This window comes from Sinohyriopsis cumingii, unplaced genomic scaffold (genome assembly GCF_028554795.1).
Source record: "Sinohyriopsis cumingii isolate HCF-2022 unplaced genomic scaffold, ASM2855479v2 utg001348l, whole genome shotgun sequence".
NCBI lineage: Eukaryota > Metazoa > Mollusca > Bivalvia > Unionida > Unionidae > Sinohyriopsis > Sinohyriopsis cumingii.
This window is the reverse complement of record NW_028315988.1, coordinates 16,326-88,414: the sequence shown is the minus strand read 5'-3', so window position 1 is coordinate 88,414 and position 72,089 is coordinate 16,326. Positions and strand designations below refer to the sequence as shown.

Here is a 72,089-nt window from a genome sequence, read left to right as displayed (position 1 = left end):
ACACGTGTGAACCATTGTATTGAGCAGTTACATCGGTTACCTGCTTCCTAATCCCTCCCTGAAATTCTCCTCGAACGGGAACCACGGGAACCTAGTGTCCAGTGCCAGTGCCAGTCACCAGTCGAACAACAACAACCACAACAACAACAACAACCCCATTTTGGGCGGAGACACTCCTCTAACTTCCAGTATCGCCTCGGAGAGCCACAAAACTCTGGAATTATGAGCAATAACAATCAATTTTACTTAACCTTACCCAGTGACAGTTGCATGGAGGTGTTTCCCAACAACACGTTGTGCTGTCACACGGTCAAATTACCTCAGGCCATCCAGTTAGATCACGAAGCCCATTGGGAAGTGGCTTTAGTGGAAATCATTCACCCAACACAAATCAAAAACATCACCGAAAAGCAAAACACTTTCGAGGTGGAAATCCTGAATGCCCAATTGGAGGAAGAAATCAACAAAATCGGGTTTTTAGGGGACACAAGACCAGCCAGCAATCCAGCCTTCATTATCTACACCTTGAAAATTCCTTCAGGTTATTATTTTAGTGGTGAACATTTGGTGGACACTATTGCGGACAGGTTCAACTTAGCCTTTGGCAAAGCACTGAACAGAGCCAAAAAAAGTGTGAAGATTGAGTACCATAAAGTGGCTCATCGTCTCGTGATCAAATTTCAAGATACGGACACATTGTCCCTCAGGTTCAATGGTAGTGTGTTTGAAATTTTGGGTGGACATGCAGAAATGGTCGCAAACAATATGAGCCCCAAGATCAAAAGTAATATGGATTTTTACAGAGCTTTTGGAAACCCGGTAGAACTGAACCAAGGACTTAATTTGATCTTTGTGTATTCCGATGTGGTGGAGTACAACGTGGTGGGACACACCTCTGTTCCGTTACTGCGTGTCATTCCTTTCAAAGTGGATAGTACCACAAACAATGACCAGGAAGGTGCAAACACCTATCACGTACACCGTGAATTTGTACATCCTCACTATATGCTCGTCAGTAAGTTGTATTTAGACACTGTCAACATTGCTATAAAAGGAGATCTGGGACAAAATATTCCATTCTCCAAAGGGAAAGTTACAGTGAAACTCCATTTTCGACAACGGTTCTCTAACGAATTGTAAGTCAAGACAGCGAGGAGGGACATTTTCACCCTATAAAATCCGGCCAGATGCGTGTGGAATTTCAGTTTGCAGAAAATCTACGCGCAGATAATACGGTGAACGTCATCCTGTATGCTGAATTGGACAATACGATATAAACCAACAGTTTGAGAGAAGTCATTCTAGACTATTAGAAGTCATGGAAGACTTTTATCAATGTTTGTATAGTAGGGATTCTTTGGACATGGAATGTGAAGATCCTGAGGAAGGAGAACCCCAAGACAAAGACGAAGAAGTCATCATGATGAAGTCTAGATGGCCAGAACAAGAATCACATTTAGTTTCCTGTTATGCTATAGTCTTGACAGAAAAAAAATAAGGAATTGATCAAGAAAGATTGCTATGGATGTCATAACGATCATCCCAGTGAAATTCAACACGATAAATGCCTGATGCTGAGTCAAGAAGAAAAAATTGGACGAATATCTGGACGAAGCTTGGAGTCTCATCTCGGAAGAAGACGTGTTACAACAGTGGTATAAAGGCTTGCGTGAACATTATTGTCCTCCATTAACAACTCAAGAGATCCATCGCATCGAAGCTCTGTTGGATCAGAGTTGGGAGACAAGGCGAAGAAACGGTTACTTGTCAGACATTTTCAAGCAAAAATGTCAGGATCGAATTGATCACTTATCATTACCTGTGAAGAAAAAAAAAAAAAAATGGATACCTGAGAACTTTATTACCTTTTGAACCACAGTTTGTACACTGCTTCTTGGAATCCTGTCGTCTGTGCTAAAGATGAACTCCCTCATTGCACACCTCAAAACCATCAAGCTTACGTGATCAACACGTACGACAGTCATCTCCCAGGAACCCACTGGGTAGCCGTCTACTTTCCTCAAGAAGGATGTGTGGAATATTTTGATTCCTATGGACTGCCCCCTTTGGAAGACGATATTATTGACTTTATGAGAAGAAATGCTCAGACCACACGATTCAATAATGTGAAATAACAAGGCACATATTCCTTGGTGTGTGGACAATATTGTGTGTATTTTCTGCATCATCGCAGCCAGGGTTATTCCTTAGAACATTTAGTGACTCATTTTGATCCTCGTTCTTCTTAGGAAACGTAGTGTCCATCAATGGCCTTATGATTTCCAACAGTGGAAATCACAATTTCATACACAACGTTGTCAGCCCTGTTTAAAGTAGAGTGTGAATTGAAAAAAATGTTTGGTATTTGAAAAAAATGTTTGATGTTATAGTGTTGGATTATTGTTAAAAAAAATGTTAGAGTTGTTTGTTAGTATGAATAAAAAAATGTTGTGTTTTGAAGAAAAAAATGCTTTTGTGGTTTGTTTGGCTATAGGAATGTTGATTCATGCTCTTTGACTTCTCTCTATCCCTCCCATAACACTATTTGAACGTTCCGGCTAGAAAACCGTGTAGTAATGTTTTCCTTCACGTCCGCGCTTTGACTTTAAGAACCGGGGGAAGTTTCCAGTCTGCCCATCCATTGTTAACTCATCCTCCTACGAAGATGTGCTCCAAACTAGCTAAGCTAAACGAAGCCTACGTGAATTTGCATAGGGTCAGACACAGTCTGATACCGAAGCCATAAGAGATAGAAAATGTGAGAATGCTAAAAGTCACTGAAGACCTGAAGGAAGAGCTCTTCAAGGAGGAATTCAAGAAGGAGAAAGAAGAATGGATGGAGAAGTACCGACTTCATAAACAGCAGAGAGAGCAGTAACAGCAGCAGCATGAACCTGACAGAGGCTTTGTCAACAGTTGTATCGACACCAAAGAGTTCTTCTTCTCTTTTCCGAAGAAGCAGACCTTATCCTGTGAGAAAGCCTGTCGTCAGAGGAGGTCGCCATCTTATAACCTAAGCGACCGCCATAGCTTCAAGTTCCAAAAAAAAAAAAATTCAGGGCTACCCCATACTCTCGAAAAGAAATAACATTCCATTGCCTATGATATGTTAGTCAGTTAGAAGAAAAAATACAGAAGAGTCTATCAGCACATGATTTCTTTATCTTGGTTAGAAAGTGTGACTCTAAGTCCTTCGTTTCCGTCGCTTACCAAAATTTTAAAAATAGTAATATTCTGTAAAAAAGTGAGTGAGTGTTTCTTTTAGGTTTGTGCGGTTTTTTTGTTGGTGATAATATTGATAATGTAAGTTCGGGTACAACGAAATTAAAAGAATTAGGCCCAGAACTCGGTGTGGAGGGAAGAAATATACGCAACAGCAGTAGCGGGAGCAAGAAATGCAGACCTAGCTAGTTAGCACTCCACCCACCTCGAGAACACAAATAACATCTAGTCAACATCCGACTATACCTAACAAACAACCTGCCCCGGAAAGAGTGGTGGCAAAAACAAAGGGCTAATTATGTTAGACAAACGGTAAGGCAAACTCAAACGTAATTATCGGAGGCACTACGTTCTTTTCTGGGGCCCCGAGTGGCCAAGTGGTCTAAAGCGCTCTCCGTTACGGATCACTGTCATCTCACCTTTGTCTGCGTGGGTTTGAGTCTCGGATTCGGCTAACGTGGGTGTGTGAGAAAGCTTGCCAGTAGCTTCTCGTGGGTCGGTGGTTCTTTCTGGGTTTTTCCCGGGTTCTTCCTCCACCATTAATACTGGCCGCCATGTATAGCCTATCGCGTGCTGAAAAATGGCGTTAAACCCTACAACAACAACAACGTTCTTTTCTCACTCCGATACTACAGGCAATCTCAGCTGAAAGAACAACCACAGCAACAATAACAGCGACAGACACCATAACAGCGGATTTGAAACTATCTACCTCAACTAAAGAATTAGTATCAGAACCGGAAGAGGAAATTGAGGCGGTTGAGGAGGAGGAGGGGGACGCTGACCCTCGTTGAGAAGTACACCGAAATGGGACTAGATCAAGCATTGTATGACGTCAACAAAGCAGGGTAGTTTATTAGAGCCATACAATACGTTGCCTACAAATCTCTAGACACCTTTAAACCAAGACCTTCTCAATGGGGATTAGGGTCAGAGTTCTTCCCCAATTCTACAGACAAACCTACACTGGATACCCCCTCAGTCAACTGGTAGAAGCCGCTGCTTACATTGCCGCCCATCATGGCTACGCATTTCCTGATATCATGACTCATGAGACTAGGAGTGCGGGAAAGAACGTGAAAGCAAAAGAGAGACGTGTTACCTTCTAACAGAAAAAAACAGCCTTTTTTAGGGCTCCAAAAGATTGCTTTTTATTAACTAGGGAACCATATTTGGCTTGGTATCCCTCCTTGACTAAACTATTCTCGAAACAAACTTGACCCATTGGAACACCGCAACAAACTTAACTTTTTAAACCTAACAGTGACCAAACTGGTATATGTCTCTTAGACATAATAATTTAAATAAGATCAGTATGGCTATTTTTATGTACACTAAGTACTAATATTAGATAGATATGTTAGGAAGTAGGAAATTTAACAGACTCGTTAGATTTGAACTAATTGCACAAGTGGTTAACACATTATTGGTACTTTTTACTGTCCATTAGCAAAAACGGGATTTGATTTGAAATAAGTACGGGCTAGCGTTTTGTTGAGTACTTAACACCCATGGCTGTCTTTTTGAGCACCTTTTTCCTCCTTCACCACGCTCGGACAGAAAAATGAGTGTGTGGTGAGACTATTCCCACTCATGTTTAAAGCCTTTCAGTCAGGTTGTTAAGGACTAGTTAGTCCTACACCTGAGTGGCTAAATTTAAAAGTAGTCTGTGAGTACATAAAAGCCTGGGGGATGAGGCTCTCTTTCCTTCCCCAGGAGTAATTAAAAATCACGCGGTGCGTTATTAAACCAGTGATATATGCTCCATTAGAGCGAAAATCACTTTAATTCAAGTAAGCAAGCAAGCAAGTTCGGGTACCGTCTCTAGCACTCTTGATGACACCAACTGTCTGGGTTATTTTCTTTCTTGCAAGCCCCTATGTTCCACTTCTGTTTGTGATAATAACTTGTGATACTTCACATTTTCTAAAGTGGAAATCTTTACAAGCCGTACAAAATACAAAACTTATATGACTTTGGCTTTTGACACTTGCACAGACTCTGCACTTTATAAGTGTCACGAGAAAATTGTATATCCAATTTTTACCATTTTCAAAAACACGCACACACTTGCAGCTGGACCAGAAATATGTACATCTTGTTTTGTGGATAAGTCACAGACAAGTCCAAGTCCATAGGTGGTTATGAACGTTAGGAATATCCCCTCATTTTTTCAGAAATATCAAAGCTTGTATGTGCATTTTCCCTTTTCCACTCTATATTAGTGCTTAGATTTGTTCCAAAAAAAAAAGAAAAAAAGAAACGAAATAATTTTAAAAAAAAAACAACTGAATTTTGAATTCAGGTTTCTCTCTGTTTATAATTTTTTTTCAAGTTGATGGTGCATGACAGAGTACATTCGCCTACCTTTCCAAAGTGAGAGCCATTTCTTCACATGTCATTGCCTTTGTTAAATTCGGTTTCATTGGTTAGTTATCGTTAATCTTTAATTTTTTCATGCATTTCTTTTTGATAGAAGATTTAAGGCTTTCTAGTGTTGTAACGGTATTTATGTTGTTTAGTCTGTTGATGAAATTATCTATAGCAAAGTGCTTAAGATTTTTTCAGGTTTTTTTTATTATTTCAAGCCCTACAAAAGGAGACCAAGTTTGTCTTCAAAGAGGATTGAAGCTCTAAATTACACGGGCGTGAAGGAAAACATCGTTGTGTTCATTCTAATCATGCTTGCCGTATCTCTTTGTGTTTTAGAGGTCATATTTATTCTTAAGCAAATACGCGCATCAATAGACAGACAGATTGGGTCATCATCCTTGAGTTTCACTGTACTTTCGGTTCTTTACTTCATACAAACCCCAAATTTATTAGTTTAAAAAAAAAAACAAAAAAAAAAAAAAACAACAAAAAAAACCAAAAAAAAAAAACGATAACATGCCCCTCAGTACTGTAACACGTCTGTTCTGACTCTACCGATGTGAGTGTGAGTGTTTATGTTAAAATGTTTAAGTGAGATATAAAAAAATGGTCAGCTTGAAAACGCGAACCAATACTGTGACGCTCAGTATTTTGATGTGGTAAGAAGAAATGGTACAACACACACAAAGAGGGCTTGTAAGTTCACATTTCAGTCTGTCTGCACTGTAATGGTAACAACGCAAGAACATAGGGATTATTATGCCACAGTCCTAGAACAAAACAATGCATCACCCGTTGTAAGCCATTTCATTGGCTATACTTATTTTCTTACCGCGTTCACTTCGAATTGACTTGAGTAGCTATTCACACAGTGACGAGAATGGCCATGCTTTACTGGGTCTATCCTATAGGCGATTTATATTAAAAAAATATTTTAAAAAATTAAACTAATGCACGAACAATTGTTCCATGGGCGATCCCATGGAAATTGTGTCCGTCTTATTACAAAATACATCAACATTTAATTTAACCGTGCAGATCGCTAGAACAAACCTCTGATCATATACATTTTGAAAAGTGTTGTGTGACACAGATCGCCATTGTCGCTTGGTGTCTGCTTTCTTCTTCGAAAAGAGATCGTTTCGTCTTGACTATGAAAATTTGATTTGACTAAGTTTTACGCACTACTTGAACTCATACATTTCACATTGTAGGTGAAAGCCTTCGTTCTCAGTTTTCTGGAAGTTCGTTTTTGCGTTTCTCAGATGTGATACTATTTTTTATGGACCGAACGAAATTTCTTTTGGCGTGAATCAGGACTCGTGGTTTTGTTGCATAAATGGAGAGCATTGATGAAAGCTCAGTTATGTCGTCTTCGAAATCGCTGACAGGGATCTGAGCTAACACTTCAGGTTTTGTGTGAGGCGATACGGTACATCATTGCCTTTTACTTCCTCAATGAAATCGTTTCATCTTATTGCAAAATTACATTTGACTAGGTTTCATACGCAGCAGGTCCCTGTATATAAGGAGAGTGTCTTAGCGTCAGAGTATTCATCCCACTCTCAAACGATCAAGAAGATGGAAGAGTCAGCACAGATCGACCTGCTGGTCAAATATTTGCTAAAAGTCATACGAAAGCATAATTCACAGGCGAAAGTGGCAACAAAACTTACTCTTTTGGTCGTTGATTTGATGAGAGTCATACGAAAGTGTGTAAGTGCTAATGATGTTTGCTATATCTGCAAAGGTAAATGGGTATTTGTCTCCAAAATACCTGCTTCGTCTAAGAAAGAGAGAAAAAAGTCAAGATACCTAATATCGTTGTCAGGAGAAAGGACACTGGAATTCAGAGTGCCCTACGAGAAAAGAGAAGAAACAAAAACAAGACGAAACAGAGAAGAGGGATTCAGAAGAAGAAGAAATTGAAGATGATGAAGAACTTGCGCCAGTAAAGACATGGAAATGGAAAAATTGACAATGTGAGCCGATGCGTTGGCCCTGATGTGAAATTTCATACTACCTTCTAAAAGAGAATAGACCAGAAAGAAAACGTAAGTGTCTCTTGGTCTTGACATTGTATAATAAGGATGGCGTGTTTTGGTTTTTACTCACACTTTATGAAATTGTGCTCTTTCACCTCTCTCTATCCCTCTGGATCATGTTTTAGTTAGAATTGAAATGGAAGGATGTTTTCCTTCACGCACGCTCTTTAGGCATGCAGGTCCGTAAACAATAGTCAGTCTATTCATCCATCATTTTGTGTCTTGATGTTTCCTAAAGCACACACTGATGCCATAAAATAACGGGTTAAATGGGTTTTGTAGTGTTGGGAGTGGGGGTGGGGTGGGGTGTAGGTGTTTGGCAGAGTTGGTCATTGCAGGTGAGGGCTTAGGTGCTTTCAAAAAACTTTTTCTTCTTCACTCTGTGTTGATGGAATATAATGGGTTATTTTCTTCACTCTCTGTTGATAGTATATATATATATAAAGGGTTATTTCTTCCCTCCGTGTGGATAGTGTATAATGGTTTTCTTCTTCCCTCTGTGGTGTGCGTGTGTGTGTGTGTGTGTGTGTGTGTGTGTTAGCGTAAGTTGTGTAGATCGTATATTTGGTTGTTTTTTTGTTTTTTTCTTCCTCCCGAGTGTGGATAGTATATTTGGGATTTGTTTTTTCCTCTTCCCTCTGTGTGTGTGTGTGAGTGTGTCTGCGCGCGTATGTTGTGTGTGTGTGTGTGTGTGTGTGTTGGTCTCTGTTTGTCCCTATAAAACTCACTTTATCCCTATCAGATACACTCTACCTACCTACCTACAGTAGCGCGTATTCAGGTCAGCCACTTGCAACACTGTTGCCATTTATCCCCTAGTGTTCAGTACAGTGACGTCAATGACGCTGGAAATTTTGAGACTATAAATATCGACTTGGGGATTTCCACATTTTGTAGCTATACATATATACTAGAATTCATAAACAGGAACGTCACTCAAGCTGAGGCTATAAAAAGATAGTGGGATTTTCCAAAGGAAAAACCCACAAGTTGGAGCTATAAATAGATAGTGGGATTTCATAGGAATTTCAGCTGATTATAGATACATAGGTATTTATCCACGATCGTCACAGAAGTTGATATTGTAAGTAGTTACTAATTTTATCCATTTTAGTCTAAACCATTGTAACTTAATTTTCGGGGATATGTTTATTTTCCTTTAAATTCTGGGACAATTTCGTCATTTTAACGTTACTTTTAGTCACATCCATTTTGTCGTTGAGCATTTCCTTGATTATAGCTATTTATAGCATCATTACAATTATGCAAATTTTTGAACACCCCAGCAAGATTTCAGGTCTTGGTAACGCTTTATATATAAATCCCACGCTTGTGCTAGTGTTTGTATGTTTCTGTCTCTGTTGTGTTTGACCCTCTACCATCATTGTCCCTAGATAGTCCCACCATGTTCAATTCCCCTTGACGCTATACAGATCCGCCATGTTCAATTTCCATATGTTAAATTCCCTTGAGGCTATATCCCCCAGGGGTTTCCGTAATGTTAAATTTCCCCTTGTCCCTAGACAGTCCCACGATCTATTCCCCATGTTAAATTTCCCATTGTCCCTAGACAAGCCCAAACTCTATTCCCCCATGTTAAATTCCCCTTGTACGTAGAGTGACCCACGATTTTTCGCCATGTTCAATTCCCCTTGTACATAGAGTGGCCCACGATTTTTCGCCATGTTAAATTTCCCTTGTACGTAGAGTGGCCCAGGGGTCCCTGTAATGCTAATTCCCATTGTACGTAGGGTGGCCCCATTTACTACTTACAATTAATACCCATATGAGACCTTTTGAAATCGTAAGAGTAATTGAGTATGGGTTTGCTCCGAGAATGAAGCCACTTGTAATCTTACGGCAGAACTTAGAGAGGTAGATTCTATGGAGAGACAAAGCTTCGAAGGTCAGTAAGCTATTTGCTTGACTTCTGCAGAATATTGCGTCTTCATAATTGTGATTATTTGTAGTATGTACACTTATTTACTAGGATCGTTTAGTATGCAGAATTATCTTTGTAGTGTTTCATTTATATGCATGTTTGAGAAATTGGCTCAAGTTTAGTTACATAATTATTAGCTACACGGCGGAATTATGAAGATTGTTAGCTTGTGATCAGAATTAATTTTGTTATTCGCTATTCAGTTACTTTGTAGTAAACCAGTGTTTTTATTAATGCGTTATGTTAGAATTTACACATTCTTTAATTATGAATTTGAAATCGTGATTTAAGTATGTAAGATTAGTTACTATGGACACATGCATATATCAGAGCATCGAGTTTTGAATATTTGCGTACTTTGTATTAGTTGAAAAGTAAAGAAATTCGTCTGATTATTGTGATATTGTTTAGTATAACGGGATGAGGAATATGTACTGTTGTGATGCAATTAATGATGTATGTATAAGAAGAAATTAATACGGTGGTGTAATATGACGTTTGTTTTACAATATAAGAAAGCATGGGTATCTTGATGTGAATGAATGCGTGACCGAAGAAATTTAATAGCCGTTATCTGATGATACGTTGTGTGTAGTGTGGGATGAGAGGTGTAAGGAAAAAGATTGTACCGTCCTTGTGTTTTCACGGGACTCTTTTAGGGGACAGAGCATTTTCGGTTCCATTGGGTCACAAGTCTTCAAGAGTTGGAGACGGAATTGCGACTGTAGAACTCGACAGAAATATAGTCGTGCGGGAGAAAGTAGAGGAGGAGATGGAGTCTAGAGAAAGTCGTGGATGAGGAGGAGAATTAATTTGGTGAAAGTTCGGGGAGGAAGAGAAGAAATGTGGAGAAAAAAGAGAGAGAAATGATATAACAGATGAGTAGAAATACAAGGACAGGTGGAAGTCAATCTCACACTGCTAATCAAGTGGTGCAATAGGCTTATTAAAGGATTGTAATTGGAAATTTGAGTCATTTGATTATTGAATTGGTTTTAAATTGTTATTCATTGAATGTCATATTGTTTTGGTATATTTAGCCATCTAACCCTCAGCATTGCTGACTGGGAGCTCGGAGCTTTACATCTATCTTTCACTAAATTTAACTTCCAACACAATAGAGCCTTTGTGTAACTTATATAATAGTTTAAGTAAAATACTGGGAGCACCCAAAACCAAACCATATTGTTCGTCACATATTTTAATATAAAGATAAAGATGTCTGACATGCTGAAAGTTTTAAACATGTGTATATATGTAGCTACATACCACTATAGTTACATATATTAATTCATGTTAAGTCTATGTGACTAATGGTGTGGTGATACTTGAATGTGTGGAAGTGGCATTTATAAAATAAAAGAAATATTTTCTAACATAACCTGTTACAAAAATTAATGACCACGTGATAGATAGGTCTTCATGACGAAATGTGTTATCCTCGTTAGATTATTATTATTATTATTATTACACCCTTTGCAGCTACAAAATAAATTATCCATGAGGAAGTTTTATTTTATGATGAGATGATAATAGAAATCTGGGCACGATTGTTTAAAAAGTAAAAAGGAATTGCCATTGCACATTTCACCAAATGTCTGACGATAGTTGCGAGACTGCTGTCGTTTTGTGACCCTTAGAAATGAATCTCTCTTAAATAAATTCTAGCGTTCGTTCTGCAGCTTCATGATCATTGCTGAAAATGACTTTATTTTGCATTTAATTGTACTTTTAATCTCACTTTAGTTTATATATATATATATATATATATATATATATATATACACTTTTCTTTTAGTTGCTTACATCTGTCCCCAACGCTTTTGTGTTTTTCTTGTTATTTTGTGTTTTTGTGTAGGTTTTAGTTTTCTTTTAACAATTAATGTAATAAAACCGAGAAAGTCAGTTATGTTACATTACGCTATAATGAAATACAGTTTCCTATTTGTTTGTTCTTACAAGGGAAGGAGTAGAGAAAATGGAAGGTATTCAAAGCAGTAGAAATTGAGCCAAATTCAAACTTAATTTTAGTAATGTGTTGGCTAAGGCAAATTTCTAGCTAATTGCTTTCTTTCAAAATTATGTCGTGTTATTGAGAATTTAACATAGTATTATGCCGTTTATTACTGCTACTACGACTACTACTAATTTTCCAATGTAAGGGAAGTAACTCCGGAATGACTATTCAGCACGTTAAGTAGAAATATGTGTATACAAGGTTAAAATGCTGCTCTACAACCAAGGTTAAAGAGGAGTAACTCGCTAAGGAATATCAAAGTCATTAAGGATTGTATAGGAGTGTGTGTGTATATATATATATATATATATATATATATATATATATATATATATATATATATATACGAATACATAGAAACAAAAAAGTAAAAATAAGATAGTGTATGCTTATTTATTTATATATAATTAGCGTATTCAGTTTAGTATAATGGACGTTTCAATGATGAGGTCCAAAACGGATTCTCAATGTAACTACATCATTATGGATGTTAATATTGAAGTAACTAGAGTTATATTAGTCATACTGTATGTCCAAACAATAATGCACCTCTCTGTATAATTAAGTTGATGCTATTTTATATCTAAGTTATATACATGATGTAAAACTCCGAATGTAGGTCTCAGTGCATTTCATTTGAAATTCATATACGTATTCGACGTACAATTATGTTACATATATATGTAAGGCGATATCTTAAGGTCCCTTAATCCAGGCATAGCTTATCTTGTCTGGGTAATAAATACATAAATCAATAAATAAACTCATTCTTTTTCAGTCTGTAACTGATTAATTTCCTGAATAATACAAATCCGAGAAATGGCTGAAAGTGACAAAGATTTGTAAATGAGGCAAAATTAAAAATGATGTGGTACATACATGCACAATATACAGGTTGCTTACACTGTAAATCTTGCTAGTGACTTTGCCATCAACGTCTATGACGATTTATTCAAGGAAGGTTCTAGTAATACAAGTCAAATACTTGATCTGTACAAGAAGATATAAAATAAACCATTGTAGGAATGAACTACAGTACCATCTGGAAAGAAACAGCTGTCAGATGCAAAACATTACACCGCTATGAAATTGCATGAGGGAAAGGTAGTTCCCATTTGTAACAAGCTAATGTCAGATCCATGATAGCATTCTATCAACTACTATTGATAAATACCGTATCATTTCAACATGATTCCATGAAAAGAGGGGATATAATAGTCATTGCTGTTGATGTTATGCACAGTCACTACCGTAATGAATACAAAGCCTATAATGCATAGTCTCGCCAGACGTGAGTTGTCACTAAACGCCATTTCCGACTGACAATATCCTACAGTTCCCCGAGAATGACGGGATATGAACGACATATACAACATATTCATGTGACGAACAGGTAAGAAAAGCAGAGACAGTAACTGAAGATTGCAACGAAATAATCCAAAGCGGAAAACTGCCATATACACGAAAATAGTTTTTTATTACGAGACTCTTAAGCGATTTAATGGGCTATCTAAGTGGTACAGAAGATGCCAACGCAAAAATAGATTTCTTTAAACCTAATACCGAAATACACAACACGCATATTAAATAGCTGCAATTGATAATAGTCACCAAGGACACAGACACAAAGAGAAGAGATGCATTGCGAAAACAGTTATAGACAGTTTGAACTAATCAGGCCCAATGAAAGGAACATCTAATACAGTTGGAGAGGAACTTGTGGAGAACAATTCAGAATTGAGGAGAAAAGTTCCATTAGGATAAAATCTGAAATAACTGTTCTATAGAAAAGGGTGTAACGATAGTTGCTATAGCTACAACAAGATGAATATTGTTTTGTTCAGAGCAAATTTGAAGCACCATCTATTCCTACCCCTCGTACTCAACATACAACAGCTGAGTCACTTGTTGCACACAAAAGAAAAATAGAACTTTCATAATCTTGTCCATAATTAGTTTGTCTAGACAAAGAGCAGCAACATCCATGTAATTAACAGCGTTGTTGTAAACTGGTTTTTCAAGACTGTTTTTCAGATTCTTTCTTTCCTTTCTTTAGATTTGTGTTGTTTGTTTTGGCAATAGCTATTGACATTTAGATCAAAGAGTCTATTATAATATGAAAAACGCTGTATCGCTGAATGTGAGAATGTTCGAGGCAACTCATCTTGCACGGATGATGCAATGACGTTTTCCTTTGAGAGAACGCCACATGCAATCGGGTCAAATGTAGTACTGCCAGTTCAGGACCAACGAATGTAGCTCTTGTCTAATTTTAGGTCATATTTTCCTCTCTCATTTTGGTGATGATAGAAGAGTTATATTGATGCATATTTTGTAGGGATTTAAAGGTAATTGTTTATTCTTGAGAATATCAGCTTATTGTGTGGTTGTCTGTGTGTAATTTGGCGACAGTGTACCTAGAGTAATAGGTCCTTGGTGATGATCCAGAAGTGAAATCTGTGTCTCATTGTATGTTGCTTTGGTTACAGTCCAACCTGTCAAAAAAAAAAAAAAAATGCCGGTGAACCTATGACAAGAACTTCACTGTGAAGTCATCTTTGAAGGTTTTTTTTAGATTAACGTATGATTTGTATTGATTGTCACACAGTGGAATGTCTAGTAATGGGAAATAATGTAGAGGATATATTGTAAATTTAAATATGTCCTGGGTCCATATGCATATTAGAAGTTCTTAAAAGGTTTTAAAGAAAGACGCACAAGAGTTCCCACGACCATTAATATAAAAATGGCTGCTTGCTTTTTTATTTCTTGGTCGATGTTGTAATTCTGGCGCTTCTAAATTGCTCGTGTTGTTTGCATGTTTGAGAATCTGATGCAATTAACATACATAAACATAATAATGTAATCGTCATAATCCTTCTTTATAGACACATTGCATTTTATTACATCGACAATGTCTTGTCCTACTTCGACATGCTTTTTACTAGGCTTTGAGATACATTTTGTTGGTGCAGCATTACTGATTGTCGGTTTTTACCTCCAGTGGAGAAGAGCCAGTGTTAAATATTCTGACTATTACCTGCACAACGAAAATGCAGATTGCATATAATCAGACCGATTTACTTAACCTTTACGTACTATTGTCTGTCAGACTACTCTTAATAGCGGTGCATGCTACTTGAGTATTGATTGTACGGTTTAAGTCCAGTTGAGAAACGAGTAGCTGGTGTTTGTAAATATTTATTGCGGCCATCAACGTTTTAAATGCGCCAGATACTGTTGAAACAGAATGCATATTAAATGTTTTGTTTTGATCTGTGTACATAGCCTGCCGATTGCGCATGATCTGAAGGTTTTACTTAAAATCGAACCTCCTTCGTCTGGTTCTTCATTACAATGTTGCCGGCAAAATTCTGTCTAACCTGTATCTTCATCTTTATCGGTCCTATAATTACGTCTGTCTGATCATACTGTTTTCCAATATTTACAAGTAGCAACAGTACATACAGTATTTCAGTTTTTGAGGCAGGTAACACAAGAACACTAAATTGTATTCTTAATGTCCATTAGGAACTTTAGTCCAGATATTTTTAGCATATTGTGTCACCCATTTTATCGGTCGTACAAATCACATAGGACTATGGACCGGATTAAGCCGCTTTGTCCTACTACTACGCATGTCTCCTGCTCCTGGCAAACTTTCAAGACCACGTGAGCAGCCATTTCAAATGAAAAGTGTAGTTGAACTCTTCAACTTGGATAAGAATTTACATTGATAGCGGTATTTGTACCATTACTTTAGTAAGTACACCATTACTATCTGCCAATTAACTCATACATGTTATCTAAGCAACCTCTTATACTATATAATCCTTGTATTTTGAACAGAATTGTTTGCATGTAATACAGTTAACAGGCCATAATAAATCAGAGAATTTGAGACTAAACCAACAAGGCAATGGATATTATGTTGTGTATGTTAGTTAATATAGAGATGACTGTCTTTTATTGACTGTTTTGTGGGCGTGTGACAAATTAGTGCTTTTTGTGTGAACAAACTGAATTTTGCAATAGGCCTGCTTGTTTTATAGGGGACACGTAGACAGAGTTGAAGTGACTTCATTACAAAAATAACAAACGTTTCACCTTTTTGATGTTTTTTTCACCCTAGGAAATGGCTTTGGTGGATTTTTAAGACACATGATGTTCTTAACAATCACTGAGCTTCAGCCGCATGTCTAATCTGATTAAACATCCAGGTGTCTGGCCTACATAACAGTCATACATCGGTACAAGTTTTTGGTCTTGTGACCTTTGGAAGTTTCGATCTGCACATATTTAGTAACCTGTATCATAACCATTGCGTTTCGTTCAAAGAAGCGTTAATATTGCAAGTGATAGGTTTTCAACACTTTACACGTTAAAAAATGTCAATTCTAAGAATTGATCGGTGAATCACAAAGTAAAAGGAATATGACCTCATCTCTGTCCATCATATCTACATATTATAAGCAGATCTTGATATTAAATAGTCTGCTTGAAGTCAGCATATAACACAGTCTCTTCACAATACTTAAAAAGCAGATTACACCCATTACAATTGTACGTTTGTCTCCTGTATAGATCTGTGTACCTGTTGTAAGTTCTGGCTTATTGCCATTTCAGCACATGATAATTGTCGGCCGTATATTTGTTGTGGTAAGAGTCAGGGAAAATCACGGGAAGAACCACAACCAACGGGAAGCTAATGGTAAACTTTCTCAAATACCAACCTCTTCAGACAGAGGAGATATGTCAGTGATCAGTAAGGGCGAAAGCTTTTGACCACTCGCCCACTCCTGGTCCCTCGTGTGTACCTAATCTATATCTTCTGATTCACTTTCTTAGGTATGCCACATTCTTCTTAAGGTAAATTTTACATTTTGCTATGAGGTACTAAGAAAAACAACGATGATTGCTATTTCTCTAATTAAGACAGCATTTGTAAGTGATATTCTTTATATCACATAAACTGTTGTTGAATTTGAAGATATATTAATTATGAAAGAGTCTGAGGGTGAGTATTCCTTATTTGGTTGACATCACATGTGGTTTTGGCAGAGCTTAAAGGTAGTCCAAAATGGGCCTTATCACATTCATCTTAATTATTTAGGTTGAAAATGGATGATCTGGCATTTCGTGCATCTGCGTGGCCAGAGAGAGACAGAGAGAGAGAGAGAGAGAGAGAGAGAGAGAGAATTATGTTTAAATACGACATTAGAAAAAAAAAGAGATAAAAAGAAATAAAACAATACGTAATGTATTATAGCGAAAAATACAATTGAGGCATATTGTACATATTCGATAATTATCCTTTATATACGTGCATTCTGGTGATTATCTATTGAGCACATTATAATAAATCCACTTGCTTATCGTGACAACTGAATGCTGATGCATACAGTGCATGTAATATATGTCAGTATATATACAGTATGAACCGTTGGCATAAATAGTTTAAAAAATAGAAAAAGTCCACCCCACACCGACACACACACACACACGCACACACACACACACACACACACACACACCGTTTTTCTCTGTCTCTGTCTCTCTTTCATATGGGCTAACGATGATAAGAACCCATTTCAGCTTTATCAGCCATAAGTTTGACGTTATAAGTATGACGTTATCATTTGTGCAAGCCTAGGAGGGGGATGGAGGTTAATGTGTATGGAACACCCTATTCAGAAATAAAAAACAAAAGTAGCTGTGAGGTGTGCTTATGTGAGAGTTATAGTTTATCCAAGGGTTAACAAAATGTTGCGTCTTTGGCAATATGTTGCATTATACTCATTCATGTCTAGGTCATATTTTGTTTTTAATATTCTTTTAAAATGTGATACACATCAATGGAAACATACATCTTGTGCCTGGTTAACTCTTACCTATGTCTTGTTTCAGATTATTTCTCATATATGGAGTACTTGTTTCTCCTCTTTGTCAAATTAACAGTCTAACATTGCTCTTAAAGTCGTTGTGCAGCCTCCTCACATCCTTGAACAATATTAATTCACTCCCAAGGCTTCTGTTATAGAAGCCTAAATTTAGGTTCGCACGTTTCCCTAAATTAAGTTAAGAACATTGATTTGCATGTATGTTAATATGTATATTTATGAACTAATTGACACTACATGGCTATTATATTAGAGGAAATAAAAACACTACACATTATGTATTTCATTCATTCATCTCTTTCACACCTTAAATGCCATTTTAGGAAATAAATTATCTCAGTTGCATTGCTTGCTTATGAAATTGATTAGAAAATGTAGTGTGAAATATTATGTTTAATCTAAATCTTGATGGAAATACAAATACAAATATTGTATAATCTGTCACAGCAAAACTTAAAACGTTTAAACATTGTTATACATATTGTGCTGTGTTTGGCCTAAGTGTATTGTAAATGAATTTGACTTAAGTGAGATCAGATGTTTTACACTTTTATGACCGCTCCGGTGGCCTAGTGGTTAGAGCGTCCGCCTCGGATGCGGGATGTCGTGGGTTCGATCCCCGGCCGAGTCATACCAAAGACTTACAAAAATGGTACTAACAGCTGCCTCGCTTGCGCTCAGCATTAAGAGATTAGTGTTAGGACTGGTCGGCCTGGTGAGCAGCAGGGGGGGCGAATCCGACATTTTGTCCAATCGTTATTTTGCTTAATTATTACTTTCTGCACTCAGCGGATCCGGTGTCGTCAGCGCCTGGTAAAAAAAAAACGACGTCGTCGTCGAGGGGATCGTCCGGACGTCATTTGGTTTAATTAATACCTTCTGCGCGCAGATCCCAGCGTCGTCAGCGTCCGGTAAGCACATCGACGACCGCGTCGATGTCATCGCCCCCCCTGCTGCTTACAATGAAAATTATTTACAACTAACCGAATATTTGGTCAAGTCCGATACGATATCGTGTCCGAGGGTCATGTAAATTTATCGTTACAAATCCATGTGGGGTCGACTGAGCATGACTAAAAAAGTTTCGAAAAACATTAAAGTCCATGTCACCGCCGCACCATGTCTGCCAAATATTTCGTAGCGTGTGTGTATCAATGCCGTTGAATACAGCAAGAATATTACAGTTGTCTCTGATTACTTTTGGAATCTGAGTGTATCGTTGAGTGACATATATCACGTCAGTGTTTTTATGCCTGCCTCTGGAAAATATCCTAGCTGGGTTTTTTTGATTGTCTAACATAACATCATCGTACACGACTAGATTGTTAACGTCGCCATCAATATCATCGATACCTGGTGCATCATTGATATCTGTAATAAACTCGATGACATTTTTTTTAGCGATCGCTGATGCATTCTCGTTGAAATCTTTCAACACCTCGTAGCATCGTTGATCATCTACGCTAGGGGCGATTAAATACAACTTGTCCCACTTCATCCATCTCATTATTAAATTAAGTAGCAATTGCGTCTTGCCGGATCCAGATGGTCCGATGATAATCATCCGGATCGAGTTTGGTAACGCTGCAACATGCTTAACTGGTTCTCTTGTTTTAGTCGCTGAAAAGTCAATTATATTCATGTCTCTATACATAAATTATGGATCTATATTGTGTAAAGTGTAGAGTGCGTACTGGCACAAATGATATGACAACCGTTACAACAAGAAATAACAGATCGGCGCTTACTGGCAAGTGTGTACAATGCGGTATAAAGAAATTTAGATTTATTTCTATTAGACCCGGAGATGTTTTAAAAAAAAGCGAGGAGGTGATATTGCAGCCAAGTTATCAAAACTCCCCGGAACCCCGTGGGCAAAGTATCCAGGAGAAAAACACCTCCCAGGATATAGCTACTGTGGCCCCGGAACACGATTAGATATCAGACTCGATGATCAAAATCAACCCAAACCCGGTGAGTATCCAATAAACGCTATCGATAAGGCGTGTCATGCTCATGATGTTGCTTACTACAAAAGTAGCGATCTGCAACAGCGTCATATCGCAGATGTAAAATTAATTCACGCGTTAAATGCTATTCCTGATAAATCCTTCAAAGAAAAATTGGCCTCATGGTTGGTAAAATCGGCTATGAAAGGTAAATTAATGATTGGAAGCGGAGCTTCTCGCGCTGGTAATTGAAAACGCTAGCGTTTATAATAACAACATGGAATCCATCTATTATTCTCCGAGAGGATACTGGAAGGGGAAGGCCGCAATTGGTAAGCTTGCAAGCGCTGCAAAAGTAACGAGGGCCACTGCGGCTAATTGGTTATCCAAACAGGCTATATGGCAAATCTATCTACCACCGCCTAAACAAATCAACTTCTCGCGCTTTGATGTCAGCGTACCTAATGAGGTTCATCAAGCTGATATACTATTTTTGCCGCATGACAACGGTTACAAATACGCGCTAACCGTAGTTGATGTTGCGAGTCGATACAAACAAGCGGAGCCGTTGAAAACAAAGTCAGCAACTGAAGTGGCCAATGCGTTTGAAAGAATTTATCGAAGAGGTCCTCTGCGCTGGCCAAATCTATTACAAGTTGATCCTGGTAGTGAATTTCGCGGCGCTGTTCTATCAACGCTGAAACATCATAGCGTCGCGATACGACGAGGTCATACTGCGCTACATCGTGATCAGGCAATTGTTGAGCGATTCAATCGGACTGTTGCTGAACGGTTATTTGGATATCAATACGCGAAGGAATTCATCCAAGAAAAACGATCTCGTGAATGGGTCAAAAGGTTGCCAGGCGTAATTGCCGCGTTAAATAACGAGATTACCCGAGCAATCAACATGAAGCCCAGCGACGCGATTAAAGAAAAGTATATACCCGGAAGATCAAAAACAGATAGCGTTTCCAAGCCGATTCTCGGCGATGTCACTGTTAGATATCTGTATGAACCAGGAGAGCTTGAAGGCGGTAAAAAAAGAGCTACTGATCCTATCTGGAGTGTTACCACACATAACATATCAACGATAACACGATCAACTGGTAGACCACCGATCTATAGACTGGATTCAACTGCTCCTCAGCGCGGATTTACACGCGAGCAACTACAAGTGATACCTGACGATACTCAATTACCCCCGCGTGGTCTTAACTAGCGCCGTTGCGTCTATTGCACTCAAGACATGTCAACCTCACATTGGTTTTGACATGACCGAGACTGTTATCGATCCTATCCACGGTAAATTGGCGAGTGTCTTTATCCGAATAGCGCCAACTCATTATACAATTGCAACTCGCGCAGTGATTATTCTGTTGTTGTCGTAACGCAATTATTAATTCGGCATCAATATCAAAATGCCGCTGTTTTTGTTTATCCTGTTGGCGGTAACCCGAGAGTTTTCTATCAATGACGCTTGCATCGATGGTGACTCCGTCACTGACTCCGTCAATAACAATTCTTCGAAGCTGATTTATCCTTCGTACTCTGGACACTGCAAGATAGACTAGATTCGACCATTCGATGCGATTATCAACCATCCAAACAATTGTATCCGTGATAGTCAGTCCCTGCGAGGAATGTATTGTCGTTGCGTATCCTAGCGTCCACGGGGATTTATCAGCACGTAGCGCGTCCTCGACGACGCTGATATCAACGAGCACGATATCATTCAGCACGAGAATTTGTTTTTCTGTCCGGCCCGGGATTTCAACTTCAATGTTCTGTCGCCGTGTATCCGCGGGTCTATAACATAACGGCACTGGACGCGTTGGAAACTTTTCCTTATGCAACGTAAACAACTTCCGCTGAAGTGTGTCTCTGACTATCTTTCTACTCGCTACAATCAAATCGTTTGGTCTCCATGTTTCGCAGAATTCATTTAACGGCGTTTCCGGAATCACCTCGCGAATTATTTCACACTGAATTCTATCCGGCTGTAATCTGATTAATTTTTTAACCCCGCGCAGTTGTTCATCAAGTGCTCGGTAATCAGTATCGGTTTCTTCATAATAGTCCACAAAACCCCTTAACCAATCATGTGGACCCTCGCCGACAAATGGTGGTGGTTGGCCATGGTCCCCACACATGATTACCGCTGTATTCGCGCGCAGCAACCACTCAAGAAACATTTGTAAAGTATCTAACGAAACAGTACATATCTCATCCCAGATGATAATGTCGGGAATAAATTTTTCCCCCATTCGATCAGGAGTCCACTCACCGCCGCTGTATCGAAAAAAGCTGTGATAAGTAACGGCGTCAACATTTCGTTGTTTTATCTCTCGCGCTAGTCTATGGGTCGGAGTAAGCACGATTATACTTGCCCGCGTTCGAAATAATTCAATTGCCCGAGTCGTCTTTCCTGACCGGCCACAGCCGCTTAAATAAACCGTCTTGTGTCTACAAATTGGATCAGAACACGGTGGTGCATTAGACCATTCTGACAATTTATCGCCGCGTAGGTAATTGTTCTCAACGGTGACATCTGCTGACGGGGAATAATCGCGTCGTATTTCATTTTTAATTCTCCATGTACCCCAACTCTCGTCCGGACTAGTAAACTCGGCTACGTTTTCCTTATACGCTACGTCAACATAAAACGAATCAACGGCTACTCTAACCGCGGTGTCGGGGAATCTATTTATCATCGAGAATAAATTGATAGCGGCGTAACCCAGCATAGACGCCCTCAAATGCGGGTATGCCGGGCTGTCTCCATCGCTGTAGGTAACAACTGTACCCAACTTTGTTCCATTGGACAAGAAAGCTGTTTCGCAGTTCACGTATCTATTTTTCGCCACTGCGTCCTTGATTACGAAATCATATTCTGCGTCATCTATAATCAGCCGTGAGCAATATCGTTTGTAGTCACAGTTTTTTCCACCTTGTGTGAACTTACCAATTATTCTTCTACCGAGATCTTTTGCCTCGCGGTTTCGTTGGTTGAATATCTTTTTGGACCATTCGATGATATATTCCTCGTTGGCATCAACGTGTGCTCTGGACTCGTCAATTATGCTATCTAGACGCTCTGGTTCTGGTAACCAGACTTCAGTCTGCGCCCGATATGATATAATCGCGTCACTGACAATCAACGAAACTAGCATTTTACAATCAATCATATACCGTAGCAGCGCTATTGGCAACCACTTCTTTTCAGCCATGTGTCTACCGATCCAAATATAGCAACAGCGATGAAGTCCTGCCGCGAACTCAAATGATACTATGCGAGCGAATCCGGTTAAATCAAAATCAGGCAGTGGTCCATTAAAAGCAACACGAGTCATTTCATGTCTGGGGTGTCCAAATCGTTTGAAATACTCAGCGGCGGATCCATACCCGAGAAAACTCGCTGGATAACAGGCAACCATATCAACGGAAATCATAGCGTCGCGGTTGTATTTAGTGTTCCATAGTCCACCATGATAGTATTCCAAACAACTGGATTGTACATCCGGTAGAAATTCCTTGCGCGTTGGACTCCACGCATTTTTCCTTGCTGCAACATGAGCTACAACCGATGGAATCGTAAAACAATTTGTTAGCAGTTGTTCATCATGCTCCTCAAATTCTATGGCGGTTTTTTTCATCCTGTTGTGAAATGCTTCAGTGCGATATAATTCACCGTTTGGTCTTACAAACTGATCAAAGGTATCAGCGCTGCGAAGTAACCACACTGATACAGGGTCGTTTTTACACAAATAAGCGATAGCATCAAATAGTTTCCTCTCCGCGAGAAAACCATCTTGTATAAATTCCCCCGGGATATACTTTACCGTTCTATCCCGTGGAAACACTGTGATCGCGGGCGTCCATGCGTGTTCGTTATGATCAATAATTTTGATTGGGGCCCCATTTGATTTGTACTTTGATTCGTATAATACTTCACCGGTTATCGTTGTAACGGTTATTGGAAATCTCAACGACGTTTCTAATCTCGCTATGTCGCTGATGGTTGCTCCTCGCTCGCGCACTGTCTCCTCCCATTGGTTTATTTTACTACGTCGTAAATCAGTCAATTTATTTCCTCGACACGCATTTGTAAAATGCTCTATTACTCGTTCTGCTACACAATTTATCCCCGTTGACTGTTTCATCGGCGCTAGTTTTCCGATATCAGGTTTCTTATTTAACGGGTATATTCCATAAACAACTGCTGTTTCAGGATACGCTCGTTCATAGTATGGTCTGTCAATTCCGGTTAACAACCCCGGCTTGGAGTCGCGGCTAACAATGACTGTTTTCTTTTCGCTGAGAACTGGTTCAAATTTATCACGTATGATCCAATCACCTGATTCCACCCGGACAATGAATTTTACTCTGAAGAAATACCTTTTACCGTCAAGTTGTGATATTATCGTTGCTGCGCGGTTGTCGTTCATGGTAGCATCAACAACACCATCAATTCGAAATGTTGACCAACTATGAGATGCACCATCACGCTTGAATTCATTGATACAATCGCGTATTTTACTCAACAGGGTTCTATCGTTTATTAACGCTTTTGGTGCGTCCTTGAGGACTCTATCGAGATTGAACTTAATATTTTTCCAGGGCTTAATTGCTGCTAATCTCTCGAACTCATCCATATAATTAAAACAAGTATTTAAATGAAAGAATATAGTATAATGAATCACTGTAAATGGTTGATGATTGGGTCGACAACCCCGTGCAATAAATCATGTAGAGGTGAATTCTGCGGGTACCATTTACAAAGCGTTCGTAATGGTTCTCTTGGTCCCCTCCCGTGCTTGGTTTGCCACGTCGGTGTAAGAGGAAAATCGCAGTTGTGTATCAATTGTGGCGGAAAGCGATACAGGGAACTAAAACGCTATTATGACAAGCGAATTAAAAACGCCGTCATTGACCCCACCGCCGACTTCGTCATCAAAACCCCCCAAGACTACGTTGAAAGATTTATAATTAAACCAAATAATAAATTAGACAAATAGTATTATTATACAAATGGACCAAGAATTTCAGCCGCATCCTGTGCTCGTCAATTACGAGGCATCTCGCGACGGCATTGTTAGAAACCGCAAACTGAAGAAGCCGGTTGGTACCGTAAGTAATCAGGGGTATCTGGTGTTTGGTGCCGGAAAGAAGAAGTACCATGTTCATAGGGCGGTATTTGAGGTATTCAACGGATTAATCGAAAATGGACTTGTGATTGATCATATTAATAATAATAAGACTGATAATTCTCTTATAAACTTGCAAGCTGTCTCGCAGAGTCAAAATACCAAAAAAGGCCAAACCGGTAAATACCCAAAGAAAGCAAAACCCGTAAAGTCATTTGATACAACAACTCACGAGGAAAAAATATTTCAGTCGATGAATGAAGCCAGTAGATACTTTGACATTTGTATCGCCTCAATACGAAAAGTAGCAGAACGAGTATATCAAACAGCAATCTCAAAAAAGACCGGGCATAGAATTCGATTTTCATATGTAGATACGAAGTCACCGGCGCCTATGGCGCTGACGAAGTCGCCATGACAATAAATTGTCCATTCCGGAAGAAAACGAATTATTAAACACCTTCGGAATTGATACGCGGGGTTTTCATTTTTTTTATTTAAAAACAAGATGTTTTATAGGAATAATGAATATCGAAGACATCAATAATATATTAGCCGAGATTTCAAAATTAAAAAATCAAGGAATTGAATTATCTGATGGTCTCGACAGTGAAAAAATATTATCCGATTATGAGATTATTAACGAACAATCGAAACGGGGGCGTTTTACCCTGGCCCGCGAGTACTTTTTCATAAAACGATTACAACATACGATCAATGAAAACTTGTACCACAATGACGCAAATGCATTCATTGGACTATTCACTGCCGTTGAAATAATACGAAAAAAACTCGGACGTGTTTATGAACGACGCCGGGAGATTTCTAGCAAGATCAAAAACATTAGAAGGATTATAGACGAAAACTCCGGCGGGAAATTAGAAATTGCGGAGCAATTGCAATAATGGTAGGCGAATCACTTACTACTCGGCTAGCCAGAGAGCGGCTAGCGGCGCTTAAAAAGTTCATACCGTTACGAGACAGGGTCCGAGAGCAACTTCAAACGCGGCAGCAAATGCAAACTGATTTTGCTGTTGGAAGCGAACAGCTCTTTGCTCCGGTAACTAAAGCGACCAAAGATGTTACGGCGGCAACTGTGCCCGTCCTCGGTGCGCTTGAAAAGATAGCGGCTCAGACCGAACAAACAAAAAGGTCTTTAGAAACACTAGCGGCTGCTACAACACGGAGGCCACCGCCACTCGCTATAACCGAACCACAAGAACCTTATGTTACAATGGCCGACGAAGAAGAACTAGGTGCTACCGCAAGAGAACCAGAAGAAGAAATACCGGAAGAAACACCGGAAGAAGAAATACCAGAAGAAGAAAAAGAGAGGAATATACCCCGTAATGTACTTAAGAAGAGCACAATAGATCAAATTAGAGACCTCAGGGACAGGAGGGAAGAATTAATTGATTTTACTGCCTCCAATTTTGCTAAGAGCATACGAGATAAGGAGCATATCAATAGCGGTTACAAGAAAAGTATAAAGTCGTTAAAGGATTGGACAAGAATAGTGTATTTAGCGAGTAAACACGAGAATGCATTACTACGTGGTGATGGCCCCGATTACGACGCATTCCACAATAAAGTAAAAAGTAGAATACCAAAAAAAGGAAAAGGATACTCTGTTGGTAAAGAATCCTACGGCGTTACCTGTCCTAACAGTGTTCTCAGTGATATATCACGGCTAGAGGTACTAATCGGAGGAAAACGAGCCGGAAATAATTCTCCGGAAATAATCAATGAGGCCGCTGATATTTGCAAGCGTTTATTTGCGGGCGGTATTATGGACGTTAATGCATATCGAACGCTCATAGACGAACTCGTGGATGATTAAAAAAATTATCGTTTTTGTTAATTCTGGCCGTTTTTGGTCGTTTTTTGACCGTTTTTGGTCGTTTTTTGACCGTTTTTGGTCGTTTTTTGCCATTTTTTGACCGTTTTTTGAGGGCAAAAACCCCAGGAAATCATTTAGAGAAAATCGATGTTTTTGCTGAAAAATCGAAAAAAAACGACTATAGGCAACAAAAAACGACCAAAAATGACTAGAAATCAGGAAAAAACCGGATTTTTATCGAGGGCAAAAACCCCAGGAAATTTTGATAAAATTTATTCCGGTTTTCCACACGGCGGTGGGAAAGGGGAAAGGGGTGATCACAATCACTGGTGATCAATCACTGGTGATCACAATCACTAATTGGAAAACTGGTGTTTTTATAATAAAGATGATTATACATTACAACCACGATAAACCAGTACTCGTCTACGTGGTAAACTCGCGATTGCCTGTTTACCGCGCGTACTATGGAGATGGTCTCGGTAGCACCATTGCGGGGTTATTTACAAGAATGGCTCCAAAAGTAGCGCCGTTAGCCAAACAATTAGGAATGAAGGCTATTGATATTATTCGTGATAAGGGTATTAGTGCTATTGGAGATGTTGCCGGAAAGGCGCTTTCTGCAGCAAAGGACAAACTAATGTCGTTGGTGAAATCCAAGAGATTTTCAAGAAAAAAACAGAAACCACCGGTGATGCCATCAACGACGGTGATGCCTGCAAATGTCAGTAAAGTAATAAATAACGCCGTGGAAGAAAAACTAGAGTCGTTGGCGGCTCAGTCATCCACCAACGCGCCCATGAACACAATAGCGGGGGAGTGGTCTTAAACAGAATTCAAAGAAAATCGCAATTGAAAACATCAACATGATAAATAATAAAATGTTTGCGCGAACCGCTGATCCCGCGTTTGATATGGATGCCCCAGTGCGCAGGGATGATTCTGTCCGTGATTATCAATATTATTCTTATTATGCAGCGCAACCCGACCTACGATCGCGAATTGAACTTCAAGTCCAAGATACCAGTAGATACTTTCTGCCATGTGAAGCGTTTATCGAAATTGAGGGAGAACTCGTGACAAATGCCGCCGATAATGCACCATACGCAGATAACGATCGTGTTCGAGTTGGCTTCGTTAACAACGGTATCATGGCGTTATTTGAGAGCGCCAGATATCTTATTGACGGGCGAGAAATTGAATCAATAGAACGCGAGGTTGATGTTGCAACGACGATAATTGGGTTAGCGAGATACTCGGACGATTATACGAGATCGACGGGCCCATCTATGATGTTTGCGAAGGACACCACCGATAACGCTGATCATCTTCAATACGTTAACGTGCTGGTGGAAAGAGATACCGCAGTTGACCCACAGGCTGAAGCAAATAACCCAGACCGCAGAGCAAGACCAGACGCTAATTTCACTGTTATAAAAAGTCTTAACGATAATTACAATATGGGATTCGCAGCACGAGTAACAATGTTGCAAAGACCACGCCGACAGTTTTCATGCGCGATTCCACTCCATCACATATTTGGATTCTGCAGAAATGTCAGGAGGGTTATCTATGGGGCTAAGCATACAATCGCGCTGACGCGAAGGGGCGATGATAACAATGCAATATGGCATGCTGCTGGCGTCGCTGCCGGTAAAGTCATTTTAACTAAAATGGCATTGTGGATGCCGGTGCTGACTCCATCAGTTACCACGGAAGCACGATTGTTAGCATTTATGGAACAGGGAGGAAAATCGTTGTTGAGTTGGCTAGCGGTAACAACTGATGCTAAAGAGGATAACGTCGCCGATACGTTTACATGGCACCTGGCATCAAAACAGGGTGTTTCAGCCCCGCGTCATATTTTTATAGCGCTACAGAATAGGGAACGATTGGGCAGTCAAGAACGCAGCCATATGATATTTGATAAATTAGGAGTCAGGGATGTTTCGCTGAGAATAAACGGACAACAGGAACCATCCGAGGATATACAGCTTAATTACGGCGACAACCATGTCGCACGTGTGTATCATCGATTGCTGTCATACATGGGTCGTGATCAAAACGTCGACACCGGTTTGCAAATATCACAACTTGATTTTAAAAAGCTGTATCCGATTTATTATTTTTCGTTGGAACATCTTGATTTAACGAGACAATCCGTCGTTGATATACACTTCCGAGCTCGTATAGACCCGGCTGGTGTTAATTATAGAGCGGTTGCTGTCATTCTCAGCGATAAATCAATGCTGCTAGAAGGCGTTGGTGGACGAATGAGAATCGTTGATGCACCAGTGGAAAACATGTAATTGAAAGCACAAACACGTTTACAATAAAATGTCGTATAGTGTCGTCAGTGTAGAGTTGACTGATGGTCAAGTCAAGAAATTACGATCAAAGTCGGCTAAACAGTGCGGGACCACAATAACGCTGAAGCCGTCACAGATGGCGGGTGGTAATCATAAGATATCGTTGACGGCGCGTCAAATAAAACATTTCAATGATGCGATGAAGAATAAAAAGGGTGTTCAGGTAGATTTCTCGGCCGCAGCGATTAAAAACATGGAAAAGACCGGCGGGATATTTCCGTTGTTAGCTGCGATTCCAGCGTTGTTTGCCGCGGCCGCACCAGCAGTGGCGAAGGCGGCGGCGTTAGGAGCCGTTGGTACCGCGGCGGGGATGGCATTGAAGAAGGCAACCGGGAAAGGCTATAAAAAAAAACGATCCGTGGCCGGAAAGGGTCTAAGACTACCGGGAACTCCGTATTCATGGTACTCGGGAAAGGGTCTAAGACTACCGGGAACCGTTTATTGACTCGGGAGTCAATGACTCCTGAGTCAATGACTCCCATGTCTAATTTTGATTTAATAGACGCCGCAAACGCGCTAGCGATAAAAAACTTCAGAGGTTTTTTTATGAGGGATCAATTACCGGCGGCACCAAGGAATATTGAAACAGGCATAATTAACCTCGATGGGTCCTCCGGAGCGGGAACTCATTGGGTTGCATACGCGATTGATCCGCGTGCAATCGTCTATTTTGATTCATACGGGTTAGCCCCACCAAACGAGTTCATGCGGTATATCCGGGCGTGTTCAGCCCGGGCGTTTTATTCCACGTTGCCAACACAGCGATTAAGTGACCCACCGATATGTGGCCGTGAGGCATTGAACGTACTCGCGGCGATTTCATCATCGCGAAAACCACCTCATGTAGTTGTAAACGAATACACTAGTGGGGTCGTAGAGGCCCGGCGGGTTAATTAGAAACGCCGTTTTTTTTTACAATAACGATGATTGATATTTGGGGACGACCGGTTTCGGCGCTAAAGGAATCCACGGAAACGCTCGCCACCGATGACATAAAAAAACTAATCGAGGATGAAATCGCCGATACGTTGAATTTAACCAGTGTTGACCCAGGTGAAATAGTCGTATTTCAAGACCGCCAGGGTAAATTGAAATCCAGTAATGTGTCCCTGGATGATGTTTTAACACGACAGCGTGATGCCGCCGAGGACACTATCGCGTTGTATACCGGCGACGGACGACTCAAACCGGGTGAACATATATCGGCGGTAACATTAGTCAAAGACGGTTTTATAAGGATGGATAGATCGGTGACCGAACTCGACGCGCAGGTGAAAAAATCTGCCACCGAGGTGAAAAAATCTATCACCGATATACAGCTCACTACCGCTAGTTTTTTCGGGACCCCGACGGTAACCGAACCGAATATTACAACAATAAGGAATACTATTTTGGATTTTGCAACGCTGTCGGGCCAATTTTACACGTTGCGAAAAAATGTTAACAGGATCGATGACAACTTTGATAAATTCTTTGGTAAAAAAAATACCAAGCTGGATGAGATTACAACAACTATAAATGATATCACTGCGTATGGACAGGAAATAAAAACAATCAAAACTGATGTTGCAACAAACAAAAGGAGTGTAGACGCGCATGAACGGGAAATAGAAATAATCGGCGCTAATGTTGCAACGATCATAAATAATGTAGACTCGCATGGACGGAAAATAGAAACAATCAAAACTGATATTGTAGCGAACAAAAGGAATATAGACGCGCATACACAGGACATAATGACAATCAGAGCTGATACTGAAGCGAACAAAAAGGGTGTAGACGTGTATAGAGGGGAAATAGGAACGATCAAAACTGATGTTGCAACGAGCAAAAGAAATATAGACGTGTATGGACAGGAAATAAAAACAATCAAAACTGATGTTGCATCGAACAAAAGGAATATAGACGCGCATACAGGGAAAATAGAAACAATCGAACTTGATGTTGCAGCGAACAAAAGAAATATAGACGCGCATACAGGGGAAATAGAAACGATCAAAACTGATATTGTAGCGAATAAAAAAGGTATAGACGTGCATGAACAGAGAATAGGAACGATCAAAACTGATATTGTGGCGAACAAGAATAATATAGACGCGAATTTGCGGAGAATAGAAACAGTCAAAACTGATGTTGCAGCGAACAAAAAAGATGTGGACGCGCATACACGGGAAATAGATACACTCATTACTAAGGTTGCAGCGAACAAAAAAGATGTGGACGCGCATACACGGGAAATAGATACACTCATTACTAAGGTTGCAGCGAACAAAAAAAATGTGGACGCGCATACACGGGAAATAGATACACTCATTACTAAGGTTGCAGCGAACAAAAAAAATGTGGACGCGCATATACAGGAAATAGATATACTCATTACTAGGGTTGCAGCGAACAAGAATAATATAGACGCGAATTTGCGGAGAATAGAAATAATCGGAACTGATGTTGAAGCGATTAAAGACGGACTACCGAGAGTAGCAGAGCAATTCGAAAAAATAAAAATCCCTCATGAGAACATCATCAACACAGTATACACAATTCGGCATGGATCATTCGATTGGACTCCTACACAGAATACAGTAAATACTACCGCAACTGTTAAGGGCATTTATCGATTGACACTGGTTTCAATGATGCAGTTTAATATATTATCGTCGAGTTCATCCGGGTTTAACAATACAATATCAACAATTATAGACAAGAACGCAACTGAACAGTTTACAATTTATGCCGTTGATGGAAATTTAGCCCGGGCAAACATCACATGGTATGTGGAATTTGTAGCGAATCTAAGTAATTAAAAACACTAGCTCTTTTAGAATAAAATGACCACCAGGGTAATTGAATCAGAGGTATCACCGACGTCACATCAATATCGATTCGATACCGCAAAAGAATTCTCCGCGAACTTAAAAACGCTTTCCGAACAATACCGTGCAAAAATAAAAAAATACCGTCGTAAAATAACCGCCATCGACGCGGTCGTGTACTCGGTGTCGGGTATAGTAGCTGGCACCGGTGTTATTTTATCCACGGTGACCACGATAGCCCCGATCGCTGTTCCAATCGCTGTCTCCGCGATGACAACAGTTGCTGGAGTCGCCAACGCAATCACTAGAAAGATATCATCGTGTTTTCAGAAAAAACTCAACGAGTATACAGTAAAACATCAAATAGTATCCGACGCATACTCGAAATTATCCGGGTTGATCTCATTATCGATTGATAATTTGTTCGTATCCGATGTTGAATTCTCCACGATGGTCCAGTTGTATAGCTCCGCGATGTCAAAAATCGAGGATTTTTAACTGGAAGCCGGAACCACCTGGTTGCTGAAATTAGACACTAAAGACAACGAATAATAATAATGTCGCTGAACCCCGAAGGGTTTCAGTTGCTTCAACGGATCGCGGAGAACACCACTCCGGTACAAACAAATATGATATCGATAACGTCAACGAAACCCGAATTCAGTGTGAACTTCCCGTCGCCGGTTCCAGTGAAGGAAATAGCGCTGGCAAAATTGCGAATATATCACAGTTGGCCTAATATTCGAGCGAACGCATTTAACGGACAACAACCTAATAACTCGCTGGTTTTTGCACGGACAAATAAACCCGATGGGACCCCAAACTGGGAGGAGGTTACAATACCAACTGGGTCATACCAAATAGAGCAAATCAATAAAGAATTTCAACGCAGGATAAAATCGATCACAGGAAAAGAATCAAAAATCGCTATTACGGTTCATGAACCGACGTTATCGTCGACGATTGAAATAAGCACACCGGGGTATATGGTTGATATTTATAACAGTTCAATAAGAACCATACTAGGATGGCCTAAGAATCCACCCGCGGACGCCCCCCCATCAACTATCCTCAGATACGATAACGGAGATGGTGGTAGGCATATTGCTCCATACAACGTAAATATTGCATCGGTGATAGCAATCAATCTAGTATGTGATGTTATCGAAGGGAGTTACCAGGTGGATACCAAGCAATCAAATCAGGCTCAACAGGAATATATCCTTTATTCATTTTCACCAACAGCCCCTCCGGGATTTTTAATCGTTGAGAGTCCGATTAATCCGGTCTATATGCGATGCCATGATCGGTTTTTAACGAGAATTAATTTTAGAATTACCGATCAGTCAAATAACCTAATTGATCTGCAAGAGGAGGAGTTAGTGATCACTCTGTTTGTAAGATCATAGCAGCAGGGGGGGCGATGACATCGACGCGGTCGTCGATGTGCTTACCGGACGCTGACGACGCTGGGATCTGCGCGCAGAAGGTATTAATTAAACCAAATGACGTCCGGACGATCCCCTCGACGACGACGTCGTTTTTTTTTTACCAGGCGCTAACGACACCGGATCCGCTGAGTGCAGAAAGTAATAATTAAGCAAAATAACGATTGGACAAAATGTCGGATTCGCCCCCCCCCTGCTGCTTGGTGTCAGGATAATGTGACTGGGTGGGACATCATGCTACATGTCTGCGGCATGATGCCCCAGTGCTAGACATCACTATAAACGGCCACATTGCAGACATTGTAGCGATATGACTGAAAAATTGTTAAAGCTACGTTAAAAATCAAATCAAATCAAATCACACTTTTATGTGTAGGACCAATATAAAGTAATATATGGTTTAATGTATTTATTCTATTGTACATGATCAATACATACTTCACCTGAGGTCTTGAAACATTGCTTACACTTTAAATGCTGAACACCAATTAGCGATCGATTTGTATATTAAGCGTCAAGTCTGATCCCAACAAATTAACTTTTAATCATGAACGGTATATAATAGGAGGCGACGAAAGCAATCAAGTATGAATGGTCTGGTGTACAACACACACAACCCTACATAATATACAAGTGTAACTAATTTGATCACTGACCATAACCAGTTCACAGTGTATACTTAATATGAGCAAGACATATATCATCTGATGTGTGTTTGTGTGTGTCTTTGGATTTTTAACGTAGCTTTATCAATTATTCAGTTATAGCGCTAAGATGTCTGCAGTGTGGAATTATGGTGATGTCTAGCACTGAGGTATCGTACCGCAGATATATAGCATGATGTCCCACTCAGTCACATTATCCTGACATCAGGCCGACCAGTCCTAAACTAACATCTTAATGCTGAGTGCATAGCGAGGCAGATGTAAGTAACTTTTGATACGTCTTTGGTATGACTCGGCCGGGGTTAGATGACTTGAGAGGTCCAAGTATATGATACATTATTAGAATCATCCCACAGGATAATAGTTAGTATGAAATATTGCTCATGTACATATAACTGTAGAATGCAAACAATGGACTGTCCAGATTAAGACATTCTAAGGTAATATAATAAACATAGTTTTGATTTTAAAAAAACCCAAAACAAAATACAAACTGCGCTTTAAAAAAGCAAACGTGGATAATGCACTAAATTGTTTCCGTCTTACAATGTATCTCTCAACAAGGAGCAGGGGGACATAGGACTAGTAACCTCCGTCTCTAAGTCTGTTACGAATCAAGTTTAATATATTACAAAAAGCAACCCATTACAGTTTTCAATGATCCTTAGTAACATAAACTAAAGGTGGATTGTAGGATTGTTCACAGTAGGGTAAGCTAGTATGCTGTTCACTGTCTTATTAATATTGCTACTGTGGCCGTTGGTAGTCAGCTTTATTCGAAATTCAAATACATACTATCGTTTACCATACAAACATAGGATTCAAATTACGCTGCCTTTGAATATTTCTGCATTTCCGTATTCCACTACATAGTTATTACTTTAGCGCAAGGAAGTGTCAAAAATATTCCTAAGGAACTTTACATCTGACATTTACTGTCTTTGTTCTCGCTGGTAAATATAATGTTCAGGAAATCGCATTAAAGCGTTCTCATCCAATCCTAAAGCTCCAAGAACGTCTTCTATAGGAGTGACAACAGCTTCATATGTTTTAGCCAGGTAGCCAATTGCTATGCCAATACAGCGAAGTCTCCAGCTCTGATCAGTGTAAAATACACCAGAACCCGAGTCGCCGGCAATGAGGAATACACTCTCCGGTCTGGACTGGATTATATATTGCCCTTTCATGACATAGCTCCTGGTTCCCTCATTGATCGGAGGAAAGATATGTCCGTGTTCATGTAATAATTCCGCTTCTCTGATCCTAATTGCAACACGACCGTTATAAAATAAGTGTGATGACGTCACACCTGACACAGCACCAACTTTGATAATCTTTCCTTCATGGTTTGACAAGAATTCTACATTTTCTTTCGTCATTATTTCTCCGTTATCAAAGGTTAGAAGCTGACGTCGGTTTGGATCTGAAAATAAAATCGAGTAAAATGTTTATTTTATTATGAAAGTCAAAATGTTCAGGCCCGGAAAGGAGACTTCATCATAACGATTTGTGCCATGCTGAATTTGAAGTGTAGAACTTTATATCCGCCTAAAAGAAATACTGAACTTCTTTTTAATTGTGTTAAATTGCAAACACATTATATATATATATATATATAAGCAAGCGTTAAAACTGATATATAAAACTAATCATCAAGGTTTATATTACTTACCCAGCTTGACCTGATATACTCTACACACAATTATGTACTAAATCAATGAGACATAGGTGACTGGACATTGCTCCATTTTTAAAGAAGCGTTTAAAATTTTATTGTATGTATCAGGTCTTTTCGAAGCAACTATGCAAAACAAATTGAGTGTTTAGAGTGGATTGTTGGCACAAAGCACAAAAAATAATGTTTTTAGTAAAGAGTTCAAAAGCTTTAGAAATAATAACTTATATTATCTTTTATAGTTCTTTTCTTGTTTAACATGTCTCGCTCAATCATCTTGGATCTCTCATTAATACAATATGGAAGGCATGCTTTTTTATTAAATCAAACCGTTGTATAATAAAAACTATAAAAAAATGTAGCTACAGTTTTATTGGGCACCAGTCCACATTACTGATGTCTGTAAAGATGATTTGTAGAGATTTGCCCTCTTTGCCTTTCCCCCAATTGTATGTGCTTAAGCAATTAATAATGAGTGCCTTGAAATAAAACAAATACGTATTAACAAATATATTTTAACCATGGTTCAGCTTCGTGTAATTATTCACTCTATTATACGCTCCACCCCCACTTACCCGCTGCATGAAGATTACGAGCAAAACGTCCTTTGTGGGGAACTTTCTCAGGCTTTAGTCGGATAAGAGCAGCATCAACATTCACAAGATGATCTGGATCAATATCAAATGCAATTCTGTCGACGTAGCCGCAGATTGACTCGTCAGCAGGAATTGGATTAACTTCAGCAAATTCGCCATTAGCAGGATGAACAACGGGCATTCCCAATGCGGCTTGAATATTGCAAGGAACTCCAAAAGCATGCGCACAGGTCAAAAATCCAACATTATTTACCCCCATCTGTACAAATGGACCCACAGTCGCACTGATTTCCTTGTCATGTGGACCCATGCTATAACCCATTCGGAAAAGCTGGTGGTCACTTTGCCCTTCTGCACCTTCTTGAAGCATGGCAGGTACATAGAAACCCTCTCTCACATCGATAGAAAACGATATTCCCCCTGCGGATAGAAACGTTGGAAACGGGCATTCTCCAAAAGGGATGAATCCTTTCATTCGGCAGTAAAGAACAATACAGGTTTCTTTTTTGACCTCAAGAAGAGCACTCCTGACGTGACACGGTTTAATCATTTCTAGATTACTATATGTATTCATTAGCCAATCTGTGTTTTTAGACATAACTTCGTTTGCCTGTATCGCTTCGATCGGGGATAACACCGTTTCCAAAAAGGTTTCGCTACTTTGAACATATTGCTCTTCGTCGCTGACCATATTGTATTCCTGATATATAACAGGAAGACCTAAGAAACATTTATCTTTGAATTTCTGATCGACATCATCCCAGTAGTTGCAGACAAGGACTAGGTATGAGTTGGTACTATATCTTTTTGCAATGCTCGCTGCCCATACTGACACATGATAAGGCTGATGTGACTTGGTCAACTCTTTACAAATCCACGATATGAAATGTTTTGCCATGGTTTGTTTTCCGTCACCGTCACAGAAAGCAAGAGAATAGTTAAGGCAGTCGAGTAGCTCATCCTCATGTTCCCACTTTCGATTTTCCAAATATTGCTGTACATAAACTACGTCTTTCTGACGTATTGCGTGTTTAATATTGAACGTTTTTGATGACGGCTCATCAGGATGAGATGCTGAAAAATGATCATTGCAAACTTTAGCACATAGTTTTGATAGATTTACATTGTAACATGACGACCACAAAATTTTTCACTTAAAGCTCATATATCTTATACAGAAATAAATGAATGCATTTGTTCATTTGATGCTTAATTATTCTTCTGTGATAAACGTATGTGTGATTTTGATTTTAACGTTACGTATCCAGTCTTTTTTAAAGGAATGTGCATGCTCTAAAATAAAATGACGAATGATATGCTCCAAGATCCTGGATCATATTTTCTCAATTTACATTCTTCTTTAGTCAGACACAGATTGTGTAATTTTCACAAAGTACACCCTATTCCTTTGGGTCAGCACACACCAAATTTGTAGAAATAACAGCTGAAAATTAAAGGGTATACTGCAGGAAACATTACTCGTGTAACGTGTCATAAATATTTCCTTTACATTTTATATTTTGTTTTATTCAAAGTGCTGAAGAATTAAAAATAAGATCATTTTCAATGTCAAAAGACCAAACTGTTGATGTTTAATTAAACTTGCCTTCCGGGGTTCTTTAGCAACCATCTTCTTGGTATTTAATAATAAATGTATGGGATAAGAAGATTTATTAATGTATATAATATTTCTTTGAAACAAAAGTTGTATTAGTTAAGCTGTATCCCACTTACATATAAAAAATAACTTAAAAGGACGCTTGATATTTGGAATATGCTTATCCCAATTAATTCAATTCAGGAAAACCAAACTTTGTCATAAAGCACCATTTCATATATAAAGATATGTAAACCGATGAGCTGTGCTTTATTAAGTTCAGATCAGTTCTTACGTACGTATAAGCTTCTCCCTTTATGCCACACCTACAATATGCTATTCATTATATATTTATCTTATATTGTCTCATTAAAATATATATTTAATAATATTGCATTGCATTTCTTTTTACTCATTATTCACCACTTTCAAACCATTTTATTTTCCAAAATCATATAATTTAGGAGGAAAAGCTCTTGTATCCAGTAAATTTTCAATGTTTTACAGTGAATAAGCAAATATGGAATTTCTATTTTATTGTTTTATTTGAAACATGTATTTCTTTATTAGCGATAATGCTTACTGTCACGGAATTGTATAAATCCTTTTATTTATTAAATACATTGTATAAATCCTTTTATTTATTAAATACATGTACTCGGGTTTCGTTTTTTTTTTTTGCGTACAACGATACCCGAGGATGATTTATGTATATTATACAATATTTCGAAATAGTGAGTTCGGTTCATCCTATGCCGCACGTGCAAAGTGCTTTTAATGGGAAAAACCAAATGCTTACAGCGCACAGACAATGTATGACGACTTCGTCTCTGTATAAATGCCACACCGTAAGATTAAATCTTCACATTACGGAACGTATTGTCAGTGAGCGGTCTACTTTAAGGACTTGCACATCTTCAGCTGTAGAGGTATGTGAGTTATTAATTTTGTGTATATAAGTTATTGTTTGTACTACCACATTTATTTTTGTATGTTTGCAATGTAGCTTCGATTTACGTAGTGTAATGCAAATATTTTATATTCTGTTCTGTGAATTAGCAAGGGATTTATATTATTAGCAATATAAAGCTACATTTTTAAGAAACGTTTAGTACGGTAGGATTCTTGTCGGACACGGTTAGGTTTACTTCTGAACCTGTTTGTTGTTTTGTAATTATTGTGCCGATAATGTAATCTGTTTAACTTACCGTATATAACTTCATTAGGTTTTATCGTATATGCCCGTGTCATGCATATTACACAATGTTAGATGTATTTTCAGCTGACCAGAGTGATCATATAATGATCAGAGTGATCGAAGGGGTTGGAGTTGCCGGAATGACCCGAGTGACCGGAGCGATCGTATTCGACATAATACCAGCTACAGAGCTATCCATAGAAGTCGACCATAGCAGCTGTGAAGCTGAACCATAGCAGCCGTAGAGCTGAATAAACATTGTTGCTGGTCAAGTAGCAGGTGATCGGGAGTTGCTGACCGACATTGGTGGGCGCTGACTGATTGATTGACCAACCTGGAATATTGACGGCTTGATTGGCCAATGTGACTGGTAGTCGAGTGTGCTGGTAACGGAGTGTGTAACTCCATGCATGTAATCTTTTAGCCGTTGGCTAATTTTTGGAGTTTGGAAAACACGGTGTGTTTTTGGGACTATAAAGATAATTTGTGTAGCTGTTCCGTTTGTGTACATAATTTCACTATTTGAGTAAATATATTTCACTATATGAGTAAAATAATTCATAAATTTTACTATTTGCGTAGAATACATTAATTTGTTCGTTGTGAAATCATTGTGAATCATTCACCCCTTGTCCTTGTACTGTGTAAGGTCATTTATTTGTATTTTCATTATTAAGTCCGTGCGTTTTATGTTAATTGATCCAATATTTGGATCATATACACGCACATATTAATCATAATTATTTGCTCTTTCAAGTCCTTCGTTATTAAACATTGTATTTGTATCATCATCGAAAGTGTTCTTTGTAAATCCGAAATTCCACCCGGTTATCTTGTTACACTTGCACCATCTGTATTTTCCTATATACCATATAAAGGTACAAAAAAATATAAATCAAAATTACACATATCTAGTAATACTAGTATCAAATGCGGCATATATTTGCTAAAAATGTTCAAAAGAAGCTGTGCAGAAACCTAACAGATGTGAGTATTTGTTACAGTATTATGTATAGAAGAGTAAAATGATGGCTATTAGCTTTGGTCCAGACAGTGTCAGGCTTCTTTGGACGAGGCTACTCGTCAGTACTCGCGTAATTGTTTAAGGAAAATACAGCTGATAACTTTGAATTGACGAATCGGAAAACTTGTATGGTTCAGAAGCAATAAATAACCTTCATGGACCCTAGTTTGAGAATTCACGTGATTAAATTGCTTGTATTTTTTTACTACTGGATTCCTCTACATAACACGAATAAGTTAATCATATTTTCTCGACTTGGAAAAGTATACAACAAATTTCAGTTGCTAGATAATTAATGCGAAAAAACTTTTGATAGCTGTACATATATACATACATACATACATACATTTGAGGATAAATATCTAGTAGACGTATTGTTTTACCAGACGTGTTATTGAGTTTACTTAAACTCCCTGCTTGTTCCGACAAGTCATTATCAGGATTGAAGGTTTTCTCTTCTCCTTTAATGAGAAAAAGGGAAAATTATTGAATCGGAATATGACTGCATGAAATGTTATCATGCTTCAGAACAGCTAATTTAGATGAATGGCCACTGCCTATTAACATAAATTGAATCAAACACTAGATATTGAAAATAATACAAAATAAAGATTGAAAAGAGATTCCAGAAAATACAAACATATGGTAAGTAATTGCTTTTAGAAGCCTCATTAATAATGATACCCCATATATCTGTATCTTTTTATCTATTTATTTATGAATTTCATGCGCACCGCTGTCTGTAAATACCATTTTATAAACTTGCTTTTTGTCTAGGGGAAGTCTCATAACGATCACGAAAAATGAAATAGTCAAGTAGTTGTTCCAGGTGAAATTAAGCATATTTGAAAGATCAACTTAATAGTTTATCTGGTGTTGTGTTGCTGTAGTTTTCTACGACTTGTTTTTATTTCTTTATTGTCAATTAACTTGTGCTTATTCACTTGCATAGTATGCAAGGACTGTCATATGGAGTTCAATTATTTAACCCAGCTTTGGTAGTAAATATGTAGATATAGATCAAGCCTGTGTATTCAAATTATCCATTATTTCACTAGGGTGATAGCTGCTTTAACGAATCGACTCAAGGCCATGCTGCTATATGCCCCGATGACCAGAATGCATCTTATGAAGGCAAGTTATTTACAATCAATAGAAACTTGTCATTTAACCAATGTGACTGCTTCTTTTTGGGACGAATACATTTTTCCACATCAGCATCAAATTTATATCATATGCATTTATTTATTACCGAAAAAGTAATTGATGAATTATGATGCTGCACTTAAAGCTTTTTTTACTTGATAGAATTTTGTTCGAGAAACTTCATGATACTTTCGGTGCATCGTAGATTAAATAATCGATAATATATGCTTTATATCGAGGACTTTGCTATTAGATTTAGTACAGCAGCGTCTTTCTTATGCAGACCAGTTTTGTTAAAACATTGATGACGGCATGCCTTACTCTAAGTATAACCTTGAAAATGCAGCGTTAACACATGCTACTGCATTATTAAAAAGTAGTGGATAAAAATTATCTTTAATGTTTTGTTGCTTCGCAATGCAATTTTGCACTATGTAGTTACCTTTTGAAGAAAATAAATTGTATGATGTGAATAATATTTCATAAATATTCTGTCAAAAGGATTTCAGTGTATTCACAATATTGATACTAATATATCAAGAATTTCAAGATGCAGTGCAGAAGAAGTTAGAAATTCTGTCTGTATATAGTACTTTATGTCTGCTTTTTATAAGATGTCAAAAGATAGGAAACTACTGACACGGAGTAAGATGCAGCTTAAAGTTATGGAATGAAAGTACAAACTTTTGTTTATCAAAAGGTATTTTATTTTGTTTGATAGTTTTCTCCTCATCCAAAGGTCTATTTCTTGGGGATACGGACGCTTGCATCGGATCTCAACATGCTCCAAAATTGTCTGAATAGCTTGTGTTGCCACTCTATCATCCAAATATTGTGCCAGTTGTAAAGAACGTTCCATTGAGACTGCTACTCTAAAAAAATATTCCCTTTGTCTCGCTGTAAAGTAGATAGCATATTATAACATAATCCGACGTTATATCTAACTTTTCATTTGTAGGTTAGTGTAATTGTAACAGTGTAGAAGATGTAAATACACAAACTCTCCTAAATTTATGTCATAAAGCAGGTAATATAAACGTACAACTATTGTATGTCTACTAAAGTGTTACAGTTAAATACTGTTATAAATGTATCATGAATGACAATCCACAATTATTTATGACTATGCCTATCTATCTATCTATCTATCTATCTATCTATCTATCTATCTATCTATCTATCTATCTATCAACCAAATTATATAAGCTCAGTACAATACCCATTTCGAATTTAGTGTTCAAATATGAAATCAATATATTCTTGACTAGTACTCTTCTATTCTTTGAATTACCCACTCTAATAATTATGTTTGTGTCCTGTCAGGTTACATTCTGTATATGAACTTAAGCAAATCGTGGAATGGACTGCATTAAATATTTTCTTCTGCACCCAAAAAAGACACTGTATCTCCGTCCCTTTATCCTATTTTTGCTACACATGGGCAACACATTAAACGCAAAGCACTAGCAACAAAAATGCTGCTTTCTAAACGATACTGGACCTAACTATTTTTAATTTCTTGCTTTGACATAGATATTTTTATGTCCAACATAAAATATTTCTGCAAGCTGAAGGAACCCTTCATTTGCTAAGGACTAAATCCCTTAGTTTGGATCCAGGTCTAACCCGCATATTATTTTTTTTAACTTAGAAAAGTTGATTATATTTTAAGTTTTACAAAGCTTGTTGTTTCTTTGCTGTTACAAATTTTATGACCACAGAGTCTTAACGTAAAGTGGGGCTCTGTCTTTCGTACCCATTCTCTCTCTATCCAATATTTTCTACATGGCTAATTTCGCTTTCACCTGGGCCAATATCTATCCTGCTGGCCATCCATTCTACTAGGACGAACAACACGGTGCCATATAACTGCAATTCTTGATCTTTGGCTTTTCTGGCTGCAGACAATGATCTGCTCTTGAAAGACTCTCTGTTCTGGAAAGATTCATGCATGGCCAAATAACGCATCGTTATCTCAAAATATAACAGGGCGGCCTCGTATGGGTATTTTCCTTCAGGCAGTGTCTTCAACAATCTGAAACATTAAATGACATTCAGAATTTAGGACTTATAACAGGAAAAAAATATATGTTTGTTTGCTCTAATGGTGAAGTACTATCCTCGTATCAAAGTGTTGAATATAGGTTACTGAGTTTGTACTGAAATTCAATTGGAAAAATTGTGTTGATCATGGTTTTATAAATCCTGAGTCTATATGAATGTTTCAGCAAATATTTAATAACCTAATTATTATATGCTCTAAATACTCATTGAAATATTAAACAAAATATGATTTCATTACATAGATTTAGTTCGTATTAATGCGAATGAATTTAAAAGACCCTGATTTTCATACACTCTCAAAATAGAAACTACAGATTCTTGCTTTTTTCTTTGGGCTGCCACCAGATATCGTCGATTGTAACTGAGCTGCTTGGCTGCGTTCCATTAGAGGTATTCATGGTGGAAAATAGTATTACCCTTGCTAGTGTTGTTGACGGAGAAGCTACATTTCAGTATGAGTCTTTCAAGTCATAAAGGTAGCAAAAAGCTTGTGACATCATGCACTATATGATCTGAACTACGCCAGTATTATAATTAAAATTAAATTTTGATGCAATATATTAATACAAATGCAAAATGGAAAAGAAGTGAGTTGCCGTAAAATTCAAATTGCAGCAAATACTTTGTTAACACACATTGTAATGACAAATATATAACTCTTCATCAGTAAGAAACATGAGGCTTGTTAGTGCTCGCTTTTAACTACGTGTTTCGCTTAATTGTGAGAGGGTGGTAGTTAATAAAGATCAAACTAATCAAGACAGTGATCGATACAGTTCGTTAGGTGCATACTTCTCCATGGCACATATCCAGTGTTTCTCTTGATATCCTGTTGTCTTGGTGAAATCGCCAGTCTCTACAGATGTCGGACTAAAATAGCTGTATATATATGTCAGCAGCTCCTGCTTCTCAGGAAGTTCATTTTGCGGGAAGTTGGCAATCGTCTCCACAGTAGCGTTTGACTTTTGCATACACTCCTCCCAATTTCTATCTGTCTTTGCTGCAATGATAAATATTTGTGTAATATCCATCAAAGGTACCTTCATATTATTTTGGCGATTATGTCCATTACGCAAACACAATTACAATGGCGTGAATTCCAAACGGTTTGAAATTTACCCATCTAAAACTATTATGGAAACTAAACAATAATACGTTTCATAGACACTGACAGCATCTTAACACATTATTAATTGTTTCTATTCTCTTAAAACAAGTTGCAAAAATATTCAAATAGACAATTTCTATTTCACCATCCTGTTTATTTTGTAACATCTCTTGCACTTGTCATGTCTCATCGTATTCACCAGATTCGACCTGTTCTTTTTTCCTGTCTTGCTTACCATGGTTCGAGAAATTAATCACTACATGGAATATGAGTGGTGAGCACTGAACATTACTTGGGTAGCCATGGCGTGTATTATTGCGCTATCAGTTTTTCCAAGCTTAATAAGTTCGAGAGGGACTTCTGTGTTGCCATCTGGAGGGCTTTGTTGTGGGTTGATTATCTGCCCGTGCTCGCTCATAATTTTAGCCTTACTCGTAAAATGTCGGCCAGGTTCAACTGCGTCTTAAGAATCTTGCCTTAAATTCTTCCTGTGAGATAAACCTCATTTGGCAGCAATGAACGATACGCACACTCTCTATGTTTTGATATTATTTCAACTTTGCTACGATGGCTTTATTTTTTCTCTATGTCCATCTCCTGTTTCTGGATTTTATAATTTCAGTAAAATCATGCAATAAATGAGGAATATTTCCATTTCTCGATAGGGTGTTTCTGGGATTCAATGGTATTTAATGAAATAGCAAATGATCGCATGAGAACCTAATGGCGAAGTCATCAAGATCCGGATTGGTTATTATTCATCACAGGAATATTTCTTCTTGTCAGGTACATTTCCGCACCAGTTTGCTTATCATATATGTTGTTATTGTCGTATATAAGCTTGGAACTGTATTCTACATTAGGGACATTATCTGTAAACGACTTGAGCGTGTGTTCAAGGATATTCGAAAGACAAATTTAAGCAGGACATGATCTAATATGTATGTTTCAACAGGCGTACAATGAAACTTGTAATCAATTAAAGGGACTAAAGTTGTAGATGGTTGAGACAAATTCATCTGATAGGACAAATTATACTGAGCCTCAAAACTTGACGTGAGAAATGAATCATTTCCTCTTGTAGGTATTGCTTGTAAATTGAGTAATATTCACATTGCACGGGTGCCAGACAAATTTGCTTTTATTGTGGATAATATTATTGATTACAATAAAAGAATGTATAAACAGATTCAGCAACGTTATAGCTCTAAAATCCATTAAAGAAAAAACCTAATAAGAAACAATTGAAGTGCTACATGGTTCTTCGGCAGAGCTCCAACAAACACAGTCTTCCTTAAAAATATATACGTAAGAAAAAGCGAATTTGGCATAAAAAAGTATAATTATGCTAAATTATTATTATTATTCTTATTCTTCTTCTTATTATTATTAGACAGCCTTAGCCGCAAATCTTCACACAGGCAGCTCAAGCCATATGGTCGTCCTACACTAACACGGATCAGCAGTGGAGCTCGGCAGAACCCTTATCGATTGAGCAGCCCTTTAAAGGATTGGCACTGCTCACCTACATGGCATAAGGAAGGGACTAGTAAAGGTGCCTTAAAAATTGCCTGTTCCATCCTTTCCTAGCTAGATTTCCGCGGCTAGCGGGAAGCCTACATCATTGGTGGAATCACTTGGAAGAAAAATATGAAGATCGTTCCTCTCACCCACGGAGCATGGGACGTGAGGACGCATTTTGACAGAAGTAATGCTGACAGACTTCAGAGTAGAACTGACCTGACTGGCAGAGAGCTAGCCAGATACAATATCGAAGTTGCATCATTGAATGAAACCAATATTGCAGGAAAGGTTGAAATTAGTGCAAGGAGCTCTGACTGCACCTTCTTTTGGGGCAGAAGAGGAAGTGAGAAGCGACATAAGCTTTGATTAGGCTTTGGAGTGAAGTCAGTGTCTGTTAGAAAGGTAGCTGAACTTCCAAGGGTGCGAATGACAGGCTTAAGACAATGAAACTTCCACTATCAAATGGAAGGAAACATGTCATGATTGTCATTACCTACGCTCCAACCATGGCCAATGCGGGTGAAGCGAAGAACATATCGTGTGAAGAACTCCAGTCAGTCATAATATCTGTTCCCATATCTGGCAAGCTCATCATCCTATGTGACCTTAATGCAAGAGATGTCTCTGAGAACGTCTCTGGGAAGATGTCATTGGAAAGCATGGAGCCATTCACTGAAACAGCAATGGTCTTCTATTGATTCAGAACTGCGCTAAGCATGCCGTGCGCATCACCAACACCGTCGTCCACATCCATACCCAAAACATGACGACATGGATGCATGCATGATCTAAGCACTAGCATCTCATCAACTAGGTGATAGTCCCGAAGAGGGACAGGCATGATGTACGGGTGACCAAGTCGATTTGTGGTGCACAATGTTGGACTGACCACCGCCTTGTAGTCTCCATGCTAAACATACATATCCAACCTAAGTAACCAAAGCAATAAGATTCCACTACGGATGAACATCGCCAAGCTGAAGAACTGCAACTCCAAAACGGCCTTTGTTAGTACTATAGAAAACCGTTTTCAATCTATCTTTCTGGACACCGAGAATCAGGAGGCAGCCTGGGCGATCTTTAGAGAGCTAGTCTAGAACGCCGCTACAGAGATCTTAGGGCATCCAGACAGCACGATAATGAGCAGTTCTTGGATGAAAAACATAATTTCTAAAAGCATAGCATAATGATAACAATTCCATCTCAAAGAATGATGCCTTCAATAACATCCGTAGGAATGTTCAACACAAACTCCGGTAAATACTGGACTCTTGACTGTATAACACAGCTGCTTAAATCCAAAGATAGGTTGATAAGCATGATAAGAGGAGGTTATATGATGTGCTGAATGAAGTCTATAGTCCGTCATCATCAGAATTAGTCTCCCTTCTCTGTGCGGATAGGAACACGTTGATTAGAGAAAAATGGAGAACCTAGATAGGAAGGCAGAGACCTTCAACTGCGTCCTAAATTGCCCAACATCCATCAGTGATGAAACCACTGATCGTCTGCCCTAAGTGCCGGTCAATGAGTCACTGGATGACCCACCAACCCTGTTAGAGATACAGAAAGCAATAAGACTGCTCTCTAGCGGCAATGCTTATATTTCCGACTCAGTCTCAGCAGAGATATACAAGGAAGGCGGAGTAGCCTTGACTCACAAGCTCAATCAGCTGTTTCAGATAAGGTGACAAAAAGAAACCATCCCACAGGAATTCAAGGATGCTCCTATTATACACCTTTATATGCGCATCAGGCCTCTGATAACTACCGAGGCATCTCTTTTGCAGGCAACATAGTTACCAGGATTCTCCTCAACTGTCTCTCATCCCACCTTGATCATGGACTCCTACTAGAAAGCCATTGTGGATTCCGGAAGGAGCGTGGAACAATCAACGTGGTTTTTGATGCTAGACAGTTGCAAGAGAAGAATTTTAAGCAGAATACTTTTCCTTTTCTCCACCTATGACCACATGACTAAGGCCGTTGACACTGTTAATAGAAAGGGTCTGTTTAAGGTCATGGCCAAGTACGGATGCCCAAGGAAATATATTAACATGGTGAAGCAATATAAGCTAGAGTACTGGACAATGTTGCGACATCATAACCTTTTCCTGTCTCACACTGAGTGAAGCAGGTCTGTGTATTGGCTCCAAGACTTTCAGTCTCATGTTCACAGCCATGCTCACTGATGCCTTCAGGAATCGTTAGGTGGGAATGGGTATCATCTACCAAATTGATGGCAACTTGTTCAACCTCAAGAGGTTGGAAGCAAACACTAAGATCGCAACAGACATCGTCAGAGACTTTCTATTTGGTGACCACTGCGCCCTCAACGCTGGCTCTGAAACTGACACACAACGCATCGTCGACAGATGTTCTCTGATGCTTGCTCAAATTTCGGAAATGCGATCAAAACAAAGCAAAATTAAGTAAAATACCAGCCTACTGCACTCTATTATACGCGTGAGAAATCTAGACAGTGTACCAGAGCCACGCAAAGAAGTTGAACCACTTCCACACAACTTGACGCAGAAGACCCCGCAACATCAGGTGGCAAGACAGGATGCCGTATACTGAAGTCCTTGCCCAAGCTAACCTGCCCAGCATATACGCCATTCTAATGTAGTCACAGCTGTAATGGGCAGGCCGTGTTGCTCGCATGCTAGACCATCGGCTTCCAAATAAACTCTTTTATGGCTGGCTTGAACAACGAAAACGCAACAAAAAAGCCAGAGAAAACGATATAAGGACACATGAAGGCATTATTGAAGAACTCTGGTATTAGCTGCGTGAAAGCAGACTGCCCATGACAGGGTCTCATGGCGCACCTCTATCAGAAAAGGTGATGCAGCTTGCTAGACCAACAGGACAGCCGCAGCAGTACAACGGAGGCCGACCAAGAAATCCCGAGCCAGCGTTGATACCATACCCTATCCATACATATTGTGTTTTCCTTTCCATTTGTGGCCCTTGAGTTGGTAGGAGGTGGTTTGAACGTAGGGTTTGTAGGTAACCTTTAAATAATCATATTAACCTCAGAGTTTGCACTTTGCACATCTATTCAGGTGTTCTGATCGTATTGATGTTATGTTGCTTGTGAATCTGATCAAACATCCGATAGAACTGATGAGAGATACGTTTAATGTTTTCCCATCGTTTACAGCCCATTACTTAGATTTCCACATCGTAAATAAACTGAACGCACTCGATACAGATCGTTTTAAATGAACTGTACATTGTGCGCAACAGCAAGGAAAATGACTTAAATCGAACTATTCCTCCCTTTTTTTAAGGCTGCATGCACTTGATAAGAATGCGATCGAAACCTTTAATGAATTTTGTTTGGTTTGTTTCTTCCAAACTCAAAGTTTTCACCTTCTTTACCTTTACTACTGAAACAATGTCTGAAATAACTTTTTTTGCAAAACGTTTGCTCTCTCCTTTGCAATCTCTATGAGATATTGAAAGGAATATAACATCCGCTTGGATGATACTTTACCAGTCAGAGCGAAAGATCTTCAAGTATATATAAATCATCTGTGTTTGTTATCTTTGACAAAGTACAGTTTCTGATAGACAGAGATGACGAAGATTTATTTTTGTTCTGACAAATTTCGGTAAACTTATTACTAAACTGTAAATATTTGGGGGTGATTGATATAATATCATCTAGTATAATTATACATACATCTCAGATCTAGTTACATATCGTTGCATAATTAAAATTATAGGCTCCTGGTTAGTTGTAGGAGGTGTCTAAGTTGGAGAGAACATAGAAAATGCAAATGCTTATAAAATATATGATCACGTGAAGAGCAGGGGAAATCGGTTTTCTGAAATCGATTTTCAAACTGCTGAATTAAAAGTTATCAAATTAGACAGAATGTAAATTGTACACGTGTTGCTGCCTGGGATAACATGTAATATCAAAAGAAAGCTATTTATAATCTCATAACTTGTACAACCTTTAAATACAGTATTATACAATTTGACAACCATATAAAATAGTGACCAAGTTCGATTATGATGGATGTAATTTACATGGACAGTGGTAATCAGTAGTAATGGCCAGAACTTTCAGTAACAAATTAATCAAAACATCTACCGATCAAATAGATGTTCAATACATATTTTCGAAACTATTGTATGATGACTCATTTATTTATTTCGTTTCGTTATATATTCTTTATCGAACGCTGAATAGAAAACACAAATCAGTGCATCATAACCTGATTTAGTGAGCTTGGCTATGTAGTACTTTTAGTGAGGTACACGCCTTCTAATTGCGAAATAAAAGTGTGCAACATCTGGAAATCCGAAACGGGTAGTTATAATAATGTTACTAAAATGTGACCGAATTATAAGAAACTTAGCTAAGGGCTATTAACAACCTTTATCGATCTCCATCACAGCTTGAATGATGGTCTCTGGATATGAACTTTCTTTCCACCTTAGAATGCATTCCGCGCGTTTCTCGTTTAATTTCCTTTCTATACAGCGTTGAAGGTGGATAAAAAGTTTATTCAGGTTGTCCTCAAATTCTTTTCCTGTGTTTCTGTCCGTTTCATCTGGAAATTAAACGGAATACATTATATATAAATAGTATAATACACTATGCCTTGCTGCTCTTGTGAGTCAATAGGCTTTTAAACTAACGTTAATTTATTCTATATAAAAAAGCAAAAAATGTTCCTTCTATACTTTTACAATACTCTTTAGAAATAGAAGATGTTATGATCTGTAATTGCAATGCCCAGATAGCCTCTTAGTAAATATTCACTATTCACTTCGTACCTAAGTCAGATATTTCTTTCAAGCTTTCAAATCCACTCTCTCCAATCCAATAAGATCCGTTGTCGTCATCTTCGACTTTGTCTTTGCGCTCTAATCCGTTGAATTTCTGATCTGAAAATAAGATCATACTGAACTATCATTGCATTGTAACACATCAAATACAGCAGCATATTTGTAAATGCGATGTCGATTGATTTTTATGATCTCAGCCAAAGGTGAAAGCATCTCAAATCGTGACTTAAATTTTTCTTAGGACAATGGTCATCCAATTTTGTTCATGTCTTCATTTATGCGGTGTCCATGTAAATGATGTTGTTCCAAAAGGTACGTTGAAAACAGCATAAGTATTCTGTCCTGAAAAGTGGGATAACTTACTGCAACAGTCTGAGGTTTGTTAGCAAGTAAACTCAAACGGACAAAAATCGTGCCATGTATCTTATGAGCACGATTATCTTTTGGCCACTGTTTACATTTCTTTCCATAATTATTAAATTCGCATCATAAGTGTTTATGTGTCATGGGTAACAAATATTGGTTTGTTTCCGAATTAGGTTTCCATTCTAAACAAGGTCCTAGAAAATGAACATTTTTACAGTCTGGATTAATTCTCCTTTGGGATAATTGAATTATTGCGAATTAGGTCAGGTGGGTTGTAGTGTGACATACGTTTGGTCGAGATGAATTGCGACAAAGGTCAAGTATGGATGCATTGCAACACATAGTCCTGGGATGTATATAATGAGGAATACTAAAATATAATATTTTCTTCTATTCCTATCTTAATGTCAGAATTTTGATGCATTCTGTTATAATTGAATAGGATTTATTTATTTTAATAATTCAGTGGAATTACCAGGTGGTCATATGACGTTTGGACTAAAATATTCCCTTGGGAATTTTGTGAATGCATTCAGCACATTCTTTATAATATCATTATGATAATGAAGACTGTTTGCCTATCGGCACATTCAAGACTATTGGCATATCAGGACATTCAAGAATTAACTTCACCGAAACACTACTGGAGTTCATTCTGAACACTATATACTTTGGAATTTTTTTTTATAGCGTTTAGGATTATTTGATACATTAATTCGCACTACTGCAAGTTCGTCTTAAATTTTCATTTAATAACTTAGAGCATTAAATTATTTGTCAAATTTTACTAAAGGTGTATGTTTTGCCTGTTCTGTTATTTAGTTTAAGCCGTAGAGTAGTAACATTCGGTAAACGATTATTATAGGATTGTCTGAAATATCTTAGTGCAGTGTAAGTTAAGTAACCAGGAAGTAAATATTGTATAATGATGACTGTGCCATGCCTGTCTTGGTTGTTTACAATATCTCTGTATGAGCACTTTACAAATCGTATGCTAGATGATATTCATACTAGAAATATATTAATAACAGTCTATATTTATACCGAATATGCGACCCTGCAAAGGGATTGCATTTAATGGAAAGTCTTCGTCGTTTCATCTCAAAAATAATATTTAGTTAACTAATTCGTTCACAAAGTTTGATAAACAAACTCTGCAAGTTTCAGAACAATGGAAATGCTTTTCGTATTATATACTTTTCTTTCTAACACTGGTATCGAAAGTCTAGAGTGTACATTTCTCATCAAGAGAAGGGCAACTATTGATATGCAGTAGAATAGGATTTATGAATGGTCATCATCATCATCATCATCTTTATTTCCTTCCATGGAAGATTACATGATATAAGAATAAATCATCTGAATACAATCAATAAATATAAAAAAAAAAAAAAAAAAAAAAAAAAAAAAAAAAAAAAAAAAAAAAAAATTTCTATATTGGAATACAAATTCTTACACAATATCAATCAACAAAGTGTTCGTCAACTCATAAGTTGCAAGTTTCAGTACCTTATTTACAGAAGATAGCTGCACACTGCATGACAAAGTATGCTGCATACAGGACGAATAGCTTGGAGTTTTCTTTGTCGATTACTCCTGATGGTAACCTTTTACCTAAAAGATATTGTAGTTGCAGCTCATCTTCTGCATTAAATAACATAATGTGCAGGCTCAGGGGAAATTTATCAGTAAGGAAATCCCAGAAAGAATTTCGAAAGTTCGACATATAAGGACAACTAACACAACAATGAAGTATCAAGTCTGTATAAACATTCCCACATCTAATACACATATCAAGCTGTGTTTGTGGAACAGCAGCCCATAGTTTAGCTACATATGTAAATACCTTAGTGTGTTGTCTAGTTTTAGCCGACTGCCACACTGAGGCAGGTCGTAAGTATTCGTGTATCGAAGAGAATCTATCAAAATCTGCTTGATTAGACATACGAACTCTCCAGAGGCTATTTTCAAGACCAACAATTTTTGACCTTACAATTTCTTTCCAATTATGTTTATCTGGAATTTCAGAATGATGTAAATAATCAGTTAGATACCCGAGCAAGTCAAACTTCTTTGAGGTATAATATAAATTTGAAATTAACCCGCAGCTTGACATGCATCCGCTCAGAATGAAGTGAAATAACGCAACGTTAAACACACGTTTAGTATGTACATTGTTAGGCATCAAACACAATCTGTGTAAAAACATCAATTTTCTTCTATCAATTTCGGACTGCGCTGATGTCCATCCTAGCATTCCCAGGGCAATGTCTGATCTTGTATGTATTGGAAAACCTTGTAAATGTTTGGCAAAATACCTCAGAGTTTTATCCAATAAAGCGAGGTCACTTTTTGAAATGTTACACCATAATTCACTTCCATAAAACATTGAAGGGAAAATTACCTTTTTAATTACATTTGCAGCAACCAAAGGATTTAAACCATTCGGTTTAATGCCAATACCAAACAGACCGTGAAAAGATTTTTTCCCTTTCTTGCATGCATCGAGTATTGCGTCATGCGACGTCAGCTTTGAGTTAATCCGGTGACCCAGGTGTGTTGCCGAATCGGTGACCGGCAAACATGACGGGCCAAGATACCATTTCATATTGATAAAATTCTTGTATTGGGGTCCGAAAATGATAATGTATGACTTTGTAACACTAAGCTCGAATCGCCACTTATTACTGTAGTCGTATGCTATATCTAACAGCTTTTGTAGATTGCTAGGATATATAGCCAAAAGTGAAATATCATCAGCTAGGGTTGGATTTCCCACAGCTAAGGATCCAATCTTTGCTCCAAATCCACTATTTTCTAACTGTAGCAGCAAGTCATTTATAAATATTGTGTACATCAAGGTTGACAAAACACCCCCTTGTCTCACTCCTTGGCCAATTGAGAACCAATCTGAAAATTGCCCATTTACAAGAACTTTACTCTGTAAATTTGTATACATGTTAAAAAATATCAAAAGGGATTTACCCGTAATTCCCAACGTGAATAATTTAAAAAGCAGTCCTTCGTGCCACACGGTATCAAATGCCTTTTTTGTATCAAGAAAAGCAGCAAAAACCCGTGAACCCATGTTTACATTATATTGTACTGATTGCAACAGCACAAAACTCGCTGTTGTGCAGCCTAAACCTTTTTGGTAACCATGTTGTTGTGAACTGGGTATACTAGAATTAGTATCTTTGAGCCAAGTTACCAAACGTTCATGAATAATTTTCTCAAAGGTTTTGTAGATAACAGGCAGTAAAGTAACAGGCCTGTAACTTTCGAGGGAGTTCTTTGATTTTCTGTTACCTTTGTACAGTGGTATTACTAACCCTTTTTTGCAATCTACAGGTATGTAAGATTGATCAATCATCCGAGTAAATAAAATTGTCATACACTCGATGAGGTAGTCGCTGCCATAGATCAAATGTTCATTGCAAATTTGATCATGGCCCGATGCTTTTGATTTCTTTAGACCTTTAATGATTTCTCTTACTTCATTTAAACTGATACTGGTCTGTAAGGCCTCGATATGGCTTACTTCGTCCTGTAGACCCCGATTTAATTCTCTCTCTATAAATTCATAAAAATTTCCGTCAAAACTATGGTTTAAATTCGGCGTGTGAATGTCCTCATAGTATCTAGCAAAGCCATTTGCGATGGAATCATCATCACGGACACAAACTCCATCAGTTGATAGTTCCTGACAAAAATTTGTATTGTTCCCTCTCTTAATGTTGATCATTTTCCAAAAGTGTCTTACATCGCATTCATGTGCTTTTTCAATTTCTTCATACACCTCCCCCATATATTTTTCCACAGCCAGTTTTTGAACGTTTCTAAAGTCTCTCTTCTTATCTTTATATTCTCTGTAAGAATTAAATTGACTACCCCTCGGTCTTCCCTCATTTATCCAAGTATACCTAGCTTGTCTTTGAAGTTTATGTGCTTCTTTGAGTTCATTTGACCAATATGGTTTGGCATGATAATTGAATTTAGACTTTGGAAGCGTGATGTCGCTTGACTGCTGTATTGCATTAACAATGTGCTGGTAAAAGCTATCAACATTGTCCGAAATAGTATCTATATCTAAAGTTTTCAGGCGAAGGTCCAGCTCAGATTGATAGTTTTTCAAGATATCAGCGTTTAATTTATTCCAGGCTATGTTGTTTCTCTTCATAGACTGTCTGAAGTCTCTCCCACAGGTCACTGTACGAAGGGAAGTAAGGATAGGGAGGTGGTCAGATATCGCGTGCTCTTCGTGATCTGAAACAATGTGCACACTTCGTAATCTACCTATGCATTGATCCGACAGTACAAAATGATCAATCATCGTTCTTGCTGGGGTGAACGTATAGCGGGAACCAGTGCATATTATTAAATGTCCAGCACTCACTAGATTATTATATCGCAAGAACTCATGAAATACTCTATCTTTGTAATCTCTGAAAGTGGCTGGTTCAGCTACTGCATTGAAATCACCAGTAAAATACACGTCCCCCAGCTGTGAGTACTGATCATAGAGATTTTGAATCAACTCAATTTGCGCTTTGTAACAATCTATGCCATATAATAGGGTCGGCATATATACACAAAAAATATATACATTTTGCATATCAGGAAATTTGAATTCTATGCCAACAACTCTGTCACTATTAACTTCATCTATAAAGTTAGCATATCTCATGAGAGAAGTTTTGCAGAAGATTGCAACTCCTCCTTTACCACATTTTATTAACATACAATTAGAGGAAATATCCTCTGCCTTAGCAGTGCATTTATAATCAGAACGAATAGTATCGCAAAATGGAAGTATGTGCTGTAATAGTTTATGTTCAGTTACGCAAGCTACGTCAACATTATATTTATCCAGCATTGCACTAAAGCTAAGAGCAGAGGACATAATTCCTCTAACATTCCAGGTCAGTATATTAAGATTCATATTAACTTGCAATATAGGCATATTAATACTTATGCATCGTGAAAGCAGGACTAAAATGACAAAGATGACAAAACACATTAACTTACGACAGAACATAATGGCAAATTTATGAACAATTAACTGTCACCCTAGTCACAGAATATCGCATCCTGCACCTTCATTTGCCTCCTGATCGCGATTGCTAAACCTGTCTCGCCAAGATTGATTCCCATACCACCTTCTTACATAAACACCTTTTGGCCATGTTACATCATTTTCAACAGTGTCGCAGTCTGAATTATATACAGTCAGCTTGGCCGATAGACAATTACGTCTACTGTGGATAAACTTTATGGATAACGGATCTATATCGTATTCTTTCAAGAATTTACCGAGGCCTTCAGCAGTAGATTTGACGCCAATGCCACCCACATAAAAGCGCCTTGTTCTACGTCTAACTACACCTTCAAATACAACATTCTCATTTTTGTCATCAACATTCTCATGTCCAACAATACTCTCTGAACCTATTTCTAAACCTGATTTACCAAATGATCTAGGTCTTTCTACCTGACCCCCAATAACGGTAGGTATCTTGCTAGGAGGGGTTTTCAAGTCTATACCTTTCACATTACTGTTGCTAGTAATCGGATGCCTAGCGTTCTCTATCCTGGTCGAAGTCGAAGTTAACAGTTTATTTTGATTCTGAATGGGTGTGCGTACAACATTTGTCACATCAGGATGAACACTGGCTTTATAAATCTGTGGGATATTTCCATCAAAGGGGGCGATATGTCTTCTAACGAAAGTCTGTGAAATTATATCCGAACTTTTTGAAACCAGAGTTTGCAGAGCACTGACCCCACTCTTTTCCATAGTTGTTTGGGCCGTTACACCGGTTCGTGACTCCACTGCCGTTGTACCTGGTGTAGAGTCGTCAGCCTCAACCAACACGGGAGACAAACAGTTGGACACTGCAGTTCTGTTCTGAGATTCACTTGATAGGCGGCAGTGTGTATCGCAACCAGTTTTGTTAGAGTCGATCAAGACGGAAGATGAACAGTTAGACACATGAATCTTGTTCTGAGCAGCAACTGATGGAGAGCTATCACCACATCCATTGGGACTACATGATAGGTTACTTACAGCTGGACTATTCGTGCGAACGACATCCGCATAAGACATGGGTTTACTCAAAGATTTCATCAGCTTAACTCTAAGTTGCTCGGTGATGGTGTGGAGAGTTTCATTTTCTTTCATCAACACGCTTTGAGTAGTTTTCAGTGACGTAATCTCATTACGGAGCAGTTCTATTGTTTGAGATTGTGCCTGTACCTTATTGTTTACATCAGCACGGAATGCATTAAGGTCATTCATATTCACCAATGTGATTTGGGTTGCCTTCAGAGATATAATCTCTTCTCTGAGCGAAACAACAGTTTGTTGTAGATGACCGCAATCACTCTTGATTTCCGCTAGCGAGAGTCTTGCTGAATTAATCACTTGTTCTGCTTGCCCTGAGCTATGTTCATCGTCATGTTCACAATGTTCAGCTTGTACATTAGGGTTTGATTTCTTCTTGCTAAAAATAGAATCGATCTCGCAAGGATCCCCTTTTATAAATATAGCTAAAGAATAACAATCCCTTGCATATTTTATTAAACTACTTACACCATTTCTGTTTTTTCTAACAACCAAATATCCAGATGGACAGCCAGGAAAACCTCGTGCTCTACTAAATAAAACTGACCTGTACCAGGTTACAATATCTTCACTGTCGTGTGAAACCTCTAGCAATTTCTCAATATACATGTCGCTGGGTAGATTATCTAGTTCCTGATCAAGTCTTCTAATATAGTCCTGATTGGGAACCTGAGATATGACATCTTGATATGTTGGGCTGTTACAACGGTGACTCGAATCTTGGGCATCTCTGTCAAAACATGTATTATCAACATTCTGTGTACTCGTGTACTGAGGTTGCGAGCATAGATCTGCCTTGTTTGCATTGTCAGGCTCATCACTCACCAAATCTGCGTCATAAAAAGCATTTAAACCACAATTCCCATGTACAGTACAATCACCTTCATTTTCTGTTTCCAGTTCAGTATATTTCTTCCTGGAGCGAGTCTCATAAACAGAATTATCCATGATTTGCACATAAGCACTGCAACGTCCATCTGAACAGTCCGCCATCTTCAATTAGTCTGTGTGTTTTCTCAGCGCAATGTTTTGAAAGCAGGAATCAACTAATTAACTAATTAACAATTGTGTTTTAGACTTTATACCTCATTCTAAAGTTTATATTTGAGAGCTAAAATGGATATTCCTATGAACTTGCCGATTTCACACAATACATAGACTCTTAGCCTATGTCAACTGATGGAGTCTAGAATATATAATCACATGATTATGTCCCCAATTTACAGTGACAGTATTTTTCGATAATCCATTTTAAATATCTACAAATCATTTTACATGCATTAAGCCCATAAACGGACAGTGCACTGACTCGATCATTGCGAAATGCTAACGTTTAGGGTCATAACGCATAAGATTAATAAATCATAACTGATATCAGTTATGACCGTTTAACAAAAGAGCTGAGCTTGATGTTATATCAGTGAAGGACTACTGTTATCAACCATACTAAAAATAGAGTTCCGCATTTGCGACAGTATCCAGAAGAAAGTGTGGAGTTAATTGAGAGATTTGCTTTGTTTTCATATGTGCATTGAATGAAATGGACCTAGCGAATGGAAATATTTACCAAACATTTATCCAAATCGGCTATAAGTGCAAAGATACGGCTGATTCATTTAAAATATTCGTCTCGATAATTCAGACTAAAAAAGCCGTCATGACCGATATAGCTGTGATGTCACTAAATCACTTTTGGAAAAGCACCTTTTCATTTGTCAGCCTTTTCTTTCATGTCAAGCTGTTCATTTTGTAACAATTTGTAAAACCAATTACACAAAACAAGCTATGTCGAACTATACAGTAAATAATGAAGGTGAATTTGGCATATAGATACAAACGAGGAAGCAGTTTATAAGGCTGTCAGATTAGTTCACTCTATTCCGCAAAACCTATTCACTATAAAAAGATAAGTGTCAATGGTTCCTCGTAAGGTAAACTGAAGATTATATCAAACCTTTCAGATGCCACTAAGGAGTATTGATATCAAATAAAATTATATACATTCTTTTGAATAACTATCATAAGTTCGAAATACTTCCAAACCATGTCATCTTGCAAAAACCAGGAGAGAGGGAGCGACGTATCAGCTACGGTTATTTACCGCTTTCAAAATATGATAAGAACTTTCCAAATACGGTGATATCGAACGCGTTGGAAATGTGATTCATTACGGAGGAAAATACAGTTAGATATGTACTACAAATATCTAAAAGCAGAAAATGAATGCATCACTGACTGAAAATGTTCTTTAATAAAGTTGTTTTGATGTTTTAATAGTCGTTGGATCACTAATTTACTGTATTAAGAATGTGGATATGCCATAATGGAAAAATCAACAAGCCTTGTCAAGGTATGACTTCATTTTTTGTGGCAAAAAGGCGGGTTTATTACATTGTAGGGTTGTGCTTTATTACAATCGGGGGGTGGTTATACTAGAATAACTACGGTGTATAACTTGCAGACGATTATATTATAGTTGTTTTCTTTCACCTTTGTGTAAATTATGCATCAGTAACATACACAACCGAGAAAATCTTCCAAGCAGTTTTCAGGTCTTTTCAGGATAATGCAAGATGCGATAAGTATATCATTGATATTTGAAAACAACACGCAAAACATAATATTTACATATCCGCAAACATCGCATGTATCATTTATGAAAAAGCCGACTTTACTTCTAGTGTCACTTCTTAGGTAAGTAAAAGTCAGCTGAAGCATTTGAGATTTTGCATTGCTTTGCTTTAATTGATACAAAAGCTGACATTCAACGATATTGTAAGGTTTAGGAGCTCCGTAAATGTTTGCAAATAAAAACCAATTCCGGGTTAAAAGATGCGCGGGTATTGTTTTCTGTTGTTAACCTGCTATCAGATTTTACTTGACGGATATCATTACTAATAATAATGTAACCTAAACAAGCAATAAAATACTCTTTAGAATCAGATGCTATGATGTTCAATTAAACTTCACACCCAGTGTATTAGTTAATATTCACCGCTCTTTATGTACCTAGTTCAGATATTTCGTCCAACCCTCCACATCCGCTGTTTTCTCCTCTATCCAATACGTTATCATCACTTTTAGTTTTGTCCTCACCCTCCAATATGCTGTCTTTCAGACCGGAACAGTAGAACACACACACACACACACACACACACACACACACACACACACATATAATGTCATTAACAAGGAACATATTCCATAGCAGTACCAATGTACATGTCATTCTGTTTTTATGAATTTTTTTACGACAAATGAATGTACATGAAAATATAAAAACTGATCACCAGCATTTTACAGATAATTTCTGAAAATGCAGAATATGTTTGGTTTGTACAACTCTCCCATGTTCATCTGTTGGTGTACAAAAATAAAGCCTCTCCCTTGTGGAACGAATCCACTGCAACGTGTAGGAATCGGCTTGGAATTTTTGCGAACGTTTCCATTCATATACTCACGTGTTGTTTTCAACTCTTCCTTGGTCAGTGTTGTTGTTGGATTCTCATTCTCATGTCTCACCTCCTTCCCTTCTATTCTCTTTAACCTTTCCATCCTAACTTCTTCTTGCTGCTCCTGGTCCTAAAGTTGCATGTAAATTTTCCTCGATATCTATTTAGAGAATCTATATAAATTAAAATATCATCTAGTTAACAGCGCATGCAATTATCAACGTGCTCCCTTTCTCTCTGAATATTTTTTCAATCTTTTCTTGATAGTTTATTGTGATGATCCTCGGATTTTGAGGAAAGATTCGTAATTGTGTGCATTATTAGAAAGAAAAAAAAAAAAACGTTTACCCGGAAACTGCCAGAATGACCTGCAAAAATTCAGAGAGAAAGGAAGTCACACAGCTTTATTTAATTGTCAGTCTAATGTTTCTCTTGATATTGTCATCTCCAATCACGGGGTCTAGCACATGCTACGATTCATCACTATAATTGCACAAAGATCAAGGGAATCATCAGACAAACACAAATGTCACATAAACCAATTTCATGTCCCTTTGTCTACATTATTTCAGCATGACAAGACGATACATGATTTAAATGTTGTTCGTAATAGGGTGGAACCGGCAGTCAAACACCAGCTTGCATGTAGATAAACTTTACATTAACAACAAATTTTGCCACAGGTGTGGTCGTGAGGGGCACGATAGATTGTTCTGCACCGGTTAGATTTCGTGTTTGAAATGCTAGCGAACATATACTTCGAACGTTTGAGAGTGCCGGAAGTGGAACCGTTAAAAGAAGATTGACCATGTGAAACAAGGAAAAGGCATTAGGCGAGAAAAAATTTAATATCTGGAAGCCTTTGAAACTACTGCATATTGCAATCCAGACAGAGAGCGAAACAAATATCGCCTGTCGTATGAGAGTGAAGGGATTAAGAACCCATTACGTACATGCAAATTGCTAATTAAACCCAGTTAAAAAGAGAAAAAAGCTGTTAGCAATAGTGGAATTATTCTAAAAATAAAGAACGAATAAATAAATTGACTAGACTTCGGAAATTACATAACAATCCTATAAAGACCTTTAATATCCTTGAAAATCTAAAGCATATAGACACTCGAGAGCAACAAGATACCGTGCGAGGAAAATCTCCATTAAATCCAGTAATTCCACCACTTGATCAGTGCCCAAAACTGAAATACATAGGAATGGCCGGGGTTTATATGAAAGCTTGAATTATATTATTATTGAATCAAATGAATACAAGTCATAACTTTGCCTTTAAAACATGCTGTTAATCTGAAAAAGAAAAACATACAACCTACCATATTTTTTTAAAAAGAAACATTGATAATGCCTCTGCACGTTATCATAAGTTCCAACAGTCCTCACAGAAATATTGATCTCAATGCTATTGTACATCATATACGCCCTCATACACAAAACTCGTGCGCTATACTTAGTACATATCCATCCAAGCACTCCAATCTGTCAGTCTGATCTTAACCATATTGTTGAACAGTTATATATACATTATTGTGTGCTTGGCAACTATGATTATACCAACGATAGAGGGGCAAAATTTGAAAGTTTTTTTTAGCGCTTCAGTCGCGTCCTTTCACACGGTATACCTACTCAACTTACTACACAGTTCTACCCTATTTGCAATCCATAACTTGTATAGACTTCTCTTGCAAATGTCGGAACCACCAACATCACAGGGATAGCTCTCCAGCTTAAGTAATGATCTCGAATAGCAAAGGCTAGGGCAGACATATAAATAAAACAAGGTGGGTTTTAATATGTTTAAATCCCTCTGCGAATCAAATTGAACATTAATCATTCTGAAAATGTAGCAGATCCAATACCCACATATACATTCTGTATCTCATAATGCTCATGCGGTTACAATCCAATACACGTGGGCAGTTAGTAGATTTAGATGTGTAAGCACGAGATTGTTTTATTATGCATGGAAAGAAGCCTTGATCAAATAGAGACGTGGATATCCTACATCTGTATATGAACATTCTTTTCTCTGTTAAACCAGTATTGTGTTTGAATTCTTAGTCTCAAACTATATAAAAGAAACAAAAGAAACAAAGAAGTTTGTTAAAATCAACAAATAATTTATTTATATACGTTACAAATTGATAATTTAAGTTCAGTATCGTTCGACACTTCTCTCTTTGAAATATGATGATATGTTTCTTTTACATGTAAGGCTAACATAGTTGTTTGTTACACTTTGATACTCAGAACTATTCGTTTATCTAGGTTCGCGCAATCAGCAACCACAAACAAGGCAACTGTTACATTCAGACACAATCAGGACTAAAGTATATTCGCTTTTACACACCTTTTTAGCACTAAAATGTGTGAGTACAGGTATTTAAGTGTGTAATTAACATATGGCTGATAATATTAAGGACAAATGGTTAGTACTACGTATATTTAGATCGTGTGCTTTCATTTTGTCCATCATTGTACGTTGTAATTTACATTATGTTCATTTATAAATTATTATTATTATTATTATTATTATTATTATTATTGGGTGTGCAAAAATTAGGAAATCTGTTGTGAAGTACCATTACATGCCAAATGATCTCTATCCGCTGCTTTCCACATCAATCTTTTGGGATATAGCTCTTGCAAAAACATATTTTTAAACCAGTGCCATCTTGCAGAAGAAAGGTTTATTTGTCCATATTTAGAGAAATCGTCATGTCAAATGTTTAGAATTTGATATGGCGACTTCTTTAACATAGTGCCCCGTGTGGCAGAGTCGTCTAAAGCGCTGACATTTCAGATCACTGCCGTTTGATATATGTTCGAATGGGTTCGAATCTCAGGCTCAGCTAATCTGGGTATGTGAGAGAGCTTGCCAGAAGCTTCCCATAGTTTACTGGATTTTTTCCGAGGTTTTCTACCAGCAGTTATATTTGCCGCCATGTAAGGCCTATATTATGAGGAGAAATGGTGTTACAATAAAAACAATAACAACTTATATTAATATGCATATCTTGATACTGACAGTGCTCAAAATTTTTTTTTATCCCCGATACATACCCAGGGCAAGGGACTTGAAAATTGTTTAAAAAACTGTCTCCAACTCCATGTGCCCAAAAATGCAACGTCTCTTACTATTCTTTTGACATGGTGTTGAAATTGCCGTACTATAAATATTAATAGAAATAAATATAAATCATATTAAAATGATTCATGTACTTATTACCGGGTTAAAATATTTCACATAAAGTAATATTTTCCTATACGTCTAGCTGTCAACCATTGTCAAGTTGCTCCAGTGCTCAAAGAGCTTTCAGGTAAAGGCCCAGGACAACTCTCTTTAAAATTAATTATTTGCTCTGGCGTTATATCCACTTGTCTCAGAAGATTATTTTTTTGTTACATTGTTTGACAGATTGCATGGGAGGAAGTCAGTAAGAGTATTGAGACCTTGAAGGATTAAAAAACCCGTTTACGACATTTGTTTCCATTGAACTGGGACGCCGTGTCGGGTGTGTTAGTGACTCCTTTTCTTGAATTTCTTTTCCAGCTGATTCATTCAGACTATATATGAAACGTATTTTTAGATACACCATGAGAATATCAGATATAAAATTGCATGCGATACTCATTAATTTATGTTTTGCGAAGAAAATATATGTTGTCCTTTATCGGTTGTTCATGCTTACCACAATGTTTGTGTAGCTTCTGACGTACACAAACACTGGAAAGACGTACGTGACCGGAAATGTTTTCGCGTCGATACTTGGAGGCAAGACGTTGCTTACTATGCCAAAGATTTGTATAAAAAGGAATGGTTTAAGAAAAGATGTTAGAAGACTACGTTAGAAACATCGGTAGTAGGAACGACGCAAATTAATAATTAATTCCGTAAAGTATGATCGTATATTTCGCAAATATAGAGGTACAATAACCGGAGGAAACATTAGAGACAGTGCATGGTGTAGATATAAAAATACTAAAATGTGTCCCTACATTTACTAGAACACACTTTAATCTGTTACGTTGTACACTGAATTGTTTCTATTCGGATTTGGAAATTTTGATATCCTATTTTATTTATGTATATAAGAATTTGTTTGTTAGTTATTTTTGTATTTTAAATTCATTTATTAACACAGACTAAACTTGTTTAAAATATGAAACCTCTTGTGTCGTCAATTATATATTCTCTGATTTAAAAACACATCTTCCTACATCTTCCTAGAATTCCTCCACTGCTCTAAAAGTTATTGACGAATACTTAGATCGTCAAATGTTGTGAAGCACTGCACATATACCATCATTTTAACATGTTGATTGCAGGACCGAGTGGTTCAGTCAATACCAAGTTTGTGAGAGTGTGATCGATCACAAATGTCATTTGTTTCGTCAACCATCCCAACGTATTGTATGTTGCTCCTGCTTTCAATTTCATGCGCTCGTCTTACAGAAACGTAGTTGTTTTTGTTGAGGGGTTTACCACGATTTTTCAGCAAATAATAATATACAAATGGTGGCCAGTAACACTGGTGAAGGAAGAATCTGGGAATGCTCCGGGAAGAAATACCGACCCACTGAAAGATGCTGGCAAGCTTTCTCATTTACCAGCATTGGCCATTCCCGAGACTCGAACCTAGGATACAAATGTGAAAAGGCTGTGAAACGAACAAGTAAGCACTTTAGTCCATTCGGCACCCAGGGCCCCTTATTCAAAATTGGATTCATATTTGAATAGCAAACTCGTCAGTAGAAACATGGATACTTACCCTTACCAAGTGTGCCTAGAAAACTGCTTGATGTCGGGAAAAGAAGGCACATACAAACTAAAAAAGCAGATGATCCTCAAGATTCGGATTTGAGGGCTGTGAGAACAAAATCAAACAAAAACAATTATTATAACTGATCGATGTATTTTATTTACACATATGGATGCAAGACAAGTGTATGTTGAACAACGTGGACGTACGTCTGAGACTAAATAGAAGTAGTAAATTGGTCGATATGATAGTTAATACTAACGAGAACAAAATCGTCAACCAGATGTTTCAAACCTAATATTATCAAGAATAATTACTTGAGATCTTTCTTGTCCCTGGAGGAGGTCACGGAACTGTTAAGCTACAACATCAACCTTGGCATATCTTACGATGATTATATAGGAGGTTTGGTTTTGTGGGCCTTTGATTTCATTCCTGACCAAGGCAGTGACAAGGGAGATTTCCAGTCTGGACAATCGGGCCAACTTCGTCTGGAACTTCAGTTTGCAACAGCTCTTGTCAACACGGTGGACTCAATTTTCTTTGCAGAATTTGACAATACTCTTGGAATTAATTGTTTGAGAGAAGCGTTTCTAGACCATACGAAGGTATGGAACACGAGGATTCTCTGATGATAAAGGAAACAATAAACTACCAAGGACAAGAAAAAGAGACAGTATTGATGTTGATAAGACCAGAAAAAGAGCATTTAGTGTCCATTTTTACTAATGGCCTGGGTGAAAAAATTAAAGCTCTAACCTATGAACATTGGTTTGGATGTCAAATCTATCCTCCCAATCAGATTCAACGCTACAAATGTATGACGATGAGTCAGGAAGAAAAGATGGAAGGCTTTGAGTCTCATCTCCAAAGAGAAAGCTTTGAGAAAGTGGTATAAAAACGTGCGTGACTATTCCTTCACTCCACTGACTTATATGCAGATCAAAATCATCGACGCTCGCACGCATGGTACGGACATGAGCCGTAATTCATCGGCTTACTTTACATACATTTTCAGGGAAAAGGTCAGGTATAAATTGATGACTCATCATTATCCGTGAACCATAAGACAACAAAAATCAAGAATTACCTATGAACTTCATTTCCGTCTCACTCACTTTTCTTACAGTGTTTCTTGGAATCTTGTCGTGTGTGCTAACGATGAATTTCCCCGTCGGAAACCTAAATATATTCAAGCCTATATCATCAAAACATACGACAATCATCAACCATGTATCTATTTGGTAGCCGTTTACTTTTTCATCGACCACAGTTTGTACGTTATATTATGACGGATGTTTTTAGAAAACGATGTCATTTACTTGATGAGAAGAAATGCCTATAGAGTCGATTCAAGAAATAGAAATTACGAGGAACAGTTTCCATGACGTGTGGACAATATTGTATATAGTTTCTTCATTTACGTTGCCTCTGTTATGCCTGGCACCCCGACAAAAGAGCGCAAGACAAAAGAGCTCCCACAATACAGCTCCGTCATAAGGGCGCCGACAAAAGAGCGGCATTTAATTGCCGACAAAAGAGCGCCAAATTACCCGACAAATGAATTAAAGTTTGTTTACCTAGAACCATATGAAGGTTTTACGAAACACCCACTGTTTCTTGGCATATTTTGCAAGCTTAAAGGCAGGTATCTGAATGCTATTGTCAATATGGGGAGATACGATCACACGCCATACCAAGAAAGAATATGTCTCTTTTGTTAAAGTGACAATGAAACGTAATACCATTTTATTTGCGAGAGTAGAGATTTAAACTGATCTGTAAACTGTATTTCTGTAAATTGTGTTATAAACCCATTATCGTCCGCACTTCAAAGCGGAAAAAAATATTACTTGTTCATATATGCACTTAAGCATTTAAAGGTACTCCATGACTCATGTAATGTAAACAAATGACGAATACTAATGATTTAGCTCTTTGTTTTGTTATGTATATTTCATTACCCTCTCTCTCTTTCTCTCTCTCCTTCACTGTTTATTTATCTGCCCTGCAAGCTAGAAATAAATATAAGTTGTATTCCAGGTTCTTAAAACTAGAACTGAAGGATATTGAATCTTGTAAAGTAAACGCTGGTGAATACTAAAGACAAAGTTCATTATACGTTTATGTAAATTATGTTTGTGTTGCACTCACGTGCTTATTATTTATTTGGTAATGATACATGCTTTATGTATACTGGGACAATGACCTACAGTGTCTCAATTAAGACTATTACTATAGCTTTGCGATATTTATTTATTTGATACGTTGTGCCTCTTCCTTGCAATCTTTCTTGATTTATTGAAGCTTGATTTCTCTTTAACATATTCATTACAAAATTCTTATTTCGTAGATACAGGTTTCTATGTACAATAAACAAAGCATCACTTTTCCGCTTGTAATGGTAAGACTGAGTAATTACTTTACTTCAAAATAGGGTCGTGCACATCCGGAATAATGCTAAAAAAAAGTGCTAAAAAATCGTTTAATTTGTCAGGGTTTACTGCACTCTATATACGTAAAGCTAGCTGAAGTACACCTTCATGCATATATTAGACAACGTGAATACAAAACGAATCCTTTTTATCCACACCCGATACTAGTTTTTTACTGAATTTGTTATGGTTTTTAGTGTTAAGAACACTGTTTAATCTTATATTTTATCAATTTTATATTTTACTTTATCGACAATGGAATATTTGCCATGCTGGAATGGTTTATAATAAGACGACACCCCTAATCTATCATACTCTTTTATGTAGTTCATTGTTACATTTGTAATAATTCACAAAACCAATTATATACAGATCATATATGAAATTAATAAGTTTGCCGCTCAAATCAAGAAAAGACGAATTTTTGAATCTCTTCTATTACACTTTTCCTGTACTACTTTCCGACTGATAATTACTTTATCTAATGAACGATTCTATTACGAAGACAGCAAAAATATGTATATACAAAATTCCATACTTATTTTAATATTTTGATTAAATTTCCATACATTACTCGACAGCTTGGTCTTAATCATCACTCTATAAATTGAGAAGAACATTTTTTTTCTCTCATTTCTTCCTCCAAGAATTCCCTTTTGGGTTTTAGGTTTGAAAATCAGAGCCAGTGCATACAAATTGCATATGCGTCGATGTGTCTCACCCGCTCACAACACATATATTTTCTTTGTTTCGCCGCATACTTGCGGTAGGTAAGCATGTCAGTCATTAACTTCATATTGAATTATATACATCGGCCTATGACCGTTTCTCTTTCGATTTCATATTTATATTTATTTTTATACTTGATGGATTTATTAGGCTATTATACACAAAATACTGACTACATGGCTTTTCAACAAATCATTATTTATTTTGCTGCGCGTTATTTTGGAAGTGCTGTATTAATGGCTCTCTCTCTCATTTCTATATAAGTGCGTATATTCAGCTGCGTAAGCAGAAGAGCAAAAATAGTTGAACATACTGTTCAGAGTCTTACAACTACTAAAGAACAGCACATTTAAATATTTCTCTATTTTGAATTCGTACAAATAATTTGTCTTGATTTGTTTCAGAAAACGTATTATATAGCATTTGTTATTCATTTTGTTATATTACATATGTTTAACTTATACCTTTAACTTTGCTCGTAATTACGAGGATATTAGAGGCGCTCAAATTTAAACATAGTGATTGTATTCCCGATGCGCAAAAATTCAACGAATAATGTACATTGTTATTCACATTTTATTTATCTGTCTCCAAATAAACAATTTGATTGTGTTATAAAACATTCTTGTTAAACATCCTCGATTAAAAAAAAGTTAACAGGATAGCCTGATAAAAGCCTATTTAGTTTTCTTTCATTTAATCATTTATTTTGGTCGTCAAACGTCTCTAATGATATTATTGACTGCTATAATACCTATCTTTAATAACTTTGCACGCTGTTATTGATTTTTTCCATACGTTTATGGAAAAAGGAAACTAATGTGTACAAATAAGCCTTGCTTTTGCTTTCGTAAAATCTGATGAACATTGAATTTTAATTTCAAGTATGCAATTTGATAAAAGTACACTAACAAGCTAGGAAAAACACAATAAGAACTATAGGAACTATAGGAATTAATGGAAAGTGCTATCCATGGATTCGATGGGTGCCGTTTACCCGCGGACATATGTTCGAATCTCCATAGAGTACGAAATTAAAATCCAGGGATAGCACTTTCCGTTCTGTCTGGTATATATTTATTAATCTCTTTGTTATATATATAATCTATATTGAGGTTTAGACCGATACGAGGAAATCCGAGGCAAGGGATTATATTATTTCTCTCTCCACGAGGCTATGAAGTATGTAGGCCTTGGCTATGTGCATAGATCAATGTTTTCTGTCATAGTTCGTTCCACACAGCGTTGAGACGGTTATGCTTTATGTAGCACAGTCAGTTTTCAGGTCAGAGTCATTAAATATAGCTAACAGTATATAATTTGTTCCACTCTAATTATTTAAATTGAGGTGGTCTTAGCTACATTTAAGGACTTTGACCCGAGAATGTATTGAGTAAGCCTGCATATAGGATAAATTTAACCATATTGTGTAAAACTAACTACCACAATACCAAATAACTCGACATCGTGTGCATGTGTGTTTCTCTCTCGAAATGTTTTGTATGGTATATTCTCAAAGATTGTTTGACCTTAAGTTACTATTTTGTTTGTTATATATTTTTGGTGTTGTTGTTTGTGTTGGAACAACTTCGTCAGGCAGAGCAGAAGACGACAAGGTGTTCTATTTATAAAGTCGTTCTGAGCGCGTGGACACCTTGACTGAAACTACTGGTTTATAGTATATATATAGTTTATATATATAGTTCGCGTTTCAGACATTCTGCAAAGTAATATATTATTATAGCAAATTGGGGTATTCGTTACAGCACTAGCGAAAGGACGTGAACATATTGATTGTTTATCTGATATATGGCAGCATATAAACGGTAAAACATGCATCTGAATATACATGATAGATAGATAGATAGATAAGTAGATAGATAAATAAATAAATAAATAAATGAATAAGTAGATAGATATATAGATAAGTAGATAGATACTTTACAACAATTTGCATGTAATTTGGAAAAGAAAAATAGATTATAGTCACCAGATCCACTTGCTCCTTTAAATGCAATAAACAGAAAAATTGTTCCTATTAGGATGATGAAATTTCACTTTTTCATTTCAATCATGGACATCGAAGTCGACAGCGCTGGTGAAACATACCTATGTAAACGTATTCTTGTGCATTTTACATTAGTACTATCATATATATAGTCTGTCACTTGATTAAGTACAACAGAGAGACATTTTCAGAGATACAGCTATTGAACAAAATATTGAATACAAATTTGACGTGAAAAAGTGAATAATGATTTGACATCTATTATCGCAGATAAACCAGCTGAGTACCTACGTAATCAGATAGCTGTGTATACATCACATTTAGTTATCTTCATGACAACGATACCGAGTCCCAAAATACTTATGTAATATATTTCAAAGGTATATTGGTAACGAAAGCAATTCATCTCTTTTGCGTCAATATTTGCATGAAGGACACAGTGTGGATGAGGCAGACAAACGTTCCGTGTCATGTTCTAGAGATTAGTATTTATATTGTACTGCTTTGCTCGAAGGATTAAAGAACCCATAGGTTTGAAGGTCAATTGCTTTAACCTTTTGAAACGAAACATTTCCTTAGATATTTCGTCGATTATTTCCGTATTGAAAATTATTGTAGTAAACCGTGACTATTACAAATCAAAGCCATATTTAAAGCACTGTACTAAAGAAAGCTACCTTACATCAACAAAAGCCAAGACGATTAATTTATATTTAGACGAGTAGTGATTTCGTAAGTCGAACCATTCCTAATTGCTATTACGACAAGATTAATAGTTGTATTAGAAAGCAATATTCAGATTATAAACAAACTGGATAAAACTATTCACATATTTTAGATTGTTTTTAAAAAATACTTTATTGTTACTTGCCAGATACTTTACATTCAAATGCTTTCATTATATGTTAGGTGCAAGCTAAAGAAAAGTATAGGGAGAAGCGAGAACGTGAACGTAATTGGACTAGGATTGAAATTTACAGAAACATACATCTTTGACAAAACTAAATGCTTCAAAAGCGACGGTAATCAATGCAGACGACAGTCCTCAACGGTCCATATTATAATAATAAAAGTTTTGAAGAAGTCTTTTACACACATCCGTTATGCAATATGGTTCTCAGTGAAATAAGTTTCAATGGGGGTGACTGATATGCATACATGTTCACTATATAATTGTGTTATTGTCTTAACTTGGATTAACTGATATGCATACATAATCGGTATATACTTGCAATCTGGATACATTGTCTGTATATAGTTGTGCAATTTTATTAGTAGGAGAGACTGATATGGATAAATTATTACTCACAACTTTGGAAAGAAACTACACTTTATTGTGCTTAATTGTTGACGCTCTTTTGTCGGCGCCCTTTTACTCAAAACTTATACACAAAATACTGATTACATGGCTTTTCAACAAATCATTATTTATTTTGCTGCGCGTTATTTTGGAAGTGCTGAATTAATGGCTCTCTCTCTCTCTTTTCTATATATATTCAGCTTCGTCTGGAGATGAGCAAAAATAGTTGAAAATACTGTTCAGAGTCTTACAACTATTAAAGAACAGCGCATTGAAATATTTCTCTGTTTTGACTTCGTACAAATAATTTGTCTTGATTTGTTTCAGAAAACGTATTATATAGCATTTGTTATTCATTTTGTTATATTACATATGTTTAACTTATACCTTTAACTTTGCTCGTAATTACGAGGATATTAGAGGCGCTCA

General features: G+C 37.6%; 2 protein-coding genes and 1 long non-coding RNA gene across 3 annotated transcripts; 1 reads left to right on the top strand and 2 right to left on the bottom strand.

Annotated features, from left to right (window-relative positions):
- Positions 1-15,228: 15,228 nt before the first annotated feature.
- On the top strand, positions 15,229-42,760 carry LOC149772592 (uncharacterized). The gene is made up of 4 exons (XR_016417661.1): positions 15,229-15,361; positions 33,827-33,990; positions 40,879-40,954; positions 41,688-42,760. It is a non-coding gene; the product is annotated as an uncharacterized LOC149772592 (long non-coding RNA).
- Positions 34,427-37,137, bottom strand: LOC149772593 (uncharacterized). The gene is made up of 2 exons (XM_089947599.1): positions 35,981-37,137; positions 34,427-35,153 (listed from the first exon to the last, which is right to left on the bottom strand). Exons 1-2 carry the CDS (start codon positions 36,897-36,899, stop codon positions 34,663-34,665), a joined length of 1,410 nt encoding a protein of 469 aa, XP_089803725.1. The 5' UTR covers positions 36,900-37,137; the 3' UTR covers positions 34,427-34,662.
- A 7,267-nt stretch (positions 42,761-50,027) lies between the features above and the next one.
- On the bottom strand, positions 50,028-60,848 carry LOC149772591 (uncharacterized). The gene is made up of 3 exons (XM_089947588.1): positions 60,423-60,848; positions 50,460-50,570; positions 50,028-50,233 (listed from the first exon to the last, which is right to left on the bottom strand). Exons 1-3 carry the CDS (start codon positions 60,514-60,516, stop codon positions 50,049-50,051), a joined length of 390 nt encoding a protein of 129 aa, XP_089803714.1. The 5' UTR covers positions 60,517-60,848; the 3' UTR covers positions 50,028-50,048.
- Positions 60,849-72,089: the final 11,241 nt, after the last annotated feature.

What these genes read in the sequence shown, in the direction of transcription:
- LOC149772593 (XM_089947599.1), bottom strand. Translation starts at nt 36,899, where the DNA reads ATGGCAAAACATTTCATATCGTGGATTTGTAAAGAGTTGACCAAGTCA. An exon ending in TCGTAATCTTCATGCAGCGG is followed by an intron (nt 35,154 to 35,980) that starts GTAAGTGGGGGT and finishes TTTTATTTTCAG; the next exon opens with ATCCAAACCGACGTCAGCTT.
- LOC149772591 (XM_089947588.1), bottom strand. Translation starts at nt 60,516, where the DNA reads ATGGAAAGGTTAAAGAGAATAGAAGGGAAGGAGGTGAGACATGAGAAT. An exon ending in GGAAGAGTTGAAAACAACAC is followed by an intron (nt 50,571 to 60,422) that starts GTGAGTATATGA and finishes TCTTATTTTCAG; the next exon opens with ATCAGAAATTCAACGGATTA. An exon ending in GAAAGAAATATCTGACTTAG is followed by an intron (nt 50,234 to 50,459) that starts GTACGAAGTGAA and finishes TTTAATTTCCAG; the next exon opens with ATGAAACGGACAGAAACACA.